Raw genomic sequence first — 72,089 nt, forward strand, 5'->3', positions numbered from 1 at the left:
ATTTTACGTGTGATTCACTATCTAAGAGGGTGTCATTTAGTCGCCATGACCACTCTCTGATGGGCAACCCCACCAAAGGCAAAGTAATGCTGACCGGGGAATGGTCGGAAACAGTAATTTGACCTATCTGAGCTGACTTTAGGGCTGGAAGCAAACTCTCATGAATAAAGAGATAATCCAATCTCTGATGTGACCTGTGCGTTTTAGAGTAAAATGTAAAATCTCGAGTCGAGGGATGTACAGCCCTCCATGCATCTATCAGTTGTAGGCCCTGTAATTTCCGTTTAATTTTCCCTAGAGCAGCGAAGGTTAAGGCAGATCTTTTCGTGGAGGAATCTTGAAGAGGGTTCAGCGTGACATTGAAATCCCCCCCCCAAAATTATAGGTCCCTCCGCAAAAACAGTTAGTGCGTCTAAGATCTTATCAAACCTGCCTGCCTGCAATTTATTTGGGGCATATAAATTTGCGAATGTGTAGATAGAGTTTCCAATATGTCCCTTCAAGAACAGTGCTCTGCCATCAGCAGTACTGTGTTGTGCTACCAGACCAAAAGGGAGGTCTTTATGAAACGCAATAGACACCCCTCTCGCTGCTGAGCTGGATGATCCAGTATGGAACCACTTATTAAAATAACGGGTTGGTAATCTAGGTATCTTTCCCTCTTTGAAATGCGTTTCCTGAAGGAAACTATAGCGGCTTTCTCCTGTTTGAGCAGCATCAAGACCTGGCTCCTTTTATTAGGAGAGTTAAAACCCTTTACATTGTAGGTGAGTATGTTAGTTAACGCCATGAGATGTCAGAGTATCTTTGTGTCTTAGTGAGCTGTAGCAATATCACATTTATCTTGTAAGGTTCCGGGTGAGGGGTAGAGGTAACATAGGAGACATACAAAAGGGGTAAACATTGACTGAACAATGAAAATGAATGCAGCCAGAGATCAAGGATCAGGTCCCCCTGGGGGAGATCACGACCCTTAGTCCCTGGGGCATCTTGATAAACATAGCTCAAAGAAGGTACAGCACCCAATATCATAATGAAACACAATCCCAGTGTTACATTAGGGGCGCCGCATCTCATCCTAAAGCGTGGGGTACAGAGAAGCATCAACCCTGAGCCGATACTTGATCCCGGATCACTATAGCAATATACATATTCTCATTAATTTAAGGCACTCTTGTATAATAGCAATAAACATCAGTATGACACATAACGGGAACTCACTAAACCTGTCATAACATACTCACTATTCCCGTGCATAGTATACCAAAGGCAATTATGATGTAATGGCAGGAAGGAGGTGAAGGGAAAGTGAGCCCTAATCTACCCACCGCCCTGTCCCTGCCTACTTGCAACGACCCGCCCTAGGCGACGAGGTACAACTGGGCGGCGGTCCCTACGCTGGCTAAGTGCACAGGAAGACAAACAGGGAACACGCAAGGGAAGGGGCAGTAGCCACGGAACGCCACGAGGAAACGGGGCGGCGAACGAACACTCAGGACCAGGACGAAGGAGTACACCCGAGCGGGCACGGAGACAGAAGCAAGCCAGGGCAAGCAAAGCAGGTCAAGCAGAACTGCAGCAAGGCAGAAGCACGGCAGAAGCAGGCTGGAGCAAGCAGCAGTGGGGCCAGGAATCCAAAAGAATTACAAGCACTGAGGGAGAGCACAGGGCAGGTAATAAAGGGCAGGGGGCGGAGCTAACTCCGAGAGACCAGGCCGCGATAGGCTCTCCCACTCCTGAGCCTGCCACCCTGGTTGGTGGGAGATGGTGTCAGTCGAACAGGTCTGGCCTCAGGTGTGGATTGATTAATCCCAGGAGTATAGCTAGATGAAGTACCTGGCAGATCCCTAACAGTACTCCCCCTTTTATGAGGGGCCACCGGACCCTTACTAAGGGGACCCGGTTTAGTGGGGAAGAGGAGGTGGAACCTCCTGATCAATACCCCAGCGTGAACATCACGGGCAGGTACCCAAGTCCTCTCCTCCGGCCCGTATCCTCTCCAATGGACCAGGTACTGGAGGGAGCCCTGGACCATCCTACTGTCCATAATCTTGGCCACCTCGAATTCCACCCCCTCAGGGGTGAGAACGGGAACAGGAGGTATCCTCGAGGGGGACCAGGACGGGGAGCAGCGTTTAAGGAGGGAGGCATGGAAGACGTCATGTATGCGAAAGGATGGGGGGAGCTCCAGACGGAAGGATACAGGGTTGAGGACTTCAATGATCTTATAAGGTCCAATAAATCGGGGAGCAAACTTCCTGGACGGGACCTTAAGGCGCAAGTTCCTGGACGACAACCAGACCAAATCCCCGACGACAAACCGGGGGTTAGCAGAACGTCTACTATCCGCCTGAATCTTTTGTGCGCTCTGGGACGCCTCTAGGTTCTTCTGAACCTGGGCCCAGACAGTGCACAGTTCCCGATGAACCTCCTCTACCTCAGGATTATTGGAACAACCAGGGGAGACGGAGGAGAACCTTGGGTTAAACCCGAAATTACAGAAAAACGGGGAGACCCCTGACGAGTTACTGACCCGGTTATTCAGGGAAAATTCAGCAAGGGGAAGGAATGAGACCCAATCGAATTGACAGTCAGAGATGAAACACCTTAAATATTGTTCCAGGGATTGGTTGGTCCTTTCCGTTTGGCCATTAGTTTCGGGATGGAAGGCGGAGGAGAAGGACAGATCAATCTCCAACTTTTTACAAAAAGCTCTCCAAAATAAGGAAACAAATTGTACCCCTCTGTCAGAAACTATATTGACTGGGGCCCCATGGAGACGCAGGATGTGTTTCACAAACAAAGAAGCTAACGTCTTGGCGTTAGGTAGCTTCTTAAGGGGCACAAAGTGGCACATCTTGCTGAAGCGGTCGACTACCACCCACACCACCGACTTGCCCTGAGATGGAGGCAAATCGGTGATAAAATCCATGGAGATATGGGTCCAAGGTCTCTGGGGAATGGGCAAGGAACGTAGTAGGCCCGCAGGTCGGGACCTAGGGGTTTTGGACCTAGCGCAAACCTCACAAGCGGCGACGTAAGCCCTAACATCTTTAGGCAACCCAGGCCACCAATAGTTTCTGGTAATGAGGTGTTTGGTGCCCAAGATGCCAGGATGACCAGATAGAGCGGAGTCATGGTTTTCCCTGAGTACCCTCAGCCGGTATTGCAGGGGAACAAACAGTTTGTCCCCAGGGACGTTCCCGGGAGCTGCACCCTGATCAGCCGCGATATCAGAAGCTAAATCAGAATCCGTGGCAGAGACGATTATACCAGGGGGTAAAATACAAGCGGGATCCTTCTCGGAAGGAGGATTGGCCATGAAACTACGTGACAGAGCGTCAGCCTTAATATTCTTGGACCCAGCCCTATAGGTAACCAAGAAATTAAATCTGGTAAAGAATAGTGCCCACCGAGCTTGTCTAGGATTAAGCCTCCGGGCCGATTCTAGGAAAACCAGATTCTTGTGATCCGTAAGGACCGTTACCTGGTGTCTGGCCCCCTCCAGGAAGTGCCGCCACTCCTCAAAAGCCCATTTAATGGCTAGAAGTTCGCGGTTGCCAATATCATAGTTGCTCTCCGTGGGCGAAAACTTCCTAGAGAAGTAAGCACAGGGGCAGAGATGGGTGAGGGAGCTGGTACCCTGGGACAAGACGGCCCCCACTCCCACCTCGGAAGCGTCAACCTCCACAATAAATGGCTCCTCTTGGTTGGGCTGAATCAGCACGGGGGCCGAGATAAAGCACTTCTTGAGAGTCTCAAAGGCCTGGACGGCCTCAGGGGGCCAATGGAGGACATCGGCACCCTTGCGGGTAAGGTCCGTAAGAGGCTTAGCGACGACCGAGAAGTTGGCAATAAATCTCCTGTAATAGTTGGCGAACCCTAAAAAACACTGTAACGCCTTAAGGGAGGCAGGTTGGACCCATTCCGCAACAGCTTGAACCTTGGCAGGGTCCATGCGGAATTCATGAGGAGTGAGGATTTGCCCTAAAAATGGTATCTCCTGTACCCCAAAGACACATTTTTCAGTCTTAGCAAACAGATTATTCTCCCGAAGGACCTGGAGCACCTTCCTGACATGCTCCACGTGGGAGGACCAGTCCTTGGAAAACACCAGTATGTCATCAAGGTACACAACAAGAAAATTACCCAGGTACTCTCTCAGGATTTCATTAATAAAATTCTGGAAGACAGCAGGGGCATTACACAACCCAAAGGGCATGACCAGGTATTCGAAATGACCCTCGGGTGTGTTGAACGCAGTTTTCCACTCATCCCCCTCTTTGATGCGGATAAGGTTATATGCCCCCCGTAGATCGAACTTAGAAAACCATTGGGCTCCCTGAACCTGATTAAAAAGATCCGGAATCAAAGGAAGTGGGTACTGGTTCCTTACGGTGACCTTATTCAGGTTACGATAATCAATGCACGGCCTAAGACCACCATCCTTCTTCCCCACGAAGAAGAAGCCAGCACCTACAGGAGAAGTCGAGGGGCGAATGAAACCCTTGGCCAGGCATTCTTGGATATACACCCTCATAGCTTCACGTTCAGGACATGAAAGATTAAATATCCTACCCTTAGGAAGCTTGGCACCAGGCACCAAATCGATAGCGCAATCGTAATCTCTATGGGGGGGCAACACCTCGGAGGCCTCCTTGGAAAACACATCGGCGAAGTCCTGAACAAACTCAGGAAGCGTGTTTACCTCCTCCCGGGGAGAAATAGAGTTAACAGAAAGACATGACATAAGACATTCATTACCCCATTTGGTGAGATCCCCAGTATTCCAATCAAATGTGGGATTATGCAACTGCAACCAGGGAAGGCCTAAAACCAGATCAGACGATAATCCCTGCATCACCAGTACAGAGCACTGCTCCAAATGCATGGAGCCAACCAGGAGTTCAAAAACAGGAGTATGCTGAGTAAAATAACCATTAGCAAGGGGGGTTGAGTCGATTCCTACTACAGGGATAGGATAAGGTAAATCAATACAAGGCATCTTTAGAGACATAGCAAATTCCACAGACATGATATTAGCAGATGAGCCAGAATCCACGAAAGCACTGCCCGTGGCAGACCGGCCAGCAAACGAGACCTGAAAGGGAAGCAAAATTTTATTGCGTTTCACATTAACGGGAAATACCTGTGCGCCCAAGTGACCTCCCCGATGATCACTTAGGCGCGGAAGTTTTCCGGCTTCTTATTCTTGCGCCTGGGACAGGTGTTCAGTAGATGCTTGTCGTCCCCACAGTAGAAGCAGAGACCATTCATTCTGCGAAACTCCCTACGTTGTCGAGGGGACATGGAGGCCCCGAGTTGCATAGGTACCTCCGAGTCCTCCGTGGAGGGGCGAGGAGACGGGACCTCGGGGGGAATCGCAGAAAAGTCAGAGGGGAGCACACTGAAGCGTTCTAGCTGACGTTCCCTGAGACGTCGGTCAAGTCGTACTGCTAGGGCCATAACCTGGTCAAGGGAGTCAGGCGAGGGGTAGCTAACCAGCAGATCCTTCAGGGCGTCACATAATCCTAACCTAAACTGGCACCTTAGGGCCGGATCGTTCCACTGAGAAGCTACGCACCACTTCCTAAAATCAGAACAGTATTCCTCAACCGGTCTCCTACCCTGACGTAAGGTCACCAGCTGACTCTCGGCTAAAGCAGTCCTGTCAGTCTCGTCGTAAATGAGTCCGAGGGCAGAGAAAAAACGATCAACAGAGGAAAGTTCAGGGGCGTCAGGAGCCAAGGAGAAGGCCCACTCTTGGGGCCCTTCCTGGAGTCGGGATATGATGATACCCACCCGCTGGTTCTCGGAACCTGAGGAGTGGGGCTTTAGGCGGAAATACAGTCTGCAACTCTCCCGGAAGGAGAGAAACGTCTTACGGTCCCCTGAAAACCGGTCAGGTAACTTGAGGTCGGGTTCTAGAGGTGAGGTGAGGGGTACTACTAAAGCAGCGTCACCCTGATTGACCCTTTGGGCCAGGGCCTGGACCTGTAGGGAGAGGCCCTGCATCTGCTGGGTCAGGGTCTCAAGGGGGTCCATGATAGCGTCAGCGTAGGAGAAATGGTAGACTAGGTAAGGGCTTGTAATTATGTAATGGCAGGAAGGAGGTGAAGGGAAAGTGAGCCCTAATCTACCCACCGCCCTGTCCCTGCCTACTTGCAACGACCCGCCCTAGGCGACGAGGTACAACTGGGCGGCGGTCCCTACGCTGGCTAAGTGCACAGGAAGACAAACAGGGAACACGCAAGGGAAGGGGCAGTAGCCACGGAACGCCACGAGGAAACGGGGCGGCGAACGAACAGTCAGGACCAGGACGAAGGAGTACACCCGAGCGGGCACGGAGACAGAAGCAAGCCAGGGCAAGCAAAGCAGGTCAAGCAGAACTGCAGCAAGGCAGAAGCACGGCAGAAGCAGGCTGGAGCAAGCAGCAGTGGGGCCAGGAATCCAAAAGAATTACAAGCACTGAGGGAGAGCACAGGGCAGGTAATAAAGGGCAGGGGGCGGAGCTAACTCCGAGAGACCAGGCCGCGATAGGCTCTCCCACTCCTGAGCCTGCCACCCTGGTTGGTGGGAGATGGTGTCAGTCGAACAGGTCTGGCCTCAGGTGTGGATTGATTAATCCCAGGAGTATAGCTAGATGAAGTACCTGGCAGATCCCTAACATATGACATACGAACCCCATGTGGGGTCGCTGATGGAAGTCCACATTCAGTTAAAATCTCCATCTTCTCTTCTTGCTTGACCTTTCTTGGACCTGGGAGATCTCGCTTTTCCCGACGTCGCCCATGGTGTTAGCTGTGGTATGCTCGGCAGATGTAAGTCTGTATGAGCCGGCATCCAGGAAGTTGTATCTATCGGAGCGATTCCCAATTTTTCCCAGGTGTCTTGTAAGTCCTCAGGAGTGTGAATGATGATGCGTTTACCATTTTTCAGTATGGCCAGGCCGAAGGGATACATCCAGTTGTATGTGAGCCGCATGTCTTGCAATTTTAGCAGGAGGGGCCGCATCATTCTGCGTTTTGCCAGTGTGGATGCTGCAATGTCCTGAAAGAGCTGAATTTTCGTGCCATCTAGTACAATCTCCGCACGTGCTCTGTTAGCCTGTAGAATAGCCGAGGTGTCCACAAAGCTGAGTAAGCCACATACCACATCTCTTGGGGGTTCAGATGCCCTCGGTGCCGGGCGTAGTGCCCTGTGGATCCGCTCGATGACAATTGCAGAAGCGCGTTCCTGTCCCAGTAAATCAGCAAATATTTTCCTGGCCACCGCTTGCAATGCCTCTGATGTCACTGATTCAGGTATACCTTTAAATCTCACGTTCTTCCTCCTGCTCCGATTTTCCTGATCCTCCAGCAGTGTCATTACTTTATTTAACTGGGTCTCTTGTTGCTGCACTTTGTGGCCTAGTGAGTCACAGTAGTTAACCGAGTCAGTGACCACAGACTCCAGGTGCTCCACGCGGTTTCCAATATGGCGTACGTCCGCCTTGATGTCTGCAAGCTCCTTCATCATTGGCGTTAGAGCTTGTACTATAGTTTTCTTTAAGTATGCTCGGGAGATTGGAGCTTTCTCCTGGCGTGAAGATGTGGAGGCAGCCACAGACTCATGATCGCTATCTTCCTCCGAGTTATCTTCCTGTCTGGGTTCCATAGTCACCGGCGGCGCCATCTTGGTTTTCTGGGACGGCTTCATTTTCAAGAATTTGTCTAGGTCTGCCTGACCTTTGTGGGTTTTTGGTGTCCCTGAATGATCTCTGGTGTCAGGTTTACCGATCTTCACCATTCTCAGGTTTGTGCCTTGCGATGTCAGTGATCCTAGATCATGTGTGTGAGGAGCCGAGAAACTAAGCTGCCATCACTCTCCGCGGTCAGGCTCCGCCCCTGGTATCGTTATTTTCTATGAATTTTGGTGTTTTTCACAAATAATCACTGAATGTATTGACCAAATTTAACCACTAACATGAAGTACAATGTGTTATGAGAAAACAATCTCAGAAACGCTCGAAAAAATAAAAGAATTTCAAAGTTATTACCACATAAAGTGACACATGGACCAAGCCAATTTTTTAACATTTGACATAAGGCCAAAACAGGATGTGTCCTTAAGGGGTTAAATTCCTATAGATCATACATGCTATGCAGACCCAATATGCACCATCAGGACAGTCGATTTCCAATTTCCCTCCTATAGGGGTTTTTAAATCTCAGAGACCGAGAGGCCTGATTTCAGCCTTATACTCCTTTCTTATTCAGGCTGAATTGGTGGCAGTTCCACTGGTTGTGGAGGCTAAATAGAAAGCCCTGATACATGAGATAAAGCCTGATATCTGGAAGGACATATTAACCTTCCACTTATTAGTGTCTCCAGCAGCTAACAACAAATTGACACAATTATTTATTATCCATCAAAGTTATCTTACCCCAGTTAGGCTCCATAAGATAAATAGGTGGCCAACAACTGAGTGACACAGATGCAGAGCTCCAAGATCTGATTTCTGGCATATGATTTGGGCGTGCCCATGGAGTCACTCATTTTGGGAAGAAGTGATTACATTGGTCTCAGATGTTCTTCATTCACCAGTGCCTGCAACCCCTTTAGTATGTCTCTTTGGGATTATTTCTGAAGAATTGTGGTGTCATCATGTAAGCATATTTATGAGTGAAGTCCAGTGCGCTTAGGTGGATAGACTCGAGTCCTCCCACGATTTCTCAGTGGGGATCCTTGGTAAAGGTCTGGGGTTCCTGGTGTGACTCACTGCTCACATTGTATACTCCGCATAGGTATATCGATCTTAGAAATTTTGTCGTATAATGTACCTTGACATGTATGTTGCACTTTAAATCTTTGATACTTCATGTATATATTATGATATACTCCTGACTTCTTTACAATTCATATTATCTATATGTATCCTTATTGCTCTTTAACTTAATTGTTATAATCCTGTATTGTATCCCTTCTTGTATGTATATGCTTGCATTGCATTTGCAGTTGTTATTCTTCAATAAAACTAGTAAAAAAAAATAGGTGCTAGGGAATAATTACTATAGATGCAAAACTTTGGTGGACACAGACAAGTGAGGGCCCCTGTTCAAAAACAGTGTATGGGCCCCCTTCTGCCAGCGTACCTGCATTTTCTCATATTTAAAATATCTTGTACGTTATCCTTAAAGGGATTGTCCACTACCAGACAAATGATGACCTATCCACCATCAATACATGATCTGTGGGGGTCCCACACCCAGACCCTGCACCGTTAAGATGCTCCGGCTGCCTCCAGTTGCAGTTGGTTCCGGCCACGGAATGGCGGTGGAGCTGCAGTACTGCAGCTCTACTCCTATTCAAGGGAATAAGAGCAGAGCTGCAGTTCTGTAGCACGGCCGCTATGCTATGTAAGGAGCCAACCGCTTCTGGCTCCATACATCACATAATGGGCAATAACATCCGGTGCCCGCAGGCGACCGGAGCGGCTGATCGGTGCCAGGGCCGGGTGTCAGACCCACACCAGGGCCGGGTGTCAGACCCGCACCGATCATATACTGATGACCTATCCGGTGGATAGGTCATCAGTTGTCCAGTAGTGGACAACACCTTTAATTTAAAGTGTAGCTAAACGTTCGGCAAACTTCTGACATGTCATAGTGACATGTCAGAAGTTTGGATTGGTGTGTGTGCGAGCATGGAGACTCCCACCAATCGCTAGAACGAAGCAGCTGAAGCCCTCGTGTGAGCGCTCAGCTGCTTCGTGTCTGTTCGGCTTTTTCCGCAAAGCTGATGTATCGGAGTACGGGCTCATAGACATTCTATTGAGTCCATAAACCGATACATTTACTTCCGGAAAAAGCCGAACAGACACGAAGCAGCTGAGCTCTCACACAAACCCTTCAGCTGCTTCGTTCTAGTGATTGGTGGGGGTCTCAGTGCTCGGACCCCACCCCAATCCAAACTTCTGACATGTCACTATGACATGTCAGAAGTTTGCTGAACGTTTAGCTACACTTTAATAGGCTCAAAGCATAGGGTACATGTTAATGTATTGTAATGGATCTGCCAGACACAGCTTCTGTGTCGACGCCCGTGGTTAGTCAGTCTGCACCTTCTCCTAAGTCTGATAGAGTGACTCCTTCTTCTACCACTCAGGCTGGGAGGCTGAGGAGTGGGAGAGCCTATCACAGCCTGGCCAGATGGAGCTAGCTCCCGCCCTCTGTCTATTTATACCTTCATTTCCTGCTCCTCCTTTGCCTGTGATTCTGCTTGTTTCCTGGCTCTGCTGCTGCTGCTTGTACTATTTGTCCTCTGCTCCATATTGACCCTAGCTTTACTGACTACTCTCCTGCTCTGCGTTTGGTACCTCGTACACTCCTGGTTTGACTCGGCTTGTTCACTACTCTTGTAGCTCACGGTGTTGCCGTGGGCATCTGCCCAATTTCCCTTAGCTTCTTTGTACCCTTGTCTGTTTGTTTGTCGTGCACATAGTGAGAGTAGGGACCGTCGCCTAGTTGTACGCCGTCACCTAGGACGGGCCGTTGCAAGTAGGCAGGGACTGAGTGGCGGGTAGATTAGGGCTCACCTGTCTGTCTCCCTACCCCATCTTTACATGTATGCTGTATTTTATGTTTTTTATTAAGCTCTTTATTATTCTCCAATATATTACCCTACTGTAATGGCAGTTGCATATGTATCATAATGGAACTGAGAATAAACTTCACACAAGGGATTAGAAGTAAAATTGGTGATGCCAACAATTACAGAAATATGAACAAAGAGTAATTTATCAAAAGTAGTTAAACAATATTACAACCCAATGTGAAAGTTACCTTTATATTTTAGCCTACAAAGAGTAGTGACTATGCATAGTCGGCATGTTCTGATGTTATAAAAAAATAATTTATAAATACTTTAATGAAACATTTTCATTAACGTTTTGTATGTATATATGTACATCTACATAATAAGTTAAAGAGGCTCTGTCACCAGATTTTGCAACCCCTATCTGCTATTGCAGCAGATAGGCGCTGCAATGTAGATTACAGTAACGGTTTTATTTTTTAAAAACCGAGCATTTTTGGCCAAGTTATGACCATTTTCGTATTTATGCAAATGAGGCTTGCAAAAGTACAACTGGGCGTGTTGAAAAGTAAAAGTACAACTGGGCGTGTATTATGTGCACACATCGGGGCGTGTTTACTACTTTTACTAGCTGGGCGTTCTGATGAGAAGTATCATCCACTTCTCTTCAGAACGCCCAGCTTCCGGCAGTGCAGATCTGTGACGTCACTCACAGGTCCTGCATCGTGTCGGCACCAGAGGCTACAGTTGATTCTGCAGCAGCATCAGCATTTGCAGGTAAGTAGCTACATCGACTTACCTGCAAACGCCGATGCTGTTGCAGAATCATCTGTAGCCTCTGGTGCCGATGTGTCCTCGCTCGTCTGACACGATGCAGGACCTGTGAGTGACGACACAGCGTGATCTCTGGAGAACACGGCTGTGTCTGCACTACCAGAAGCTGGGCGTTGTGAAGAGAAGTGGATGATACTTCTATACACAACGCCCAGCTAGTAAAAGTAGTAAACACGCCCCGATGTACGCACATAATACACGCCCAGTTGTACTTTTACTTTTCAACACGCCCAGTTGTACTTTTGCAAGCCTCATTTGCATAAATACGAAAATGGTCATAACTTGGCCAAAAATGCTCGTTTTAAAAAAATAAAAACGTTACTGTAATCTACATTGCAGCGCCTATCTGCTGCAATAGCAGATAGGGGTTGCAAAATCTGGTGACAGAGCCTCTTTAAGTAACAGTTATATTATAGCACAGAGCTGCATTGGCAGGTATGGTTGATATTGGAAAGAGTCAACATGCTTGTATATGGGCACCTCCAGACTAAAATATAGAATGTAATTCAGGATTATGAAAAGATAAGTGATTCTAAAATGTTAAATTTTAGATGGAATGATATACAGTATATGTGATAGCAATACGATGGCAACTCTAAATGTGTTTTTAGTTTAAAATAAATAAATGTTATCGTGCTATTGACCTATAATGCACTTAATAGTAGCAATGACTTTTGTAAGTAGGATAAATATAACCACTGTGAGTATTATGACATGAACATAAAGTTTTATGAGCCAGCCTGTTTTTTATGACTAAAGCAGTCACGTTATCTATAGACAGTCCTATAAAATATCCTAAATATACTTTACTAGAAGTAAGTTTTGGAATTTCGCCAGCCTTGTTAGTTTCCTCTATAAACATACCAGGGCAACAGCTCTGCATCAACCTCCCAGGCTGGTGTAAGCACCAGTGCTAAAAAATAGTGTGTTGATTTATGGTCATATAGAGGTATTTGTTGTTGTGAAAGATTTATGTTATACATTTAATGATATGTACTGTCTAGTGCAAAGAGTAGCATCCTGAAAAATGACTTTTGTGTTGTATTCTATGTTCTTTTGAATGAGTTTGTTTAAATAGCAGTGTCTTTAAAAGGAATGTTCTTTTAGTTCCAACAGTATGTGTTGGGATTTCCGGAGGCGGGGCATGGTGGATGGCCGCATTTTAGCACAGGTCCCTCTGACTGATCTGGCCATCCCTCACCATTTGCCAAGATCAGACCATCTCCTGCCACAGACAATGCTGGTACAGCTGGCAAACAACTTAGAGGTCAGGGAAGTCTGCTGTTAGGAAACGCCCGTCCCTTTAAGATTACTATACTACTAGTCTTGCTTCTGGGCGGTTCTGATTTCAGTTGTTCAGCCTATCCCTTTTCTCTGTCTGTCTTTCTGTCAGCTGTAAGGGTGGAGTGCTTAAACCTGGGTTGCTTCTGTGTTCTTTGCTTGTGAATTTCCTTGCTGCATGTGTTTGATCAAGCTACTAAATATACCCTGCACCTTTGACTATTTGGACTTCTTGAAACTGAACCTCGGCTTTTCTCTGGATTAGCCTTTTCCTTTCTGATTTGGACTTTCTGTTCCCGGCTGGTTGTGATCTCTGCAATTCCTGATATCCTCTAGCTTTGTTATTTGGACTTCCTGTTACCCTCTGGCTGTTTTGTTATCTGTTCTGGTTTTGCCTGCATTGTACCACTTATCCAACACCGAACTCTGTTAAAGCAACCTGGGTTCTATGCCACAAAATCCAACATGCCTTGTGGTGGGCTCTGGCGAAAACCATAGAGTAGCCTTAGACACTGTTGATCAGAGTTGTGATGGATTCGGGGCTGCGGATTTACTTGCACGCTCATTCCTGACAGTCTCCAGGAGTCTTGGGAAATCACTCACATAGCAATTCCTTAAACATCCACCCTGGGAATGGCTCAACCAGTGATTCCATAACATATTCCCAAGCCTTTAAAATGATCTTTTTTCACTATGGAACACATGCATGCCATGGTGGAACAGATGCACGATCTGACTCAGCTGGTACAAGGTCTGGCCGTAAAGATTCAACATTATGAAACTGCGCAGGCCCAAGCAGTCATTCTAGTCGCAACTCCGGATGAACCTAAAGTGAACTTACTTGATGGTTTTTCTGGTGATCGTAAGTCTTTTGTTAATTTTCGGGAGAGTTGTAAATTGCATTTTCGACTAAGACCTTTCTCCTCAGGAACTGAGCAGCAACGAGTTGGTGCCGTCATTTCACTTTTGCAGATCCTCAAACCTGGGCCTTTTCATTGTGACCTGATGCCCCTGAACTTTTTTAGGTGGAGATCTTCTTTGAGGCTTTAGGTCTAATATATGGAGAACCATATATTACTGCAGTAGTTGAAGCCAATCTGTTATCTCTCCAGCAAGGACGGCATCCTTTTGAAGATTATTGTTCAGAATTTAGAGGGTGGTCCGTCTCTTCACAGTGGTATGATGCTGCACTCCGATGTCAATTCCGCCGAGGCCTTTCTGAAACCTTGAAAGATCTCCTAATAAATTACCCTCCGCCCTTGACTTTAGGAGACACCATGACTCTTGTGGTGCGTCTTGACCGACGACTACGAGAAAGCAAAAATGAAAGATCTCGCGCTAAGACTCCTTGAGTTCGTCCTATGGGTGAACTACTTCCATTGTCTGTTCCGCAGAAACTTTGGTCTCATCTGTCTATGGATTTTATCACCGATTTGCCTCCCTCTGAAGGGAAAACTGTAATTTGGGTTTGGACCGGTTCAGTAAAATGTGTCATTTCATTCCTTTGCTTCAACTTCCTGATTCCAAAACTCTGTCCAAATTATTTATTGATAAGGTAGTCCGTCTGCATGATATTTCGGAAAATATTGTCTCTGATAGAGCTGTACAACTTGTGGCTAACTTCTGAAGAGCTTTCTGCTTTTCATCCTGAAACTAATGGTCAAACCGAGCGCTTTAATCAAACCTTGGAACAATATCTTAGGTGTAATGTTGCAGATAAGCAGGCTAAATGGGTCTCATATCTTCCACTAGCAGAATTTGCTATAAATAATCATCATCATGTTTCTCTTGATACCTCGCCGTTTTTTCTGTAATTATGGTTTTCATCCTCGTTTTGTTAATTTTCCGCCTCTTCTAGTGATAACCCTGAGGTGGAAGTTGAATCAAATAAATTGTGCACAGTTTGGGCTCAGGTTCAATTGAACCTAAGAACTCCCAAGTTATTCAAAAGAAAAATGCTGACAAGAAACGTACGGTGGTTCTGCAAAGGATAAAAGCAGACAAACATAGTGTTGGATAAAATCTTTTGGTACTTTATTTCATATACTCACAAAGTAACAAAATAAAATAAATGTATAAAATCTCCACATTGCATGCCAAGCCTTTCCTGCCCGACACTGGGTTTCGCTTTGTCCAGCTTCTTCTGGGACATCTTGCCAAGATCTGCTAAGACCTTGTGGGGTCTACTTGTGTGAATGAAGTAATTTATGGGGTGTTTCTAATGTTTCAGCAGCATTAGCCCCCCCCCCCCCCCCCAAAAGTGCAGAATTCCTTGACCGAAAAGGTTAAAAAGCCTCCTTTTATGCCAAGCCCTGGCACATGCCCTCACAGTGAATAAAGCACACATATTGGGTATCCCCATGCACGGGAGAAGTGGAAGAATGTGAAAAGAGATTAATTTTGTCTGTGGTCTATACTGTGTGGGAAAAATGCTAGCATAAACTGACGCATTTGCTAAATTCTTTTATTTTTTTCCAGTTTTGCCCACTTTAGAGAAAAAATTAAAATGATGTATACTGACAAATGCCATTAAAACAAAGCCCCATCTGTCCTTTAAAAAAAGTGTAAAATTCAAAGATTAACTTTATTCACCTGCAGAGTTATAGTCATCTAAAGAAGCGCATAGCAAAATTGTGACATTTTCTCTGGTCATTTAGCTGTAAAACAACCTAGTCCTTAACCGGTTAAACAGTTCCATTTGATATTTGAAGAGACTCTGAGCCCACAGAACGATGGATAACCCCCATTTTGAAAACTACACCACTCAAAGAATTTATCTAGGGGTGTAATCACTTTTTTGAACGTACAGGGTTTTTTTTGCAGAATCTTGTGGAATTCTGGCAAGAAAAAGAACAGTTTCATTTTTTTAACAAATTCAAGCTTCATTTATAGGGCAGATTTTTCAGACACAGAGCATGCAAGTGAAGAAAAGCACCTCAATATTTATCAGCCTAATTCTACTGCGTTTAGAAATACCCCCAAATTGGCCCTAATCTGCTGTTGCTGGACATATGGCAGGGCCTGAATGTATTGGAACACCACAAGGCTTTTGAGGCCTTATTTTACTTGGATTATTTTTGGGCACATGTCATGTTTGCATAGGCCTAAAAAATTGTACAGATACTACACCATATTACAAATTCTAGGTACTCACCTAGGGGTATAATGAGAATTTTTAGCTTTGTTATGGGGGATGTTACATTTTTAAATGGTGAAATGGTTATGGTAATTGAAAGGTAATTGAAAGGGGTGGTAATTGTAAATGAAAGGGACGATAATTATAATGAAAGGGACGGAGAAAAATAAAATTTAGTACTCCAGAGAGGTGTGTTATATCTGGAAGCACACCTTCATACACAGTCCGGGGTGGGAGGGACAGATGTTACACTGGTATGTCATGCCTCTTCTTATGCCTCTTCTGGCAAAGACACTACACCTTTTCTGGGGGCTGCTTTTTTTCTCTGTGGGTGGCACTTCACCAGGAAAGTGCTGCCCTGGAACTAGCCTGGGGACATCACTACTTGCAGAGGTAGAACTTTCTACTACCTCTGTCACATTACCAAAGAGAAGGGATTTGATTACCTTCTCCTGGTACTCCAGGTATGTCCCCTCCTGACCAGTGATCCTGTAGATGACAAAGGAGTTGTACAATGATATTTGGATGAAGTACAGCGCCAGTTTTTTGTACCAAATTTTTGATTTCCGCATGGCATTGTATGACTTGAGCATCTGGTCAGATAGGTCCACTCCCCCCATAAATTTGTTATACGCCTGGATGCAGACAGGCCGTGACGTGGTGGTGGATGTTGCATCACGCACAGGGACAAGGGAGCAGGTGGTGTCATGAATGGAAGTCAGCATCTAGATATCCTTCTGGTCCCTGAATTTTAACAAATTGGCTGAGAACGGTTTTTGAGAGCTGTCTTTGTTTTTTGCGGACCGTCCCACTCGCCACAGTTTTTTGCTCCGCCAGGTATTTGAACAGGGGTACACTTGTGTACCAGGTGTCAATGTACAAGTGGTACAACTGATTAAACAGTGGGTGCAGGAGGTCCCACACAATTTTCCCAGTTGTGGTCAGGACGGGGGACAGTTTGGGCGCTCAATGTGACTGTCTTTTCCTTCGTAAATTTTAAAATTGTGCGTGTAGCCCGACTCGGACAATTTATAAATTTTAATGTCATACCTGGGACACTTGTTGGGCACCAACACCAGGGACTCGTCAATGGCAATTCCTCTTCCAGGGGTTTATGAAGAGGAAATTTTTGTCGTAATTGGGGTCATACTGGGGGGGACGGGGATTGGGAATTATCGTTATAATGTATACATTTTTGGATTGCCTCGAAATGAACCCTGGGCATTATGGTGCAGTATAAGGGGGAGTAGTAAAGAATATCAGTGGACCAATAGGCTCTCACCGATGGCTTCTTTGTTAGCCCCATTATTCAGAACCAATTCCCAGTACAGCAGCATTTCTGCTGTGTTGGTGGGCTGCCACCTGCATGGCCTGGCATAAAAAGTACTGGGGTTCGCAGCAATAAATTGTTGAGCACATAGATTCATCTGCTCAACAAGGCTGTGCGAGAAAAAGAGCTTGAATTTTTTTTTTTCGGAAAGCCCTGCTGTCTCAACTTGGAGCCCTGCAGCAGCAGTAAAGTCCGGTACTTGGGGGGTGTAGTAGGTTTGGGGCAAAGAATTAGGCTCAGGTACTGGTATAACCTGAACGCTAACCCTCCTGTGAGGAGGTTCCTCCGTGTCACTTGAGGAGGAGGACAGAGCAAAAGCGGATCAAGTATCACTTGCACACTCTGTGTCCGATGCAGGCCTCTCATACGACTCTGCTGCGGTAAAAGTTTTGTGGGCCATTTTTATTTTTTAAGTACAGTAGCTGTATATGTATACTTTAATAGCTGTATACAAAAAAACATGATAATATAGAACTTTTTTTTGTCTTTTTTTTTTACATAAACAAACACTAAAACACTAACACGAACGTACACTAAGATATTTTTTTATTTTCTGACACTAAAACTGACTAACTTACACTGACTAAACTACACTGAAAAAAAGACGATGACTAACTAACACTGACTGATTGACAATCACACACTGACTGACACTGATTGACTAAAGCACTTACGCTGGCTGACACTAACGGACTGACTATGATTGACTGACGCTGACTAAGGCCTCATTTACACGAGCGTGTGCGTTTTGCGCGTGGAAAAAACGCAGCGTATTGCGCGCGTTGGTATTGCGTTTGCACTGCGTATACGCAGCGTTGTTGCGTTTAAAACGCGCGCACGACTAGCGTTTGCATCGCGCGTTAAAAACGCCGAGGGGATTAATGCGAGGCCAGCCTACAAATAGGCCAGCTGGCCCAACCCCTGCTTGCTGGGAGAAGCCGGTTTTGCACCTTATTTCCGCCTCTGCAGAAACCACAGTGTGTGTTTCTCCATTGAGGTTGGAATCGCCTTGGCACGCCACAATTATGCCTTCTCAGTCGCTGGCACGTGTGCTTCTTGCCTGGATGATCTCACGTCGTTTTGGGGAGCGTCGACCCATGCTGCAGCACCAGAAGCCTGTAAGATGTCGCATTTGGGTTCATCCACTTGTGGCCCAACGTACGATGAAAGGCCATTTCCATAGCCTGTATGAGGACTTACGACGGCATCCTGAAAAATTTCGAGCCTTCTGCCGCATGTCTGTGGCCACATTTGACCTTCTGCTTGAGCAGATTCGCTCTGGTCTCACCTACAGGAATACCAACATGAGACGCTGCATTTCGCCCGAGGAACGTCTGCTTGTGACCTTGAGGTATGTGTGCAGCTGCTATTACTTAGTCAATGATGCTGTCTGCTTTACCAGCCCCCCCCCCCCCCCTAACATGTGTTGTGGCTTTCTTTTTATTTCTATTTGTTTTCTAGATTTCTGGCCACAGGCAATAGTTATCATTCGTTACATTTTGAATTTCTTTTGGGAGTGACCACCATTTCGTTCATTGTCACATCCACCTGTGTCGTGTTGTGGCAGAGGTTAAAGACCACGGTTATGCCTCAGCCCACGACAGAACAGTGGCTAAGTATTTCAGAGGGATTTCTTCGAGCAAGTGAATTTCCAAATTGCATTGGTGCCCTAGACGGCAAACACATTCGTGTGAGAAAGCCCCCACGCAGTGGCTCTCAATACTATAACTACAAGCAGTATTTTTCTATGGTATTGTTAGCCTTGGCGGACACGAATTATTGTTTCACTATTGTTGACATCGGCTCGTATGGAAGCTCGGCAGATGCCCGCATATTCCGTTCATCAAGAATGGGCAAGCGACTCGTGAATAATCGACTGGCGGTGCCGGAACCTTCCATCCTCCCGGGCTCCAGCGGACCCCCAATCCCGTATGTCATCGTGGCGGATGAGGGGTTTGCACTGACAAGGCAAGTCATGCGTCCTTTTGCGAGAAGGGGCTTTGATGACCGTCGGCGTATGTTCAATCTCCGCCTAGGCCGAGCTCGTCGATGTGTGGAATGTGCCTTTGGCATTATGTCGAACAGGTGGCGTGTCTTTCTGACGACAATGCAATTGTCCATGCAGAATGTCACACGTGTTATACAAGCGTGTGTCGTTCTGCATAACTTCTGCCGCATTAATGATGCTACCTTTGATGCAGAATATATCCTAACACATGTAGGCACCAGCCACACTGTCCCGGTTATTCCTCTTGGCCGATCTCTCTCTTCCGGCCTTCGAATGCGGGATACTTTGGCGGCATATTTTGAGTGCCCATCAGGAGCCGCACCGTGGGGGCGTGATGACCTTTGAAGGATTGTCTGTTGTTTGGCGGCTTCACTACACACGTCACATGTGGTCAGGGTTTTTTTTAAGTTTTTGGGGTTCGTGTTGGGTTAGGGACTCGCAAAACATGAGGACCCTTGACGCGGGTTACGAGCTTACATCTGTCGGGGTTTGAGCAGGACTTTTGACAGTTGGCAACCTTCCTTCTGGAGATAGAATGATGTGCGGCCTAAAGTTAGGAAAGTCCAATTGCAAGTGTACTTACGTTTGCTTCGGGGCCCATGACAGCACCTAAACGTTCGCACCTCTTGCAAACCATGTCAAACCCCGAGAGATTAACTAAAACCTCATATCACGTGTGTATGCATTGGGCCCAAAGGCCAGAAGTGTGAGAGGGTATAGCCAAAGGAAATGTGGGTCAAACATTGTGTTGAGGGGTAACAATTAAAAACAACACGCAATAGAAACAATCAACATCCATGTTTTTAATGTGTTTGGAATGCACACAACGTAAACATGGTGTGGTCAGGAAAACACACAAACATATGGTATAAACAAACAAACACCAACATGGTGTAATATACATAAAATACATAAGACGGCGAGTTGCCATCCCTGCATCAAAATGATATATGCCGCCCAAATATCACGCCTCCAACACACTCAAAGGTGTTGGTACTGGTGGCCCGGGGACGAATACGCCGGCATTTCAGCACCACTATGCTGGACCTGGAGCTGTGGAGGTTGTTCCTCGCCAGCATAGTGGTGCTGATGTTGCCCGTGGTATGTTGGGGCAGGGAAGTGGGGAGCCATAGGGCGCATATAGGGATGCGGATGTGCCATCTGGGGGGCTGTATGGTATGTGCCCGGCATCTGGGGCGTGGTGGCCGGCATGGCTAAACTGCGCCACTGCTCAATGGCCGTGAAGCAGTGGTTGGGATTTTGGGGCGGTGTGGAGGCGTCGATCAACGTTACGATTGACGCTTGCAGACGGGCCATACGGTCCATGGGGACCAGCCGGAGTAGGGGAACGATGCTGCGCCCAAAGGAGTCGTTCCCGTCCTCATCTGCGGCTCGCCTGAGATATTCCAGGACCCGGCTATCGACTTGGGCAGCAGCGGAGGCCTGTGGAGCCCGGCGCCGGCGAGTGGGGGCACGCACGGGGCGCTCCTCAGCCGGAGAGGCGACGGCCCGTGCAAACTGGACAGGGGCGGAGTCCAGGGGTGTCGGCTCGGGGGCAGGATATGGGCAGCAGGAGGTTCCGGCAGAGACTCTCCAACGTCCGTCTCCTCTGTCGTATCCTCCAAATTGTCGGTGGTTCTATAATGGGAAAATTACGTTAGAACAGAATATAGAACAATGCCCACAACAACACGATGGCAAACAGGACATGGGCGAACACACATTAGACACATGAAAAAGCAGAATCTCTTACGTGCGCATCGCCATTATGTCCTTCAGGAACATCAGCTGTTTGGTGTACATATAAGGGCGCTTACGCGATCCGCCATCTCCGCTGCGTCCCTTTTCCCCCATTTCACGGCGGAATTGGTCATGGCAGCTCCGCCACCGTGTTTTGATGTCTTGGACTGTTGGAGTAAAAACAAATATCACGCTATAAGAAATATGCCCTCTCACTAAAAAAATGAGGGGCCCTGCACTGCCAATTACGTGGTACACGGTGATGCGCCTGCTCCACAAAAGGTCATCGGGCAAATGCGCGGAAGACACATACAGGGCCCCAGTTCTTCAATAGGGATGACATTGCATTGACAGAAAAAGCATGGTATTCACCCAACCGACTGCGATCCCGGGTTCGGCCACTCTCCCACTCCTGGCCAAAAAGCTCCCTCGCGACCTCCTCCCAGGCGTCCTCCTTGACCGTGCGGTCGTGGTACGCCTCTGCGCGAGTGTCCCAAATTGCATGATGGCCCTGGACCAGGGCGATGAGGCGCTCCACGTCCATCCCACGCGGCATGGCAGCAGATGTCAGTGGAAGCTAAGTTCTGTCTCAACTCAATAGCCTTGCCCACTCACAGTCAAAACGCAAGCACTTCCTGGTTTTTGTTTGCTTTGTCCAGCTTTATAGACTCTTTTTCAGGGACATAACAAGTGATGCGTGATTTTCGCGCATGCATCGCAGGAGAGTCCGTGTGTCATGCGTGGTTTTCACGCACCCATTGACTTCAATGGGTGCGTGATGCGCGAAAAACGCACGATTATAGAACATGTCGTGAGTTTTACGCAACGCACTCGCGCAGCGCAAAATTCACGCATCGTCTGCACTGCCCCATAGAGTAATATAGGTGCGTACGACACGCGTGAAAAGTACGCACGTCGCACGCGCGTATATTACGCTCGTGTAAATGAGGCCTAACAGACGGTCTGACACTAACTAAATTTAAAAATTTAAACTGGCTGACACTGACTGACACTGACTAAATTGACACTGACTAAGGCTTCATGCACATGGCCGTGCCCGTAATCACGATTGCGAGCACGGCTGGCCGCCGACGGCCGCATTTTTGCGCATCCATACAAAGTATGGGAGCACGGCCCATAAAAAACAAAAAGTAGGACATGCTCCATAATTCACGGCACAGTTCTACGGAACTATACGGAAAGGTGTCCATGGCCAATAGAACCGTAATGCGGTCCGCAATTACAGAAATGTTTTACGGTCGTGTGCATGGGCCCTCACACTGATAAAATTGACACTAACACTGACTAAACACTTGTTTTTAGTGCTTTATGAATTTAAAAAAAAAAAAGCTCCCTACACTGGGAGAGGTCGGGGAATGATCACAGTTAGGGAAATGGGGTCTTTTTTAACTTTTCTTCTTCCAACAACAATACAGGCTAGGATCTCCATGACTTTCATACACCAACAGAGGAGATCAGAGTCTGTAAATACATTTTTCTTTACTTCTAAGCTCCGATTGGTAAGTCTGTGCAGACTAACCAATCTGAGAGATCTCCGACAAGGGATCACTTTGATAGGTCCTTTGTAGTCTGCCAGGAGATTAGGGCAGATGCTCTGTACAGTTAACCGCCACTGCGTTATAGTGCCGCATGGTGGTTAACTTTTAGGGCTCGTCCACACCCTGCGAAAATGCCTCATTTTTTCTGTCCGTAATTTCGGACTGAAAAAAAGCAGCAGAATACAGTAACAGCATAGACAATTAGATTTAACAAACCTCATCTACACGCTGTGTAAAAAATTCCGAGAAGAAATTGACATGCATGTATTTTTCGGACCACAGAATGTCAATTCCTGCTGCGGAATGTGGACAGAATTGCTGTGTTTTTCAGAGGAATTTTCATTATCTTCTTGCATTTGGAAAAACACAGCAATTTATGCACCATTTTCTGCCATAAACAACGCAGGAAATGGTGCATTTTTGCCGCAGCAGAACATCTACGTTTTTCAACGGAATTGCTGCAGAAATTTTCTGCAGCAATTCTGTTGTGTGTGGACAAGCCCTTAATGTGCATTTAGGTCAAGGTGCAGTAAAGGGTAAAATGGCGAGCTAAAAATGAGTTTGAAAATACATTTTATATGTCTTAACCCCTTCCCGACATTTGACGTATCCATACGCCAAAGTCGGGTAGGGGAAGTATGGAGCGGGCTCACGGAGTGACCCCCGCTCCATACGATGCGGGTGTCGGCTGTTTGTTACAGCCGACACTTCAGAGTAACGAGCGGCAACACGCTCGACCGCTATCCCGCCCATTTAACTTGTTAAATGCTGCGGTCAATAACGACTGCAGCATTTGAATCGTTAGAAAGAGTGGGGCGACCCCCTCTAACAGCTCATCGCGCCCCCCGCAACGCAATCGCGGGGGGGGGGGCGATGGTTGCTATAGCTGCTTGGGGGCCTAATGAAGTCCCCCAGGTCCGCCATCTTTGTGCACCTATTAAGCCCAGCCTCTGGCAGGGCTTAATAGTTGCCTGTCAGAATCACGATATACTGCAATACATTAGTATTACAGTATATCGTGCAAGCGATCTAACGATCGCTGGTTGAAGTCCCCTAGGGGGACTAATAAAAAAAGTAAAAATGAGTTAAATTAAGTTTTTCTTTTGTGTAAAATAAAAAAAAATATTAAAAGTTCAAAAAACCCCCCTTTTCCCATATTCCCCCAAGAGCATAGTAAAAAAAAAAAAAAAAAACATAATTGGTATCGCCCGTAAAAGTCTGAACTATTACAATATATCATTATTTAACCCCTTAAGGACGCAGCCTAGTTTTGGCCTTAAGGCTCAGAGCCCATTTTTCAAATCTGACATATTTCACTTTATGTGGTAATAACGTCGGAATGCTTAAACCTACCCAAGCGATTCTGAGATTGTTTTCTCGTGACACATTGGGCTTCATGTTCGTGGTAAAATTTGGTCGATATATTCAGTGTTTATTGGTGAAAAATTGCAAAATGTAGAGAAAATTTTGAAAAAATTGCATTTTTCAGAATTTAAATGCATCTGCTTGTAAAACAGACGGTTATACCACCCAAAATAGTTACTAGTTCACATTTCCCATATGTCTACTTTAGATTGGCATCGTTTTTTGAACATTCTTTTATTTTTCTTGGACGTTACAAGGCTTAGAACATAAACAGCAATTTCTCATATTTTTAAGAAAATTTCAAAAGCCTTTTTTTAAAGGTACCTCTTGAGTTCTGAAGTGGCTTTGTGGGGCCTATGTATTAGAAACCCTGATAAAACACCCCATTTTAAAAACTAGACCCCTCAAAGTATTCAAAACAGCAGTTAGAAAGTTTTTTAACCCTTCAGGCATTTCACAGGAATTAAAGCAAAGTGGAGGTGAAATTTGCAAATTTCATTTTTCTTGCTGAATTTCAATTTTATTCATTTTTTTTTCTGTAACACAGAAGGTTTTACCAGAGAAACACTACTAAATATGTATTCTCCAGATTCTGCAGTTTTTAGAAATGTCCCACATGTGGCCCTACTGCGCTCGTGGACTAAAACACAAGCCCTAGAAGCAAAGAAGCACCTAGTGCATTTTGAGTCCTCTTTTTTTATTAGAATATATTTTAGGCAGCATGCCAGGTTTGAAGAGGTGTTGAGGTGTCAAAACAGTAGGTATCCCCTAATAGTGACCCCATTTTGGAAACTACACCCCTCAAGGAATTCATTTAGGGTTGTTGTTACCATTTTGACCGCACAGTTTTTTCACAGCACGTATTTGAATTGGGCTCTGAAATGAAAAAAAATTCATTTTTTCCAATAAAATGTCATTTGTGATCAAAATTTCTTATTTTCACAGGGAACAAAATACCCCATTTTGTTGCCCAATTTGTCCTTAGTGTGGCAATACCCCATTTGTGGTGATAAACTGCCGTTTGGGCCCATGGGAGGGCTCAGAAGGAAAGGAGCGCTATATGTTTGTTGGAGTCCAGATTTTGTTGGATTGGTTTTCGGGTGCCATGTCGCATTTGCAGAGCCTTAGAGGTATCAAAGCAATGGAAACCCACCAAAAGTGACCCCATTTTGCAAACTACACCCCTCAAGGAATTCATTTATGGTTGTTGTTAGCATTTTGACCACACAGTTTTTTCACAGCACCTATTTCAATTGGGCTGTGACATTAAAAAAATGACATTTTTTCCAATAAGATGTAATTTTTTACCAAAATTTCTTATTTTCACAGGGAACAAAATACTCAATTTTGTTGCCCAATTTCTCCTGAGTGCATCAATACCCCATTTGTGGCAATAAACTGCCGTTTGGGCCCATGGAAGGCCTCAGAAGGGAAGGAGCGCTGTGTGTTCTTTGGAGTACAGATTTTGCTGGTTTGGTTTTCGGGTGCCATGTCGCATTTGCAGAGCCCCAGAGGTATCAAAGCAATGGAAACCCACCATAAGTGACCCCATTTTGTAAACTACACCCCTCAAGGAATTCATTTATGGGTAATGTGACCATTTAGACTCCATAGTTTCTTCACAGAACTTATTTGAATTGGGCTGGGAATTAAAAAAAAATATATTTTTCCCAATAATATGTCATTTTAGCTAAAAAATTCTTATTTTCACAAGAAATAAAATACTCCATTTTGTTGCCCAATTTGTCCTGAGTGCGGCAATACGCCATTTGTGGTGATAAACTGCCGTTTGGGCCCATGGGAGGGCTCAGAAGGAAAGGAGCGCTGTGTGTTCTTTGGAGTACAGATTTTGCTGGATTGGTTTTCGGGTGCCATGTCGCATTTGCAGAGCCCCAGAGGTATCAAAGCAATAGAAACCCACCACAAATGACCCCATTTTGGAAACTACACCCCTCAAGGAATTCATTTATGGGTGTTGTGACCATTTTGACCCCATAGTTTTTTCACAGAACTTATTTGAATTGGGCTGGGAATGAAAACAAAATAATTTTTTTCAAATAATATGTAGTTTTGGCTGAAAATTTCTTATTTTCACAAGAAACAAAATACCCCATTCTGTTGCGCAATTTGTTCTGAGTGCCGCAATACCCCATTTGTGGTGATAAACTGCCGTTTGGGCCCATGGGAGGGCTCAGAAGGAAAGGACCACCTTTTGGCCTACTGGGGATTTTCTAGTGCGAAGTCATGTATGCAGAAGCCCCTGAGGTACCAGTACAGTTGAAACCCGCAAGAAGTGACCCCGTTTTAAAAACTACACCCTTAAGGCATTCATCTAGAGGTGTAGTGAGCATTTTGACCGGAGGCATACACCCCATAAACTGTAATGTGGGTTCTCCCGGGTATGGCAATACCCTACATGTGGCTGTTATCAGCTGCCTGGACACACAGCAGGGCCCAGAGGGGAAAGACGAGGGGGGATAAGCTGTGCGGAGTGCATCAGGGTAAGTAAAATTGGGGTAAATTATAAACCAAGGGATGTATGATACATTTTAAAACACTTTCATACAGAGCTCTGGTTATTCGGGACACGTGTCACATTGATATATTGTGTCATCCCTTATCCCCCTCTTATAACAGACTTTGCACCTCTTTTGACTTTTTCCCTTCTTGCCAGTTTGGGGAACTTCTCCTGGAAAGTGTTGCCCTGGTACGATGCGTGTGGGCTCGCTTCCAGAAGTACTGGGTGCCCCCCTTCTTGGTCCCTAAAGATTAGGTTCTTGATAATCACCTCTTGAAATTCCAGGAAAGTTCCCGTCTGGCCTGCACATCGATGTAGCACATACACATTGTACAATGCCATCTGTATGATGTGCCCGGCCAGCTTCTTATACCACACCGCATGGCGCTGTAGGGCTTCAGGGCTTGATCTTACAAGTCCATCCCTCCCATGTACCTATTGTAGTCCAGGATGCAGTCTGGTTTGGGGGTGGCCTTTCCTTCATATATCCTAAACCTGTAGGTATACCCGGATGCACTCTCGTAGCTTATACATCTTCACGCCATACCTTGCCCTCTTACCCGGCAGGTACTCGCGGAATTGAACCCTCCCTTTAAAATGTACCAGGGACTCATCAATAGACATACACTTCTCGGGGGTGTATGCTTGGGAAAACCGGGCACTGGAACGGTCTAATAGGGGTCTCCGTTTATACAAACGGTCAAAACTGGGGTCATCTCGGGGTGGGCACGGCTCATTATCAGTATAATGTAAGAAGCGAAGTATTGCCTCATTTATTTATTTTTTTAGGTTCCAGTTCAGTTCTGAAGTTGCTTTGAGGAGCCCATATATTAGAAACCCCTATCAAATACCCCATTTTAGAAACTAGACCCCTCAAAGTATTCACAACAGCATTTAGAAAGTTTATGAACACTTTAGGTGTTTCACAAAAATTTAGAGCAAAGTAGAGGTGAAATTTACATTTTTTTTTTTGTCAGAAAATCCTCTTTATACCATTTTTTTTATAACACAAAAGGATTTATCAGTGAAACGCAAATTAATATGTATTGCCCAGATTCTGCAGTTTTGAGAAATATCCCACATGTGGCCCTAGTGCAGTAATGGACTGAAGCGCCGGCCTCCGAAGCAAAGGAGCACCTAGTGGATTTTGAAGCCTCTTTTTTATTAGGCACCATGTCCGGTTTGAAGAGTTCTTGTGGTGCCAAAACATTGGGAACCCCCCAAAAGTGACCCCAATTTGGAAACTAGACCCCTTGAGGAATCCATTGTAGTTTTCTTGGGGTGCATGCGGCTTTTTGATCAGTTTTTATTCTATTTTTAGGTGGCGTGGTGACTAAAAAACAGCAATTGTACTATTGTTTTTTTTTTCGTTTTTTTTTACAGCGTTCACCGTGCGCTATAAATGACATATTCACTTTATTCTGCGGGGTGATACGATTACGGCGATACCAGATGTTTATAGTTTTTTTTTATGTCTTATGGCGTTTGCACAATAAAATACATTTTGTAAACAATCATTCACTTTTGGTGTTACCTTATTCTAAGAGCCAGAACGTTTTTATTTTTCCATCAATAAAGCCGTGCGAGGACTTATTTTTTGCGTAACGAACTGTAGTTTCGATCAGTACCATTTTTAGGTACATGCGACTTTTTGATCTCTTTTTATTCCATTTTTTGGGAGGTGAAGTGACCAAAGAATTGTGATTGTGGTTCGGTTTATTATTATTTTATTTTACGGCGTTCACCGTGCGGGATAAATAATGAAATAATTTTGTAGTTCAGGCCGTTACGGACGCGGCGATACCAATTATGTATAGTTTATTTGTTTGTTTATATATTTTTATTAATAATAAAGGACTGATAAGGGAAAAAGGGGGATTTTTACTTTTAATACTTTTAAATCTTTTATTTTCTTATTTTTACACATCTTTTTTTAACTTTTTTTTACTTTATTACTTTGTCCCACTAGGGGACATGAGGGCAGGAGGCCCTGATCGCTATTCTAATACACTGCACTACATGCGTAGTGCAGTGTATTAGAACTGTCAGCTACTCACTGACAGCAAGCATAGTGGGTCCTGACGTTGTCAGGACCCACTAGGCTTCCGTCTATGGCATAGCCGGACGCCATTGTTTGGTGTCCGGTTGCCATAGTCACCATCGCCGGCCGCTATCGCGTAGCAGGCCGGCGATGGCAGCTTAACCCCTAAAAAGCCGCGATCTCTATAGAGCGCGGCTTTTAAGGGGTTAATCAGCGGGGACACAGCGATCGGTCCCCGCTGTAGGAGCTGTGACAGCTGCTGAACAAGACAGCAGCGTCACAGCTCCTGTATGTGTCGGGAGGACGGCCGAAATGGCCGTTACTCCCGAGACGTACTATTACGGCATGGAGCGCGAACGATACAGCTGCCATGACGTAATAGTACGTCAAGGAGCGGGAAGGGGTTAAACCGCACGGTGAACGCCGTAGAAAAAATAATTGCAAACGCCAGAATCTCTATTTTTTTGGTCACCTAATCTCCCACAAAAAATTAAATAAAAAGTGATCAAACCGTCGCATGTACACCAAAATGGTATTATTAAAAACTACAGCTTATCCCGCAAAAAATAAGCCTTCATACCACTTAATCGACGGAAAAATAAAAAACTTATGGCTCTCTGAATTTGGCGGCACAAAATAAATTTTCTTTTTTGCACTTAGGTTTTTACTTGTAAAAGTAGTAAAATATAAAAAAAACTATATATATTTGGTATCGCCGTAATCATATCGACCCACAGAATAAAGTTAACATGTTGTTTTAATTGCATAGTGAATTACGTAAAAACGGCGCGCACAAAAACATGGAGGAATCGTTGTTTTTTTCATTTTCTACCCCACAAATAATTATTTTCCCGTCTCCTAGTACATTATATGGCAAAATAAATGGTGCTACGAAAAACGACAACTTGTCCCGCAAAAATCAAGCCCTCATAGTTCTATATCGACATAAAAATAAAAACGTTATGGCTTTTGGAAAGTGGGGAGGAAAAAACGAAAATGAAAATCTGAAAAAGAGATGCGGCGGGAAGGGGTTAAAGAAAGACCTCTAGTAAGTAAATCAAAGTGTTAAAAAATGCACACAACTGGATCATCAGGAATCACGTAGTCAAAGACCTTACCGTTCCAGAACAATACTTCCCACAAGTATCTGTTAAATTTTTGGCATTTTCATACACCGTGTTCCAAATTATTATGCACATTGGATTTAAGTGTCATAAACATTTAATTATTAGTTTTTCAATGAAACTCATGGATGGTATTGTGTCTTAGGCTGGGTTCACACGACCTATTTTCAGACGTAAACGAGGCATATTATGCCTCGTTTTACGTTTGAAAGTAGGGCTACAATACGTCGGCAAACATCTGCCCATTCATTTGAATGGGTTTGCAGATGTACTGTGCCGACGACCTGTAATTTACGCGTCGTCATTTGACAGCTGTCAAACGACGACGCGTAAAATGACCGCCTCGGCAAAGAAGTGCAGGGCACTTCTTTGCAACATAATTTGAGTCGTTCTTTATTGAAGTCAATGAAGAGCAGCTCAAGATTTACAAGCGTCAAAGACGCCTCGCATAATGCGAGGAGGAGCTTTTACGTCTGAAACGAGGCAGCTGTTTTCTCCTGAAAACAGTCTGTCTTTTCAGACGTAAAAGGCACTTTTCGTGTGCACATACCCTTAGGCTGGGTTCACACGACCTATTTTCAGGCGTAAACGAGGCGTAATATGAAACGACGGAGCTGTTTTCTCCTGTAAACAGTCTGTAATTTCAGACGTAAAAGGCAGCTATCGTGTGCACATACCCTTAGGCTGGGTTCACACAAGCACATTAACGTCCGTAATGGACAGACGTATTTCGGGCGGAAGTCCCGGACCAAACTCAGTGCAGGGAGCCGGGCTCCTAGCATCATAGTTATGTACGATGCTAGGAGTCCCTGCCTCTCCGTGGAACTACTGTCCCATACTGAAAACATGATTACAGTACGGGACAGTTGTCCTGCAGAGAGGCAGGGACTCCTAGCATCGTACATAACTATGATGCTAGGAGCCCGGCTCCCTGCACTGTGTTCGGTCCGGGACTTCCGGCCGAAATACGTTCGTCCATTACGGACGTTAATGTGCTCGTGTGAACCCAGCCTTAGGCTGGGTTCACACAACCTATTTTCAGGCGTAAACTAGGCGTATTATGCCTCGATTTACGCCTGAAAATAGGGCTACAATACGTCGGCAAACATCTGCCCATTCATTTGAATGGGTTTGCCGACGTACTGTGCCGACGACCAGTAATTTACGCAATGTTTGCCGACGTATTGGAGCCGTTTTTTCAGACGTAATTCGTGGCGTAAAACGCCTCCATTACGTCAGAAAATAGGTCGTGTGAACCCAGCCTTAGGGCTCTTTGGATCATTGTAATTAATCTCAGACACCTGTGATAATTAGTTTGCCAGGTGTGCCCAATCAAAGGAAAACTACTTAAGGGCGGATTTACACGAGCGTGTGCGTTTTTCACGCGCAAAAAAATGCGCCGTTTTGCACGCGCAAAAGGCACTTAACAACTCCGTGTGTCAGCTGCGTATGATGCGTGGCTGCGTGCTTTTCGCGCAGCCGCCATCATTATGACACTCTGTGTGTTTATAAACATAAAAGCACGTGGTACTTTTCTGTTTACATTCATAGTGTTACTGCTGTTGTGTGAATCACGCGCATCCCACGGAAGTGCTTCCGTGTGGTGCGCATGATTTTCACGCACCCATTGACTTCAATGGGTGCGTGATGCGCGAAAAACGCAGAAATAGAGGACCTGCGCAAAAATCACTGACAGTCTGCACTGCCCCATAGACTAGCATAGGTCCGTGTGACGTGCGTGAAAAGCACGCTCGTTGCATGGACGTATTACACGTTCGTGTAAATCCGCCCTAAGAAGGACATTCCACATTATTAAGCAGGCCACAGGTTTTAAGCAATATGGGAATGAAAAAGGATTTCTCTGCTGCCGAAAAGCGTGAAATAGTGCAATACCTTGGACAAGGTATGAAAACATTGGATATTTCAAGAAAACTTAAGCGTGATCATCGTTTTATGAAAAGATTTGTGGCTGATTCAGAGCACAGACGGGTTCGTTCAGATAAAGGCATAATGAGGACGGTTTCTGCCAGACAAATTAATAGGATTAGGAGAGCACCTGCTAAAATGCCATTGCAAAGCAGAAAACAGGTATTTGAAGCTTCTGGTGCCTCTGGACTCCCGCAAACCTCAAGGTGTAGGATCCTCCAGAGGCAAGTGTGCATAAAGCTATTATTCGGCCACCCCTAAACAATGCTCACAAGCCGAAACGGTTGCAGTGGGCTTAGAAATACATGAAGACTAATTTTCAAACCGTGTTGTTTACTGATGAGTGCCGTGCAACCCTGGATGGTCCAGATGGGTGGAGTAGTGGATGGTTGGTGAATGGCCACAATGTCCCAACAAGGCTGCGACGTCAGCATGGAGGTGGCGGAGTCATGTTTTGGGCTGGAATCATGGGGAGAGAGCTGGTAGGCCCCTTTAGGATCCCGGACGGTGTGAAAATGACCTCTGCAAAGTACGTAGAGTTTATGACTGACCACTTTCTTCCGTGGTACAAAAAGAAGAACCGTGCCTTCTGTAGCAAAATTATCTTCATGCATGACAATGCACCATCTCATGCTGCAAAGAATACCTCTGTGTCATTGGCTGCTATGGGCATAAAAGGAGAGAAACTCATGGTGTGGCCCCCATGTTCCCCTGACCTCAACCCTATTGAGAAACTATGGAGCATCCTCAAGCAAAATATCTATGAGGGTGGGAGGCAGTTCACATCAAAACAGAAGCTCTGGGAGGTTATTCTGACATCCTGCAAAGATATTCAAGCAGAAACTGTCCAAATACTCTTAAATTCAATAAATGCAAGAATTGTGAAGGTGATATCAAAGAAGGGATCCTATGTTAACATGTAACTTGGCCTGTTAAGTTTTTTTTGATTGAAAGAGCTTTTGATTTCTGTAAATATGACCTCCTGATGCTGCAAATTCAACAAATGACCATTTTCGTTCTCTTTACAACCTTTAAAATGATTTGATCTCTTTTGTGCATAATAATTTGAAACAGTGCATTTTGAGTTTTTTACTTCTAAAAAAAAATCTGTTATTATTAGGAGATTTGTTCAATAAAATTCGCATTATACTCCAATGTTTGATGGCTTGAAGATTATACTGAATGTCATTTGCATCAACTATTTAGGAAAATCATCGAAAAATAACATTTGCATAATAATTTGGAATGCAGTGTTGTGTCACAGTCTCACCTGCTTCCAGGCTGGGCAACCGAACAAGTGATCAATCTGGTCAGCCTGCTAGAGTATTGAGACGTCAGATCAATCAGCTGTCAAGTTCGGCGTCCACTTATATTAAGCAGTGCCCTATTTAACGCGCCTGCTCCTGGCCTCTTGTGCCAGTAATTGTTTATTCTACCTGGTTTCTGCTGCTGCAACTCTGCTAAGTCTCTCTGTGTTTGGACTTCTTTGTTTGAGTTCACTTTGACTATCCTTATTGTTTTTTCTGTGTGGACTGGGTCTGGATTTCTTTGTGTGCTTCTGTGTTTTCAAACCCAACAATTACATTTCACTACGTTTATCTATGAACTTCAGTAATGGAATATTCTCTGCTTGTCAGTTTAGTTTCTTTGTTTGAACCAGGGTTCTTCTAGGTTTAGTGTGTAGATGGATTTCATCCTACAAGATGTATTACGTGCTTTCTGGTCACCCTCTTACTTTTATTGTCTTGCTAGATATTATTACGTCCTTTCTGATTTACCTTTTACTTTTTAGCTATCGTTCTACTCATGCTAGTCAGCGGCTGCCCAGTGGTCATCCTGATAAGTTGTGGGTTCTAACAGAGATCTCTCAGGGTAAGGGCATGACCACACGTGGCGGATTTCCTCCGCAACTGTCCGCATCAATGCCGCACAGAATCTGCGTCGCAGATTCTGCTGCGGATCTGCACAAAATGTGCAGAAAATTGATGCGGAATAGCTGCTGCGGACTGCGGGAAAAGTGCTTCCCTTCTCCCTATCAGTGCAGGATAGAGAGAAGGGACAGCACTTTCCCTAGTGAAAGTAAAAGAATTTCATACTTACCGCCCGTTGTCTTGGTGACGCGTCCCTCTTTCGGCATCCAGCCCGACCTCCCTGGATGACGCGCCAGTCCATGTGACCGCTGCAGCCTGTGCTTGGCCTGTGATTGGCTGCAGCCGTCACTTACACTGAAACGTCATCCTGGGAGGCCGGACTGGAGACAGACGCAGGGAGTTCTCGGTAAGTATGAACTTATATGTTTTTTTACAGATACATGTATATTGAGATCGGTAGTCACTGTCCCGGGTGCAGAAACAGTTACTGCCGATCGCTTAACTCTTTCAGCACCCTGGACAGTGACTATTTACAGACGTCTCCTAGCAACGCTCCCGTCATTACGGGAGCCCCATTGACTTCCTCAGTCTGGCTGTAGACCTAGAAATACATAGGTCCAGCCAGAATGAAGAAATGTCATGGTAGTAAAACCAATACGCTCCGCAGCACACATAAGATCTGCGGACTTCATTGCGGAATTTTGACTCTCCATTGAAGTCAATGGAGAAATTCCGCCATGAGTCCGCCACTGCTCCGCAACAGACAGAGCATGCTGCGGACACCAAATTCCGCTCCGCAGCCTATGCTCCGCAGCGGAATTTTACGCCTCGTCTAAACGAACACTGCTAAATTAAAGTGTAAGTCAATGGACAAACGGCACCGCTGCGGATTAACGCTGCGGAGTATCCGCAGCGGAATTTAAGTGAAATTCCGCCACGTGTGAACCCGCCCTTACTAGGAGGTTTCTGATAGTGGGATTGCTCTTCTCATGGCGGCAGTCAGGTAGGGCTCCTCTGCAGTCAGGGTTGTTTTAGGGTTTTCCCTGTGGACCACAGAGTTTGCTTACTGTGTAGCTTGCGCCAAGTCTGACTGCAATACCTTTTTTACTTTAACGGTACCATGACACATAGCAAGTAGATAAGACCAGCATTAGGCATTAGACATTTCATACAGGCTTTAGCAGCAGAGAAATAACACTTATTAAGAAACTCTGGAGTGTAATAAAGAGCATAATCATAAACTGTAATACACATTTTCCATTTTTTTTCTATATTCAGTCCAAATTTCTTAAACCTCCTATCCTTATATATAGATATGTGACCTTTTCTTTTGCTCTGCTTAATAGATTATGAATAAAAAATTCTTGTGTAGCAAAGTTTGACACATTGTCTATTGTTTTGAACAAATGTGAAACTGGTGCATAGTGTAAGTAGCAATATTTGGGGAGAAGAGCTCCACTTTGCAACACATCTAGGGACTTTAGATTTCCATTTTACAAAAAGGTGCTTAATTTGAGTAATACTAAATTTTTACCAAAATCTACAGTTACTGTCCAACCCAAAATGCAGTATAAACTAATTTGACCAAAAAGGGATAATATATAAAAAGTTGAAACCCCCCCCCCCCCCCATAGTATTGGCAATATTCCATACTTTGTGTTGCATTTTAAATACCAACATATCTTTATGTGTTTGATACTCTAGTAACCTGGATTCCAGAAAGTCAAATATATTATCGACCCTGCTTTCCCTTGCCTGAGCGAGGATATCTCTATTCCTCGGTATCTTCTCCCAAACCACCAATTGCTGAAGTTGACCTGCATAATAGTATATATGGAAATATGGGAATGCAAGTCCTCCCTAACTGAGATGCAATGTTAACGCGCTTTGCTTTATTTGTGGATGTTTTTCAGTTCCATATTAAATAATTTACTGTGGAATACAGGGCTCTAAAAATACACTGTGGTATCCATACTGCTGTATTTGCCAAAAGATTGAGGATCTTATGCAGTATCACCATCTTTACCTGTAATATTTTTTATTCCCTGGATAGAGGAAGCTTATTCCATACCTTAACCTTTCCTTTTAACTGCGAGACCAATAAAATCCCATAGGTAACGTGAAATCCTCAATCTAAGGTCCCATGCACACAGCCGTAATCCCGGTCCCTTATTACGGCTGCAGCTGTCCGCAGACAGTCGTCCGCATTTGCGGGCTGTGCTCCATTATAAAGTATGGGAGCACGGTCCATAAAATAGAAAAACCGGACATGTCCTATTTTTTCCGGAAGCTTTCTACAGCCTGGATACCTTCCTTTAAATATAGGGGAATAGAAATTAATGGGTCGTGTGCATGGGGCCTAAGATAGATAAAGGAATTAACCAGTTCCAACCTAAAACTATTTGGTACCTGATATTCCATCTTGGGGTCAAGCAGCATCAAGCTAGACTTATGACTTTAACTGGCATCAATATAACGGTTTTTGTTTTTCAAGTTGCCATAAAAACTAAGCAGCTCTTCATGCTCTTCTCCTTTAAGGCCTCATGCACACAAACGTATTTTTTCCCTCCCGTAAATACTGGCGTAAATACGGGTCCTTGGTCACACGTATTGACCCGTATTGCACCAGTATTTACGGACCCGTGCCCATAAATATGGGTTCGATGTCACCAGTATTCCACCCGTATTTACGGGCAGGTTTTCGCTGCAAATTTGCACTGCACTAATCGGCAGCCCCTTCTCTCTATCTGTGCAGGATAGAGACAAGGGGCAGCCCTTTCCAAGGTAAAAGTAAGAGAAATTCATACTTACCCGGCCGTTGCCTTGGTGACACGTCCCTCTCTTGACATCCAGCCCGACTTCCCTGGATGACGCGGCAGTCCATGTGACCGCTGCAGCCTGTGATTGGCTGCAGCGGTCACATGGGCTGAAACGTCATCCCGGGAGGCCAGACTAGAGGAAGAAGCAGGGAGTTCTGGGTAAGTATGAACTTCTATTTTTTTTACATGTTGATTTATATTGTGATCGGAAGTCACTGTCCAGGGGGCTGAAAGAGTTACTGCCGATCAGTTAACTCTTTCAGCACCCTGGACAGTGACTATCCACTGACGTCACCTAGCAACGCTCCCGTATTTACGGGTGCACACACGTAGTCACCCGTAATTACGGGAGCCCTATAGACTTCTATGGGCCTGCCCGTGCCATAATTACGGCCTAAAATAGGACATGTTCTATATTTTTTAACGTCCCGGGCACCTTCCCGTAAGCATACGGGGAGGTACCCGTGGCCAATAGAAGTGATTACAAGCGCTTTTACGTTCGTGTGCATGGGGCCTAGCTCATTGAAAAACTGATAAAAGTAATTTTGCCCCAGATAAAAATATAGTGAGCCAAACTGGATCATGTTGAGCCAGTACTTGGTTTCATTACATTTGTTAACCAGCCGATAAACAGAGGAAAAACCCATCTGTCAGCATCAGAATACAGCTTCGTATAGGACATTTATAGAACAAGCAAATCTTTGCCACTAAGTGAAACCGCTGTTATTAAAATTGCAGCAACTGGACATAAAGACAATTATTTATCAATTATTCAACTTTTTAATATATAAACATATGATACTGAGATTGCAATTTATGATCAGAATGCCGCAGTACTAAACTCTCTCAAACAATTATTACACACAACCTTGCTTAAAGATGGTAAGCCCAAGAAAATGTGAGCACAATGTCGCCCTTCGCTCTTCTAAACTAAGTGTGGTTACAGTATTTTACAATATTATTAGTCACATGACACATTTACCTTAGTGTTTGGGCCGAGCTCCTGGTTCTCTGCTAACTTCTTTGCAGCCTGTCTTAGTTGTAAACATAGTTATACTGTATAAGCGCACCTTCAATCACCTACTTCTTCCGGCCCAATAGAAAGACACTAAACAACTTTATTTTGAGAGGAAGGTTTTTTTGACATTGGCTGCGATGTTACAAAGTATTTGAGCCCTTCAATAATACTATCTAGTACCATGTAGTATAGAGTTTCCTTTTATATTTATAACACAACATTATGAGCAGTGATGTGTGGCTCTGCTATTTGGAACACATATGAAAGCCATGATGGGTAGCAACACTAGGTAGTCAAAAATGTGGATACTACTAAATGGGAACTTCTGTTTGGGTAGTCATATGAGACAGCATACTATGTTGCAGTATTTGGGAAGTTTGCTGTGGATTATTTTTGCAACAAATACGCAGAGATATGCAGGGAAATCTGCACCGTCAAATTCAGACCGAATTGTGTGGATTTGCCACTGCCGATTTTCTAAGAACCGAAAAAAATAAATCATTGTTTAAAATCCAAACTTGCAGATTTTGCTGCGGATCCAAAGTAAGATCCGCAATATTAAGATTTGATTGCAGCTTTTAAATTAATCATTAAAGTCAATAGCGAAAATCTGTGCTCATTCAACAGAAATTGACTTGCTGCGGATTTAAAAATCAAACATATTGATAGATAGAAAAGCTCTATTTTAAGGGGAAAGATTGATCTTTGCTATACAATTGCAGGAACAACAATACAACACTACTGTGTTAAAGAGGCTCTGTCACCACATTATAAGTGCCCTATCTCCTACATACAGAGATCGGCGCTATAATGTAGGTGACAGCAGTACTTTTTATTTAGAAAAACAATCTATTTTTACCACGTTAGGAGCGATTTTAGCTTTGTGCTAATTAGTTTCTTAATGCCCAAGTGGGCGTGTTTTTACTTTAGACCAAGTGGGTGTTGTACAGAGGAGTGTGTGATGCTGACCAATCAGCGTCATGCACTTCCCTCCATTCATTTAGTCAGCGCATAGTGACGCTGCGTTATTCACTATGTGCTGTCTTATACTGACATATTAACGTTACTAAAGTGTTTAGACAGTGAGTAGACATTCCTTCTAGCCAGGACGGAATGTCTATTCACAATCCCGACACTTCATTAACGTTTCTGTGGTACTTACAGCAGAGCAAGTGTAATCTCGTGAGATCACACTGTAAATGACAGGTTACAGCGAGATTACGCTTGCTCTGCTGTAAGTACCAAACAAACGTTAACGAAGTGTCGGGATTGTGAATAGACATCCCGTCCTGGCTGGAAGGAATGTCTATTCTCTGTCTAAACACTTCAGTAACGTTAATATGTCAGTATAAGACAGCACATAGTGAACATCGCAGCGTCACTATGCGCTGACTAAATGAATGGAGATAAGTGTATGACGCCGATTGGTCAGCGTCATACACTACTCTGTACAGCGCCCACTTGGTCTAAAGTAAAAACACGCCCACTTGGGCATTAAGAAACAAAATTAGCATAAAGCTAAAATCGCTCCTACCGTGGTAAAAATAGACCGTTTTTCTAAATAAAAAGCGCTGCTGACACCTACATTATAGAGCCCATCTCCTTATGTAGGAGATAGGGCACTTATAATGTGGTGACAGCGTCTCTTTAAGTATAACTATTGTATGGGTGACTACTGTGTTGGCCCGTTGGTAGTTTGTGGAAATGTTTAGTAGAACTCTAACATAATTGCTTTTGGGGAATTTTATTGTATTGGTATATCAGTGGGCTATTAACTTTTTGGAGATATACTGACTTGGAGAAAGATAAACATTGTGGACTATGACAACTTCTCAGTAAAATTATAATCTTTGTTCCACTAAAGAACATGATGTAGTATCTTTACAACACGTAAAATTTGATTATCTCAATACAGTCATAGTACTCTATAGCAAAGCTTACAGTAGAAAGGAAGTAATCTTTATAGCCATTCACGTGACTGCGTGGGAAAAAATAAACACATCTCAAACAACAACACAACTTGTTATTATTAAAGACAGCATGCCATCAGTACTATTGGCCTTACAGGATGAAAAATAGGAAGCGTTGTGATATAGTTCAAATGGTCACATGGTTTACGTGCCTTGATTTTCTCATGACATCACAATGAACCCAACATCCACCCATCATCCTTATAATTTCAATTGAAAAGATGTTACATTTTGGATTGATTTAAAGTGAATAGCTTCAAGATCAGGAGCCTGCAAATACATGTTTGAACAGTTCAATTATTTTACATAATTTCCCTCCATACTGAAGCAACTCTTGTTCATTATGGTAAACTTTGGAAGGCCTTTCATTCAATTCACTGCTTACCTATTTACCTCTGTATAATTTTGTAGGATTTCAGCACCTTAAATAGGTTTTCCATTAAACATAACTGAGTAAGGCTCTGTTCACATCTGCATCTCTGAGACTCCATTAGGAGCCTTCATCGCAGATCTGGTGAGAAATGCTGGACAAAATAGCGCAGCATGCTACTCTATTTTGTCTGGTGAAACGACAGACACCATCACAAGTCAATGGGTTCTGTCAGGCGCCGTTGGTGTTCATCATGCCACGGATCGGGCGCTTCCGGTTTTTCGTTGATCTCCTCCTATGACGCAGCAAACCAATAGAATAGGAAAGCAGATTTCATCTAAGCCTAATACTTATCAAACGATATACAACTGGGCCCTTGGGGCTTCACTGACATTTCCAGGGGGCCACTAAAATGTGGCATGCACTGCCTACTAAAAGACACAATTCCTCTTTTATAACTGGGACCTCTGGATATCAAAATGCATATGTTTGGAGAACTCATTGTTTTAAAGAGGGCACAGGCAGCCCCAATGAGGCTGCAATGTAAAGTTAAACATCAATTACCACTTTGAGCATTACAGGGGTTTTCCCATGAGAGACATTCATGACATATCCACAGGATATGTCATAAATATCAGATAGATGCGGGTCCCACCTCTGGAACCCGCACCTATTTCTAGAACGGGGCCCCCTAAACCCCGTTCTAGCTTTGTCTGATGTCGCTGACTCGTGGCCACTTCCTGGTTATATGGTCGTGAGTTACGTAAAGAGCGTAACTCGCTGAGCTACACTGTTTCCGTAACTCCTATAGTAGTGAATGGCAGTTACGGAAGCAGCGTAGCATGCAAGCTACACGGTTTCCATAACTACCATTCAGTTCTATGGGACTTACGTAAACAGTGTAGCTCAGCAAGTTACGCTCTTTACATAACTCACGACCATATAACCTTTTTCATGGTCAGAATTCACCTCATTCAGCCATAACACAAAACGTCTGAACAGGGTTTAGGGGGCCCCATTCAAGAGATAGGTGCGGGTCTCAGAGGTGGAACCCGCATCTATCTGACATTTATGACATATCCACTGGGTATGTCATAAATGCCTCTCATGGGAAAACCCCTTTAAGTTTAGTCACTTTCTCCTGTCCAAAGACTTTAAATAGGACCTGTCACGTCTTTTGACATATAAAACTATCTGCATAGCTTACCAGCCGCTGCGGCGCTTAGTGCCGCGCTGGTTTTATTTTCCTGCTAGCCGCATGCGTTCCCCTGCAATCGGCCCCGATAGTTTTAATGCCCTGTAAGAATAGACTGTCAAGTGGGCGGTACTCTATGACTGAGATTGAATCTGAGCGCTGGGGACCCACCATTTGACAGTCTACTCTACAGGTCACAAAAACTAATGGGGTCAACTGCAGGGGAACACAAGCGCTAGCAGAAAAAGAAAATCAGCGATGCATTGCAGTGGCTGGTAAGCTATCCAGATGGTTTTATATGTTATAGGATGTGACATGTCCACTTTAAAAGAGAAACATTCTTAAAGGGGTTGTATATGATTGGGGAAAAGAACAGAATAGGAGGAATTCATTATCGGCTGCATGCAAGTATTATAGCGTTAAAAAGTACCTCACAAATTTTTTTAAAAGTAGATGAGGCTTACTGTAAGGGCACCCAAGCCCTGACAAATTCAGTATAATTTACACAAGAAGCTGGTGTCAATTATAGTGGGAATCTACACCAGCTTGTATCTGGCACAGTTTTCCCTTTATGGCGCACCAACGATCAGAAATGCGCCTAATTTATTAAGAGGCTTGCACCTCCAGCACTCTTTAGATTAAGACTAGCATATGAAATACCAGTCTTCATAAATCCCCCCCCCCCCCCCCTCCTCAGTGTGTCATGAGATCCAGGTTACTCCTTATTAGGATACTGGACTGCATTCACATTAAGAGGAAAACTTGTTGCCACCTTTCCAACCAAAGTGGTGTTAGTCACGTAAAGGGATTTCCATATTACCCACTGCTGTATTGATCATGGTGATTAAACATTTATCTTATTTTCCTTCTCGAAAATGTTAGTACAAAGTAAAGAAATTTAGCAAAGTGCAATAAAGAACTTTAGTCATTAGGAAATCTGAGGATCTGTTTTCGTCATGGGCCCCTTTTGTACTGCTCAGCCATGGAGCCTTACAGGGTTTTTCTAGCCGCTTTACAAATTTGAAATATGTTGTAATTACCTTTCAAATTTATCGCCACTCTCTCACAAATGGTTATCTGGTCCGCAGATGGTCTCCGTGTGCTCCACTGCAGCATTAACCTGTTGTCTTGAAACATGACATCAGCAGCCACTAACTAGCAGTAGCCATAAAGTCAGGGAGGTCAATACATCACTGATACGGCATTTGATTGGCTGTTGCGGTCACATGTTGAGATGACATGTCATCGTTGCAGTGGAGTAAACAAAGACCAGGTAGTCACACTTTTTATCGTGCGGGAAAACCCCTTAATATAGCCAGATGCATGAGCCTTTACTCATATAGACTATGTTTCCATTTTTTTCTGGGAACCCCATCTATTTGGTGTCATGCTTTTTTGGTCATATAATATAGTAATATAATCACATCTCCCAAGAGCACATTCTTTGCATAGACAAATGTGGTAACATGACTCCATCACGTGACCGGTAAAATTTGATATCACATTGACAAGCTTCCTCTGTGTCTTCCCTGCCCACATTTTTTATATATTGCAATTGCAAATATTGACACAAAAAATCTATAGGTAAGTGGGCTTACCTGCACTTATCTTTTTCTTATCTGTCACTAGAAAATAAATCTCTGCGCTACTATGAAAAATATATACAAACACTTAAAGAGGCTATGTCACCAGATTTTGCAACCCCTATCTGCTATTGCAGCAGATCGGCGCTGCAATGTAGATTACAGTAAAGTTTTTATTTTTAAAAAAACGAGCATTTTTGGCCAAGTTATGACCATTTTTGTATTTATGCAAATGAGGCTTGCAAAAGTACAACTGGGCGTGTTGAAAAGTAAAAGTACAACTGGGCGTGTATTATGTGCGTACATCGGGGCGTGTTTACTACTTTTACTAGCTGGGCTTTCTGACGAGAAGTATCATCCACTTCTCTTCAGAACGCCCAGCTTCTGGCAGTGCAGACACAGCCGTGTTCTCGAGAGATCACGCTGTGACGTCACTTCCCCAGGTCCTGGATCGTGTCGGACGAGTGAGGACACATCGGCACCAGATGATTCTGCAGCAGCATCGGCGTTTGCAGGTAAATCGATGTAGCTACTTACCTGCAAACGCTGATGCTGCTGCAGAATCAACTGTAGCCTCTGGTGCCGATGTGGCCGACACGATGCAGGACCTGTGAGTGACGTCACAGATCTGCACTGCCAGAAGCTGGGCGTTCTGAAGAGAAGTGGATGATACTTCTCATCAGAGCGCCCAGCTAGTAAAAGTAGTAAACACGCCCCGATATACGCACATAATACACGCCCAGTTGTACTTTTACTTTTCAACACGCCCAGTTGTACTTTTGCAAGCCTCATTTGCATAAATACAAAAATGGCCATAACTTGGCCAAAAATGCTCGTTTTTAAAAAATAAAAACGTTACTGTAATCTACATTGCAGCGACGATCTGCTGCAATAGCAGATAGGGGTTGCAAAATCTGGTGACAGAGCCTCTTTAAAGAGGCTGTCAGTACTGATTGGAACTCAGTTGGCTGGTTCACTGGGACCTTCCAGTATTGCTACATCTACTAGACACATTTTCTATCTTTACAATCACATCTGATGGATTTAACTCAGAAAAGAAACGTATTACTAATCGTTACATAACCTCATATAAACATAATATAAAGGGCTCCTCTGAACAAGTAAGTCCTAAGCAAAATATCAAGATAAAGTCTTCTAGCAAATCAGAAAGCACCTGGAAGACATCTCCTAAACACATTGTTTGATTTACATCCTTGTGTTTATAATAAAGCCCAGTCACTGGGTGGCCGGGTCAGGTTTAGAAGGTTTGCAGAGTTTGCTTTTGGCAAGAAAAATAATCCTCTATGGAAGTTTATTCTAGAAATATGTTATACGATGTCAACAATATAAAACAAATTCTAAAGGACAATTTATATAGAATAGGAAATAGTGAAAAGTGTAATAGTACATACAACAACGCTATTGGCAAGTAAATATAAAGTTTATAAAAGCATAGCAATGAACATATCACTTAATAGATTCTACAATAAAGCAGTCTGAAAGGCTCCTTAAGTCAAATCTGAGTTCTGACAAGAAGAAATGGCAGCCAAGAGCAATTTTTTTCTGTTTTGACTGGTTTGTATCTTGCTGACCAACTACTCTTAAAAGCTTATGTTAGCTTGCCCATGGTACAAAGTTTAAAGGGCACCACAGGCTTGCCAATGTATAATAACTGTTTTATAAAAGGAATTTTGCTATACTTCAGGTTGCCAGTAGATTAGTTCCAGCAGGTATAAGAGTGACAAATGTTGAATTTTGAGCCTATAACTTATTACCTTATTAACTTATTATTGAGCCTATTACTTATTATAATATTATTATGTTGTACACACATATGGAGGCATTGTTGTTACATAGTTACATAGTTACATAGTTAGTACGGCTGAAAAAAGACACATGTCCATCAAGTTCAACCAAGGGAAGGGAAAAGGGAACGGAAAAATTTCTACACATAGGAGCAAATATTTTTTTGTTCTAGGAAATTATCTAACCCTTTTTTAAAGCCATCTACTGTCCCTGCTGTGACCAGCTCCTGCGGTAGGCTATTCCATAAATTCACAGTTCTCACTGTAAAGAAGCCTTGTCGCCTCTGCAGCTTGAACCTTTTTTTCTCCAGACGGAGGGAGTGCCCCCTTGTTTTTTGAGGGGGTTTTACAAGGAACAGGATTTCACCATATTTTTTGTATGTGCCATTAATATATTTATATAAGTTAATCATGTCCCCCCTTAGTCGTCTTTTTTCAAGGCTAAATAGGTTTAATTCTTTCAATCTTTCCTCATAACTTAAATTCTCCATGCCCCTTATTAGCTTCGTTGCTCTTCTTTGTATTTTTTCCAACTCCAGGGCATCCTTTCTATGAACTGGAGCCCAGAACTGAACTGCATATTCTAGATGAGGCCTCACTAATGCTTTGTAAAGTGGCATTATTACATCCCTGTCCCGCGAGTCCATGCCTCTTTTAATACACGACAATATCCTGCTGGCCTTTGAAGCAGCTGATTGACACTGCATGCTGTTATTGAGTTTATGATTTACAAGTACACCCAGATCCTTCTCAACAAGTGAATCCGCCAGTGTAGCGCCCCCTAGGACATATGATGCATGCAGGTTGTTGGTACCAAGATGCATAACTTTACATTTATCTACATTAAACTTCATTTGCCAAGTGGACGCCCAAACACTTAGTTTGTTTAAATCTGCCTGTAATTCATGAACATCTTCCATAGTCTGAACTATATTACATAGCTTGGTGTCATCTGCAAAAATAGAAATAGTGCTATTAATCCCTTCCTCTATATCATTAATAAATAAGTTGAATAATAGTGGTCCCAGCACTGAACCCTGGGGTACACCACTTATAACCGGTGACCATTCAGAGTAGGAATCATTGACCACAACTCTCTGGATACGGTCCTTGAGCCAATTCTCAATCCAATTACAAACTATATTTTCTAAACCTATAGTCCTTAATTTACCCATTAGGCGTCTATGGGGGACAGTGTCAAATGCCTTTGCAAAGTCCAAAAACACTAAATCCACAGCGGCCCCTCTGTCTAGACTTCTGCTCACCTCTTCATAAAAACAGATTAGGTTAGTTTGACAACTTCTGTCCTTAGTAAAACCGTGCTGGCTGTCACTTATAATGCTATTTATTGTCACATAATCCTGTATATAGTCCCTCAATAGCCCCTCAAACATTTTCCCCACGATGGATGTTAAGCTTACTGGTCTATAATTACCCGGGGAAGACCTAGAGCCCTTTTTGAAAATAGGCACCACATTTGCCCTGCGCCAGTCCCTTGGCACTATACCAGTCACTAGAGATTCTCTGAATATTATGAAAAGGGGGACAGAAATAACTGAACTAAGCTCTTTAAGAATTCTAGGGTGTAACCCATCTGGTCCCGGAGCCTTGTGCACATTTATTTTATTTAATTTAGCTTGGACCATCTCTACATTCATCCAATTCAGTATATCAACTGATATATTAACAGAACTGGCACCGGCTACATCAGCTGCTCTTTCTTCTGTTGTATATACAGAGCTAAAGAACCCATTTAGTAACTCTGCCTTCTCTTGATCCCCTGTGATCAACTCCCCATTACCATTATCTAGGGGTCCTACATGTTCAGACCTTGGCTTTTTTGCATTTATATGCTTGAAGAATTTTTTAGGATTTGTTTTACTATCCTTGGCCACCTGCCTTTCATTTTGTATTTTTGCTAATTTTATTACATTTTTACAGATTTTATTAAGCTCTTTATATTTTACAAAGGCTACAGCTGTACCCTCAGATTTGTATTTTTTAAATGCCCTTTTTTTGTCATGTATTGCCCCTTTCACAGAAGGTGTAAGCCATGTGGGGTTTAATTTGAGTCGTTTATACTTATTACCTGTAGGAATAAATTTTGCACTATAATAACTCAAAGTAGATTTGAAAATCTCCCATTTATCATTTGTTCCATTATTTGACATTAGTTCTTCCCAGTCTATATCCTGAATTGCCGCCCTCATCCTGGGGAAATTGACTTTCTTAAAATTAAATGTTTTTGCCCTCCCAGCCTGCGTTTGTTTTTTACAGTATAGGTAAAATGTAACTATATTATGATCACTGTTACCGAGGTTTTCACGAACATTGACATTCCCAACAAGATCTGCATTATTAGAAATGACCAGATCCAACAGAGCTTCACCTCTAGTCGGGTCTTCCACAAACTGGCCCATAAAATTTTCCTGCAATAGGTTGAGGAAATGTCTCCCCTTTGCAGTTGAAGCCGAACCATGACACCAATTAATATCCCGGAAATTAAAATCTCCCATTATCACTACAGTACCCGCCTGTGCAGCCCGCTCCATCTGTTTATATATCTGACCTTCCATCTCCTCAGTTATATTGGGGGGTCTATAGATTACACCAAAAGTAATTTTTTCAGTGTTTACCTCCCTTTCTAGTTCCACCCACAAGGTTTCAACCTCCTCACAGTCTTGACCCACTATTGTCTCTTTCACACTCGCCTTCATATCACTTCTCACATACAGACATACACCACCACCTTTCCTATTTGTCCTGTCTTTACGAAAAAGTGTAAAACCCTGTAGATTTACAGCCCAGTCATGTGAAGTTGTGTGATGGTGTTTAAGGGTATGTGCACACGCTAACTGCATTTACGGCTGAAATTATGGAGCTGTTTTCAGGAGAAAACAGTTCCGTTATTTCAGACGTAATTGCTCGTCCTCGCATTTTGCGAGGCGTCTTTGACGGCCGTAATTTAGAGCTGTTCTTCATTGAATTCAATGAAAAACGGCTCAAATTACATCCAAAGAAGTGTCCTGCACTTCTTTGACGAGGCAGTCATTTTACGCATCGTCGTTTGACAGCTGTCAAATGACGACGCTTAAATTACAGGTCGTCGGCACAGTACGTCGGCAAACCCATTCAAATGAATGGGCAGCCTATTTTGGCCTTGGGGATGCAGCACACGTTTTGGGTACATAGAAACTTTAATTCATTTTTCGGTGTGAGGTAAAAAAAAAAAAACACCAATTTTGCCAGTTGATGTTTTCATTGGTACAATTTTTGGGGTAGATATGACTTTTCGATCACTTTTAATTCTGTTTTTTGTGAGGCGGGATAAACATAAAGCAATAGTAAAGCAATTCTGGCATTGTTATTTTTATTTAACTTTTTACAGTGTTCGTGTGTGTGGGCGAAATACCGTTGCCACGATCTGTGGATATGTGGACCCACTAGGCCGCACCGCCATAGCGGGGAGGCAGCTGGCCAAACAACAGAGTACCAAATCAATACAAAGTCTAGCACAAGGATACTTAAATAGTCCAGACAGACGCAGTGGCTAGGCACAGATGGAACTTTGACGGTAGAGGATTCCACACGTGGCGGAGGATATCAGGTGTGGCAGATGACACCAGAGATGGTGTACGACAGCAGGCGTAACCGATGGCAGAACACGACTCCAACACTTGATAAGGCTCAGGATCCAATACTGCACAAGATACAGGAACAGGTAGTAGGGCACGGGAACACGATAACACTGAGGGACCATTTGCTAAGAGTAACATGGGAAATACAAACAATGCTCAGGCAGGGAGTGAAAGGGCAGGGCACCTTTTATAGTCCAGAGTGATTAGGGCTAATTTGTAATATAATTCACGTGCGCACCCTACGGGACACAGCCGAGCTGAAGTGAGTGCTGGTGTCTCCTAGGAAGGAGATGCCGGCCAGCACTCACAGATCCATGGCCATGGCCGCAGAGTGGTGAGTTGGAGCGGCGGTCCGCGGCCACTGACGCTACAACCGTGATAATTTTATAGTTCAGGTCATTAAGGATGCAGCGATATAAAAAAGAATGTCAATATATTTTTTCACAAATTATTTTTTGTATTTAATTTTTATTTATTTTTTTAAACAAATTATTTAACTTTTTTCAATTTTATTTTTAGACCCACATGGGGACTAGATTGATCGCTGATATAATACACTGCAATACTTTTGTATTTCAGTGTATTGTATGCCTGTTAGTGTAACCCTGACAGGCATCCCATTAGGACTTGCCTCTGGAAAGACCTAATTGGTGTGCTAAGATGGCAGACTGGGGTTATGGGCAGATAGAGGGAGCCCTCTCCCTCTGTTAACCACTTAGATGCCGTGGTCACCATTGACCTCGGCATTTAAGAGTTTAAATAGCTGGGATCAGAGTGATATGTGATCCCAGCCATTAGGCTATGTTCACACAGAGCAGATACGCTGTATAAAATCACACAGAGTATCCGCCCTGGGCGCCCAGGGAATTTCGAACGAAAAACCACACAAAATTTTGGTTCAGTTTGTGGCGGAATCTCTGCTTTTCCGCCGCAAAAAACACAACACCTGCTATGTGTTGCGGGTTTTACCTCCCCATTAAATTCAATTGGGAAAACCATCATCAAATAAGCATCGATTATGCAAATACAATTGACATGCTGCGGATTAAAAAAAAAAAACGCACCACAGGTCAATTTCTGAACATTTTTTCCGCTCAACATTTACACAGCGTGGATGAGATTTATTCAAATCTCATCAACTATGCTGCTACTGTGTGCTGAGAACTTTCTGCAACGAAATCCGTGGAAAATCTGCAATATTTATGCTATGTGTGAACTCACCCTTATACGAGGTGTCGAACGGTGTAATACAGCTGGCTTATGCAAGCGCCATCACTATGACGTAGATTTAGGTTTCTTTTAGATTAGGACATCTATATGCAGGGGTGGATTATGAGGGCAATCTGGGCACGTACCCAGGGCCTGAGGACGAAAGGGAGCCCAGTTTGCCCCAGTTCTCCCAAACCGGTTGATAAAATTACTGAGCCGTTGCGCCGATGACTCTCCCTGGTGTCTGACCAGTAGTATGTCGCTGGAGGACGATGCGGGAACGGGTACAGGTGAGAATGTGTTTTTTTTTTCTATGGGCAACGTTGGGGGCAAGGTCTACAGGGGGCGTTATCTATACTGGGCAATATCTACAGGGGGCATTCGGACTGGCAATATCTACAGCGGCATTGTGACTGGCGATATCTGCAGAGGGCATTGTGACTGGCGCTATCTACAGGAGGCATTGTGACTCGCGCTATCTACAGATGGCATTGTGACTGGCGCTATACATAGCGGGCATTGTGGCTGGCTTTATCTACAGGGGGCATTGTGACTGACGCTATCTCCAGCTGGCATTGTGACTGGCACTATCTACAGGTGCTTTTGTGACTGGCGCTACCTATAGGGGGCATTGTGACTGGTGCTATCTACAGGGGGCATTGTGACTGGCGCTATCTTCAGGGGGCTGTGTGACTGGCGCTATCTTCAGGGGGCATTGTGACTGGCGTTATCTAGAGGGGGCATTGTGACAGGCACTACAACTTCTCCCGCAAATAATAATCCTTCGCACACCACTCCATTGGCGCAAAAATAAAAAGGTATGGCTCTAGGAAAGCGGGAAATGAAAATAACTAAAAAATGGCTTGGACTTTAAGGGGTAAAATAACAGAAACTGGTCTTTAGATTTACGCACAGATTTTTTTTTCTCCCAGAAACCACTAATTTAAAGCTACTGACCTCTTTAGTGTCACAAAGTATTCTGCTTTTTCTCTTCTGTATGGCTCATTCTGCTTTTACAGCAAAATCAAAAGCGTGCCTGATCCGTGGCCGTCTAAACTGAAATCAGCAAATCTACGGTACTGCGTCTTCAGAGTTTGGGGGGTGGGGGCCCACATTTTGTGAACTGCCCGGGGCCCATGGAACCCTTAATCCGCCCCTGTCTATATGATTCCCTATTAAAACTAAACTAGTGGGCACAACACCACCCACTTTGGCCAGAATCAGAGTTGTTCCTCAACCCAACTCTTGAGGGTGCTTCCAATTTTTTAGATGTCAGTGTTACAGCAATGTGTTAGGTTCTTGACAGCTAATCAGCTGGGAGGACCCACAGAGTGGAGGGACAAACTATTTTTCAGACCCTCAATAAGCACTTCAGTTTAACCCCTTCATGACTGAGCCTGTTTTGGCCTTCAGGACAAAGCCGATTTTTCAAATCTGACATGTGTCACTTTATGTGGTAATAACTCCGGAATGCTTTTACCTATCCAAGTAATTCTGAGATTGTTTTCTCGTGACATATTGTACTTTATGTTAGGGAAAAAATTTGGTCGATAAATTTACTATTTATTTGTAAGAAACGCCAAAATGTAGAGAAAATTAGCAAAAATTTGCATTTTTCTAAATTTAACTGTATTTACTTGTAAAACAGATAGTAATACCACACAAAATACTTACTAGTTTATATTTCCCATATGTCTACTTTATGTTTGCGTTGTTTTTTGAACATTCTTTTATTTTTCTAGGACGTTACAAGGCTTAGAACTTTAGAAGCAATTTCTCATATTTTCAAGAAAATTTCAAAAGCCTGTTTTTTCAGGGACCAGTTCAGTTCTGAAGTGGCTTTGAGGGCCCTATATATTAGAAAGTCCCCAGAAGTCACCCCATTTTGAAAACTGCACCCATCAAAGTATTCAAAACAGCATTCAGAAAGTGTTTTAACCCTTTAGGAGTTTCACAGGAATGAAAGCAAAGTAGAGGTGAAATTTACAAATTTAATTTTTTGTCTTCGAAAATTCATTTGTAATACATTTTTTTCTGTACCACTGAAGGTTTTACCCAAGAAATGCAACTCAATATTTATTGCCCAGATTCTGCAGTTTTTAGAAATATCCCACATGTGGTCCTAGTGCGGTAATGGACTGAAACACAGGCCTCAGAAGCAAAGAAGCACCTAGTGGATTTTGGGGCCTCCTTTTTTTAGAATATATTTTAGGCACCATGTCAGGTTTGAATAGGTCTTGTGGTACCAAAACAGTAAAGACCCCCCAAAAGTGTCCCAATTTTGGAAACTATACTATACCCCTGAAGGAATTTATCTATGGCTATAGTTAGCATTTTGAACCCACAGTTTTTTTGCTAAATTTATTTGAATTAGTATATGAAGATGAAAATCTACTTTTTTTGTGAAAAAACTTAGAAATTTAAAATTTTTACAAGGAATAAAGTAGAAAAAACACCCCAACATATGTAAAGCAATTTCTTACGATTATAGCAATACACCATATGTGGTAATAAACTGCTATTTGGACCCACAGCAGGCCTCAGAAGAGAAGGAGCACCATTTGGATTTTGGATTTCTGATTTTGCTGGAATAGTTTTCAGTGCCGTGTCGCATTTGCAATGCACTGGAGGGATGAAAACCATGGCAACCCCCCAATAGTGACCCCATTTTGGAAACTACACCCCTCAAGGAATTTTTCTAGGGGTAAAGTTAGCATTTTGACCCCACAGTTGTTTTGCTGAATTCATTGGAATTAGTCTGTAAAGGTAAAAATCTACTTTTTTTCTGTAAGAACTTAGACATTTTTAATTTTTACAAGGAATAAAAGAGAAAAAGCACCCCAACATTTGTAAAACAAGTTCTCCTGATTACATAAATACCCCACATGTGGTAATAAACTGCTGTTTGGACCCACACCGAGGCTTAGAAGGGAAGGAGCACTATTTGGCTTTTGGAGCTCAAATTTAGCTGGAATAGTTTTTGGGTGTCATGTCGAATTTGCAAAGCCCCCGAGGGACCGAAACAGTGGAAGCCCCCAAAAAGTAACCCCATTTGGGAAACGACACCACTTAAGGAATCTATCTAGGGGTATAGTGAGCATTTAGGCTCCACACGTCTTTTGCAGAATTTATTAGAATTAATTAACATTATTTCCACTAAAATGTTGCATTTTTTCAATTTCACAAAGGATAAAGGAGAAAATGCCGCCCAACATTTGTAAAGCAATATCTCCCGAGTACGGCTATACCCCACATGTGGTCATAAATGTTTTTTCATTAGAAAGTAATTAACCCTTTCCGAACTGATCCATGTTTTGCTTTTTTCTTTTTCGTTTTTCCTCCCCGCTTTCCGAGAGCCACAACTTTTTTATTTTTCCATCAATAGAGTGGTGTGAGGGCTTATTTTTTGTGGGACGAGCTGTAGTTTTTATTGGTACCATTTTTTGGTACATAAGACATTTTGAGCACTTTTTATTACATTTTTTGGTAGAGCCAAGGTGACCAAAAAACTGAGATTTTGCAGTTTAAAATTCTTTATTTTTCACGACGTACACCGTGAGTTAAATAATGGTATATTGTAATAGCTTGGACTTTTACGGACGCAGCGATACCAATTTTGTGTATTTTTTTACATTACTTTAGAGAAAAAATGTGAAAAGGGTTTCTTTTTGGACTTTAAATATTTATTAAATTTTTTCCACTAATAACAACTATTTACTTTTGTTTTTACATATTTTATTAGTCCCCCAAGAAGACTTGAACCAGCAATCGTTAGATCACTGGTAGAATACACTGCAATACTAATGTATTGCAGTAGATTGTGATTTTTACAGGCTCCTGTAACAGCGTGATCGCTGTTTCTGTCCGTTAGTCCCGGGTATCAGCTGTAATACACAGCTGACACCCGCAGCGTTTGGCACGGGCTCAGCGCGTGAGACGCTCCATATATCACCCCCCACACCACGACATGCTATTAAGTCATGGTGCACGAAGGGTTTAATGCGCAGCGGATGGTGCAGAGTGAAAATTAAAATGTTCCACTGATGTGCCATTTTAGTGCACTATATGTTGTGCCCAGTTTGTGCCACAAATACCACATAAAATATTAACCGGGTTCTCCCGGGTATGGCGATGCCATATCGGTGAACGTAAACGGCTGTTTGGGCACGCTGTAGGGCTCAGAAGGGAGGGACGCCATTTGGCTTTTGGAGCGCATATTTTGCTTGGTAGTAGCTCTGGCGTTTTGCTGGTATTTCAGTCTATAATGTGGGGGCACATGTAGGCTGGGCAGAGTACATCAGGGCATAATAAGAGGGTACATGCCATTAACACTGTGAAACTCATAGAGAGTCTACAGTCCTCATTGTCCCCTATCTCTTCCCTCTCCTGTCCCAATCTGGCTGCCAAACTTTATAATAACACTCTCAAAAATGCATTGGATGAAGCAGCCCCCCCTACACTCCGAACCACCCGACAAAGACGACGACAACCCTGGCACACGCCTCAATCCCGCTTTCTTCAGCGGTGCTTGAGATGTGCCGAACTACTGTGGAGAAAATCGCATTTCGATGCAGATTTCCTCCATTACAAATTTATGCTCAAAACTTACAACTCTGCCCTTCACCGAGCCAAACAAGTCTATTTCACTTCTCTCATCTCCACACTATCTAATAATCCAAAACGCCTCTTTGATACTTTTCACTCCCTCCTTAGTCCAAAAGTGCAGACGCCAATCACAGATCTCAGTGCTGAAGACATGGCCACTTATTTTAAAGTTAAAATTGACAACATCCGGCATGATATTATCTCCCTGTAATGGCAGGAAGGAGGTGAAGGGAAAGTGAGCCCTAATCTACCCACCGCCCTGTCCCTGCCTACTTGCAACGACCCGCCCTAGGCGACGAGGTACAACTGGGCGGCGGTCCCTTACGCTGGCTAAGTGCACTGGAAGACAAACAGGGAACACGCAAGGGAAGGGGCAGTAGCCACGGAACGCCACGAGGAAACGGGGCGGCGAACGAACAGTCAGGACCAGGACGAAGTGAGTACACCCGAGCGGGCACGGAGACAGGAGCAAGCCAGGGCAAGCAAAGCAGGTCAAGCAGAAGTGCAGCAAGGCAGAAGCACGGCAGAAGCAGGCTGGAGCAAGCAGCAGTGGGGCCAGGAATCCAAAAGAATTACAAGCACTGAGGGAGAGCACAGGGCAGGTAATAAAGGGCAGGGGGCGGAGCTAACTCCGAGAGACCAGGCCGCGATAGGCTCTCCCACTCCTGAGCCTGCCACCCTGGTTGGTGGGAGATGGTGTCAGTCGAACAGGTCTGGCCTCAGGTGTGGATTGATTAATCCCAGGAGTATAGCTAGATGAAGTACCTGGCAGATCCCTAACAGTACTCCCCCTTTTATGAGGGGCCACCGGACCCTTACTAAGGGGACCCGGTTTAGTGGGGAAGAGGAGGTGGAACCTCCTGATCAATACCCCAGCGTGAACATCACGGGCAGGTACCCAAGTCCTCTCCTCCGGCCCGTATCCTTTCCAATGGACAAGGTACTGGAGGGAGCCCTGGACCATCCTACTGTCCATAATCTTGGCCACCTCGAATTCCACCCCCTCAGGGGTGAGAACGGGAACAGGAGGTATCCTCGAGGGGGACCAGGACGGGGAGCAGCGTTTAAGGAGGGAGGCATGGAAGACGTCATGTATGCGAAAGGATGGGGGGAGCTCCAGACGGAAGGATACAGGGTTGAGGACTTCAATGATCTTATAAGGTCCAATGAATCGGGGAGCAAACTTCCTGGACGGGACCTTAAGGCGCAAGTTCCTGGACGACAACCAAACCAAATCCCCGACGACAAACCGGGGGTTAGCAGAACGTCTACTATCCGCCTGAATCTTTTGTGCGCTCTGGGACGCCTCTAGGTTCTTCTGAACCTGGGCCCAGACAGTGCACAGTTCCCGATGAACCTCCTCTACCTCAGGATTATTGGAACAACCAGGGGAGACGGAGGAGAACCTTGGGTTAAACCCGAAATTACAGAAAAACGGGGAGACCCCTGACGAGTTACTGACCCGGTTATTCAGGGAAAATTCAGCAAGGGGAAGGAATGAGACCCAATCGAATTGACAGTCAGAGATGAAACACCTTAAATATTGTTCCAGGGATTGGTTGGTCCTTTCCGTTTGGCCATTAGTTTCGGGATGGAAGGCGGAGGAGAAGGACAGATCAATCTCCAACTTTTTACAAAAAGCTCTCCAAAATAAGGAAACAAATTGTACCCCTCTGTCAGAAACGATATTGACTGGGGCCCCATGGAGACGCAGGATGTGTTTCACAAACAAAGAAGCTAACGTCTTGGCGTTAGGTAGCTTCTTAAGGGGCACAAAGTGGCACATCTTGCTGAAGCGGTCGACTACCACCCACACCACCGACTTGCCCTGAGATGGAGGCAAATCGGTGATAAAATCCATGGAGATATGGGTCCAAGGTCTCTGGGGAATGGGCAAGGAACGTAGTAGGCCCGCAGGTCGGGACCTAGGGGTTTTGGACCTAGCGCAAACCTCACAAGCGGCGACGTAAGCCCTAACATCTTTAGGCAACCCAGGCCACCAATAGTTTCTGGTAATGAGGTGTTTGGTGCCCAAGATGCCAGGATGACCAGATAGAGCGGAGTCATGGTTTTCCCTGAGTACCCTCAGCCGGTATTGCAGGGGAACAAACAGTTTGTCCCCAGGGACGTTCCCGGGAGCTGCACCCTGATCAGCCGCGATATCAGAAGCTAAATCAGAATCCGTGGCAGAGACGATTATACCAGGGGGTAAAATACAAGCGGGATCCTTCTCGGAAGGAGGATTGGCCATGAAACTACGTGACAGAGCGTCAGCCTTAATATTCTTCGACCCAGCCCTATAGGTAACCAAGAAATTAAATCTGGTAAAGAATAGTGCCCACCGAGCTTGTCTAGGATTAAGCCTCCGGGCCGATTCTAGGAAAACCAGATTCTTGTGATCCGTAAGGACCGTTACCTGGTGTCTGGCCCCCTCCAGGAAGTGCCGCCACTCCTCAAAAGCCCATTTAATGGCTAGAAGTTCGCGGTTGCCAATATCATAGTTACTCTCCGTGGGCGAAAACTTCCTAGAGAAGTAAGCACAGGGGCGGAGATGGGTGAGGGAGCTGGTACCCTGGGACAAGACGGCCCCCACTCCCACCTCGGAAGCGTCAACCTCCACAATAAATGGCTCCTCTTGGTTGGGCTGAATCAGCACGGGGGCCGAGATAAAGCACTTCTTGAGAGTCTCAAAGGCCTGGACGGCCTCAGGGGGCCAATGGAGGACATCGGCACCCTTGCGGGTGAGGTCCGTAAGAGGCTTAGCGACGACCGAGAAGTTGGCAATAAATCTCCTGTAATAGTTGGCGAACCCTAAAAAACACTGTAACGCCTTAAGGGAGGCAGGTTGGACCCATTCCGCCACAGCTTGAACCTTGGCAGGGTCCATGCGGAATTCATGAGGAGTGAGGATTTGCCCTAAAAATGGTATCTCCTGTACCCCAAAGACACATTTTTCAGTCTTAGCAAACAGATTATTCTCCCGAAGGACCTGGAGCACCTTCCTGACATGCTCCACGTGGGAGGACCAGTCCTTGGAAAACACCAGTATGTCATCAAGGTACACAACAAGAAAATTACCCAGGTACTCTCTCAGGATTTCATTAATAAAATTCTGGAAGACAGCAGGGGCATTACACAACCCAAAGGGCATGACCAGGTATTCGAAATGACCCTCGGGTGTGTTGAACGCAGTTTTCCACTCATCCCCCTCTTTGATGCGGATAAGGTTATATGCCCCCCGTAGATCGAACTTAGAAAACCACTGGGCTCCCTGAACCTGATTAAAAAGATCCGGAATCAAAGGAAGTGGGTACTGGTTCCTTACGGTGACCTTATTCAGGTTACGATAATCAATGCACGGCCTAAGACCACCATCCTTCTTCCCCACGAAGAAGAAGCCAGCACCTACAGGAGAAGTCGAGGGGCGAATGAAACCCTTGGCCAGGCATTCTTGGATATATACCCTCATGGCTTCACGTTCAGGACATGAAAGATTAAATATCCTACCCTTAGGAAGCTTGGCACCAGGCACCAAATCGATAGCGCAATCGTAATCTCTATGGGGGGGCAACACCTCGGAGGCCTCCTTAGAAAACACATCGGCGAAGTCCTGAACAAACTCAGGAAGCGTGTTTACCTCCTCCCGGGGAGAAATAGAGTTAACGGAAAAACATGACATAAGACATTCATTACCCCATTTGGTGAGATCCCCAGTATTCCAATCAAATGTGGGATTATGCAACTGCAACCAGGGAAGGCCTAAAACCAGATCAGACGATAATCCCTGCATCACCAGTACAGAGCACTGCTCCAAATGCATGGAGCCAACCAGGAGTTCAAAAACAGGAGTATGCTGAGTAAAATAACCATTAGCAAGGGGGGTTGAGTCGATTCCTACTACAGGGATAGGATAAGGTAAATCAATACAAGGCATCTTTAGAGACATAGCAAATTCCACAGACATGATATTAGCAGATGAGCCAGAATCCACGAAAGCACTGCCCGTGGCAGACCGGCCAGCAAACGAGACCTGAAAAGGAAGCAAAATTTTATTGCGTTTCACATTAACGGGAAATACCTGTGCGCCCAAGTGACCTCCCCGATGATCACTTAGGCGCGGAAGTTTTCCGGCTTCTTATTCTTGCGCCTGGGACAGGTGTTCAGTAGATGCTTGTCTTCCCCACAGTAGAAGCAGAGACCATTCATTCTGCGAAACTCCCTACGTTGTCGAGGGGACATGGAGGCCCCGAGTTGCATAGGTACCTCCGAGTCCTCCGTGGAGGGGCGAGGAGACGGGACCTCGGGGGGAATCGCAGAAAAGTCAGAGGGGAGCACACTGAAGCGTTCTAGCTGACGTTCCCTGAGACGTCGGTCAAGTCGTACTGCTAGGGCCATAACCTGGTCAAGGGAGTCAGGCGAGGGGTAGCTAACCAGCAGATCCTTCAGGGCGTCAGATAATCCTAACCTAAACTGGCACCTTAGGGCCGGATCGTTCCACTGAGAAGCTACGCACCACTTCCTAAAATCAGAACAGTACTCCTCAACCGGTCTCCTACCCTGACGTAAGGTCACCAGCTGACTCTCGGCTAAAGCAGTCCTGTCAGTCTCGTCGTAAATGAGTCCGAGGGCAGAGAAAAAACGATCAACAGAGGAAAGTTCAGGGGCGTCAGGAGCCAAGGAGAAGGCCCACTCTTGGGGCCCTTCCTGGAGTCGGGATATGATGATACCCACCCGCTGGTTCTCGGAACCTGAGGAGTGGGGCTTTAGGCGGAAATACAGTCTGCAACTCTCCCGGAAGGAGAGAAACGTCTTACGGTCCCCTGAAAACCGGTCAGGTAACTTGAGGTCGGGTTCTAGAGGTGAGGTGAGGGGTACTACTAAAGCAGCGTCACCCTGATTGACCCTTTGGGCCAGGGCCTGGACCTGTAGGGAGAGGCCCTGCATCTGCTGGGTCAGGGTCTCAAGGGGGTCCATGATAGCGTCAGCGTAGGAGAAAGGGTAGACTAGGTAAGGGCTTGTAATTATGTAATGGCAGGAAGGAGGTGAAGGGAAAGTGAGCCCTAATCTACCCACCGCCCTGTCCCTGCCTACTTGCAACGACCCGCCCTAGGCGACGAGGTACAACTGGGCGGCGGTCCCTACGCTGGCTAAGTGCACTGGAAGACAAACAGGGAACACGCAAGGGAAGGGGCAGTAGCCACGGAACGCCACGAGGAAACGGGGCGGCGAACGAACAGTCAGGACCAGGACGAAGTGAGTACACCCGAGCGGGCACGGAGACAGGAGCAAGCCAGGGCAAGCAAAGCAGGTCAAGCAGAAGTGCAGCAAGGCAGAAGCACGGCAGAAGCAGGCTGGAGCAAGCAGCAGTGGGGCCAGGAATCCAAAAGAATTACAAGCACTGAGGGAGAGCACAGGGCAGGTAATAAAGGGCAGGGGGCGGAGCTAACTCCGAGAGACCAGGCCGCGATAGGCTCTCCCACTCCTGAGCCTGCCACCCTGGTTGGTGGGAGATGGTGTCAGTCGAACAGGTCTGGCCTCAGGTGTGGATTGATTAATCCCAGGAGTATAGCTAGATGAAGTACCTGGCAGATCCCTAACACTCCCAGTCCCCCAGTAACATCAATCCCCTTCCCTCCCGCAATCCCTCTTCTTCACACTCAGCATTTGACCCAATAACTGAAGAAGAAGTCTCGAGGCTCCTCTCTTCTTCTCGTCCTACTACCTGCCATAGTGATCCTGTCCCCTCATACCTCCTTCAGTCCCTCTCCCCGGCTGTCACTAGTCACCTGACTAAAATATTTAGCCTCTCTCTTTCCTCTGGTATCTTTCCCTCCGCTTTTAAATATGCCATTATAAACCCATTACTGAAAAAAACAACTCTTGACCCATCCAGCGCTGCTAACTACCGACCAGTCTCTAATCTGCCCTTCATCTCCAAACTCCTGGAACGCTTGGTCTACTCCCGCCTTATCCGCTATCTCTCTGCTAACTCCATTCTTGACCCCTTACAATCTGGTTTCCGCACTCTACACTCCACAGAAACTGCCCTTACTAAAGTCTCAAATGATCTCTTGGTGGCTAAATCGGACGGTAAATCCTCTCTCCTGATTCTTCTGGATCTCTCTGTAGCCTTTGACACTGTAGACCACAAACTCCTACTTAACATGCTCCACTCTATTGGCCTCAAGGACGCGGCTCTCTCTTGGTTTTCCTCCTATCTCTCTGACCGCTCGTTCAGTGTGTCATTTGCTGGTTCCACTTCTTCTCCTCTTCCCCTTGCTATCGGGGTTCCTCAGGGATCAGTCCTAGGTCCGCTGCTCTTTTCTCTCTACACAGCTCCTATTGGACAAACCATGAGCAGATTTGGCTTCCAGTACCATCTCTACGCTGATGACACCCAATTATATACCTCTTCCCGTGACATCACCCCTGCTCTAATACAGAACACCAGTGATTGTCTGTCCGCTGTCTCTAACATCATGTCCTCTCTCTATCTGAAACTGAATCTTTCTAAAACTGAGCTCCTTGTGTTCCCACCATCTACTAACCTCCCAAAACCTGATGTCTCCATCTCTGTGTGTGGCACTACCATCACTCCTAAGCAGCACGCCCGCTGTCTCGGGGTTATTTTTGACTCAGATCTTTCCTTTACTCCTCACATACAATCACTTTCACGCTCCTGTCATTTTCACCTCAAAAACATCTCCAGAATCCGCTCTTTTCTTACGGAGGAAACCGCCAAAACTCTCATTGTTGCTCTGATTCACTCTCGTCTTGACTACTGTAACTCATTACTAGTCGGTCTTCCCCTCACCAAACTCTCCCCTCTCCAATCTATCCTCAATGCAGCAGCCAGGCTCATCTTTATGACCAACCGCTACACCAACGCCTCTAATCTGTGCCAGTCACTGCACTGGTTGCCCATCCCCTTCCGAATAAAATTCAAACTTATTACTCTCACCCACAAAGCTTTCCACAGTGCTGCACCTCCTTACATCTCCTCCCTCATCTCTGTCTACCACCCTACTCGAGCTCTACGTTCTGCCAACGACCTTAGATTAAAATCCTCCATAATCCGAACCTCCCACTCCCGTCTCCAAGATTTCTCTCATGCTGCACCCGTCCTCTGGAATGCGCTACCCCAGACAATCCGATTAATTCCCAATATCCACAATTTTAAACGTGCCCTGAAAACACATCTATTTAGACAGGCCTATAACATTCCCTGATCTGACTCCTTTCCATGGCCCTCCTTTTAGATTAGTCAACAGAATAAGATTCCCTCACACTCCTTCTCTTCATGTCTGTCATACACGGATACTGGCTGGTGACCGGCTCATGCAGCTTTATGTTACCACCCCATGTGTATAAAAATGGCCGGACCATTGTACAGAACAAACACTGTTACACTTTGTGTCTCCCTTATGTCCTCATAGATTGTAAGCTCTTGCGAGCAGGGTCCTCACTCCCCAGGTTTGAATTGTAAATGAACTTTGTCACTATGTAATGTCTGATATTGTTTGTTTCATGTCCCCTCTAAATTGTAAAGTGCTGCGTAATATGTTGGCGCTATATAAATAAAGATTATTATTATTAGGGTATAATAATGGGGTAAATAAATAATAATCCACAGATATGTGGCCAGTGTCGCACTTATAAATTGTACCCGATCCTATCCGCTTTTGGAACGCTCTGCACATTTTGCATCGCCATAATCTGGGAGCCAGAACTTTTTTAATTTTTTCACCACCGGAGCTGCGTGAGGGCTTATTTGTTGCGGGACAATCTGTAATTTTCATTGGTACCATTTTGGGGTACATGCGATTTTGTTGATTACTTTTTATGCCATTTTTCGGCAAGTCAGGTGACCAAAAACCATAAATTCTGACAATGATATTTATTTATTTTTGACGGCGTTTGCCCTGGGCTATAAATTACATTATACTTTATTCTGCGGGTCGGTACGATTACGGCGATACCATATGTATATAGGTTTTTTTTTATGTTTTGCAGCGTTTGCGCAATAAAATAACTTATTTAGAAAATAATTTCGTTTTTTGTGTCACCATATTCTGAGAGCCATAACTTTTTTATTTTTCAGTCAAAAAGATGTGTAAGGGCTTGTTTTTTGCAGGACGGGTTGTAGTTTGTATCGGTACTATTTTGGCGTACATGCAACTTTTTGATCACTTTTTATTGCATATTTTGGGAGGGGTGGTGACCAAAAAATAGTGATTCTGGCATTGTATTTCGTTTATTTTTTTTGCGGTATTCACCGTGCGGGAAAAATAATATTATAGTTTTATAGTTGGGGTCGTTACGAACGCGGTGATACCAAATATGTGTACTTTTTTTTAAATGTTCATTTTTTTCCTATAATAAAAGACTTATTATAGGGAAAAAAAAAGCAGTTCATGTTTATGTCACTTATAACTTTTATTTTTACACTTTTTTTAAAACATTTTTATTATTTTTTTTACTTTTTTCACTTGTCCCACTAGGGGACTCTTAGACTTGCAGCTCTGATCCCTGCTGGAATACATTACACTACACACGTAGTGTAATGCATTCCAACTGTCATTGTGACGTCACAGTCACACTGACAGGAAGCCTATGACAACCACCCTCCGGCTGGTCCTCATAGGCTTCTGTACATGGCAGCCCGGAAGCCATTGTCTGGCGTCCGGTTGCCATGGGTAACATCGCCAGCCCCCGTGATTTCACGTGGGGGCTGCCGATCGGCGCTAAACACCTTAATTGTGCCGTTCAAAATCGAACGCCGCAATTAAGGGGTTAACTGCCGAAATCAGCGGCGATGGGCCGCTGATCGGCAACGGGGAATGCAGGGCAGACACCCTGCACAGTTAACCGCCGCTTCGGTGTAGCGCCGCGCGGCTAACTGTCAAAGCACAGACGTAACTGCACGTCAAGGTGCGCGAACTTACTGCTCACCTCGACGTACAGTTACGTCAAGGTGCGCTAAGGGGTTAATGCGCTCAGTTGAATACATTTTTTAAATGATAAACACAATTTTGTCTGGCTGTGCACAAAACAAACACAAAAATACAAATAGTATAAAAAGCAGATTTCCACTAGAAGAGCATTCTTGACAAATTATGTGATATCTAGTGTAAGGCCTGAGAGGATGATGCATGACACACAGATTCTCTCTGTGTTTTTCTTAAATCCCTGTGTCATGCATCACCCCCTTAAGTAATAGACTAGCATAACACAGTGTATTCATTTTGCCCAGTGTTCCTTTAACACGTGTCAATTCTATGATAAGCATTATTGGTACAAATGTTAAGAAAATATAAAAAAGGAAGGTTTGTAATACTAATACAGTTACTAAGCACGGTACAACAAAAGTCCTTCACAGTCCTTTTTTTTTTTTACAAACTTGCAAAGAGAAGTTAGAAAGCGAACCACTTAAGCCATTACCCCTATTATTCCGATTTTATTTTACTAGCCCCTTCACGACATCCGCCATATACATATGGCGGATGGCGGGGGTATGGAGCGGGCACGCGGGCTGAGCCCACTCCATTAGACAAGTGTGTCGGCTGTTAAACACTTCAGTGCAACGAGTGGGATCCCACTCGTTTAACCCCTTAGCGACCGCGCCATCTAAGCCGTTAGAAACGGGGTTAGTCCCCTCTGACTTTGAATCAGCCCCCCGCGATACAAGGGCTTAGTGGGAGCCTGTCAAACTCGCAATCTACTGCAATAAAATAGTATTGCAGAATATCGTGCAAGTCATCCAACTACGCTGGTTCAAATCCCCTAGGGAGAAGAAAAGAGAAAAAGAACAACTAGATTCTGAGAAGACGTCCCCTGTGAGTCACTTAATGTAAATGTTTATTCTGCCTCTAATCAGTACTGTAGTCACTGTATTATCTGAGATGATGGGTGGTACAATTTTTTTGTAAAACAACAACTCCCAGCATATCCTTACCATTGTTCGGGTCATGCTGGGAGCTGTAGTTTTATGCCATACAAACCTATACGGCAGGGGTTGCACTAAATAGAGCTGTGTTTAAGCTGGTGCTGTATTTATGTACTGAGCTTGGTTCTGGTGTTGTATACATGTACTGAGCTTGGTTCTGGGGATGTATACATGTATTGAGCTTGGTTCTGGTACTGTATATATGTATGAGCTTTATTCTGGAGCTGTAATTATATAGGAAATATTTATAATAATAAAATTGCAGGGCAGATGGAACTGTTTTCAATTCATTGTATATTTAATGGGAAACAGACAGGAAGTTTTAACCCCTTGAACCACCACCATGCTGTAGTACATGACCTGACAATATTTCCAAACATTCCTATGTTGTATGTTTTTTTCAGATGCAGCAAAATCTATAAAATCAACTTTTTAAAATGGCGCATGCTGTATGCTAATTACTTATTGAAGGGTCATGGGACGGTGCCGATATCCTGAAGTGTCACATAGTCCTGCCTCCAAACCCACAAGTCTCCTCCAACCTTATCGGATGCGCCATTGCCTTGTACTACTTGGGCACGTACAGTGTAGCGAGCTGTACTCTGCCCGGCTTCATTTTTGCACAGCGCATGCCAAGGGAGTATAAGGCAACGGCGCATCTGCAAGAGTTGGAGGAGGCTTGTAGTGATGTAGAACAGCCAGGGATGTCAATCAAAATCTGAGGGGGGTGGCACCATTTCAATGTTCGCCTCACGCAGCCGAAAAGCTAGAATCGGCCCTCGGTTCACTAAATGGTGCCGTGTAAAACTACAACTGCTTTTGCAAAAAAACAATCCCTCATATGACTATATCGGCGGAAAAAGAGAAAAAAGTTTTTTCTTTTTCTTTTTTTTCAATTACATTTTTTTATTGGTTTTAATAGAAACAAGTACAAAAACATTCGGAGAAGATGTGTCCCCATAATAAAAAGAACATGACAAATAAGGGCACAGCCCAAACAGGAGGGTAAGCATCACAACCTATGAAGAGCACATAGTACGACAGCTATCTGAGCAATCATAATGGGAAGGAGCATTACTTAAAAGTAAAGGGAAAGAATCATACAATAGTTCACTTCCTACACATCTTAAAATGCAGTGACCATAGTAGGTAAGCGCAATCACAGGAAGCAAATGACCTCTCAAAATAGACAAAAGAAAGGAAGGTAGAGATAGAATGGGAGACAAATAAGGGCAAGGGAGAGACAAGGAGAGTTCATGGTGAACCTGGACTCCAGTTCCGGAAAAGCATGGGTAAATAAGAAAAAGCAGCTGATAACAACCTGGGTGGAGCAAACAAATCCCTACGCAACCGTATACAGTCCCCTCTCAGATGAAGTCTCATGGGTAAGGATGGGTACTGAGTCTCAAGCCACTATAGTACGGTAGCTGGGAGAAGAGAGAAACAGAAGCCATTGAAACCAAGTGTCCGTATATCGTGTAGAGGCAGACGGTGATTGAGCCAGGAGGTGTTCCTTGAGGCACTAAATCAAATAGAGAAAGTGCCTGGGACTGTATGTGATAGGGGGAAAGAAGGGGGGGAAAAGTGCGGGAAAAATCAGGAGCAGGGATTGGTAGGACAAGGGGATAGAGGAGGGGTTAGGAGCAGATAAATAGTTGAGGTCAAGGGCAGTTCACCATCTTACCTGCTGGAGCTGCAAACGTCAGACGTCTGGTCCTGTGAGAGATCTTCCTCTGCGGTCCAGGGCGTTTTCCGGAGTGCAGATGGCGGATGAGCTGATGAGGCAGGTGGCACAGCGGGTTGCCACGGAGGGTACAAGCTGGCTGGAGGTGTTCCTGGCAGGGGATCGCAGGCAGGAGGTGTTACCTGCAGCGGTCATCGGTGTCAGCAGCGGTGGAGTCCCATCGGCGTCAGCAGTTAGATGTAGGCCGCGCCGGGTTTCTCGGCCTCCTCCCCGTTTGAGCCCCAGTCCACCTTCAGCCACCCAGAGGCGGGCCGGCACCGTTCGCTCTTCAGGAGCGGGACGGAGGCGCCGTCGCCTGCTCTCCCCTTCACCCGGTCCCGACGTCGTGCCACCCACTCCCCTGGCTGGGGGAGCTTCTGCAGTTCTCCCCATCCGGGCTGCAGGCAGTGCAAGGCCGCAAGCAGCCGCAGAAGCCGGGGCCGTTATTAGTGCACCGCTGGAGCTTCTTCCCGGCCCGACAGCTTTCTCCCTCTCACAGCAGGTCGTGGTTCAGAGGGGAGCTGGAGGGGGCGGTCTCAGGAGAGCAGAGACGCAGGCCTCAGGCACCAGCAGGTTAGGTGTGCAGTTGCTGCCACCTGCTGGTGGTTCTGGAAATGACACAGAGCTGGTGAGTGGCCTGTGGTTACCAGGCACAGGCACTGTGAATGAGAGGAGTTTGCTGGGTGGATTGTCGTGCGGTAACAGTGATCTGCTGCCGTGCGGGCAGTCTGCGGAGCAACGTGATTTGCCAGTTTCTCTTTCGGAGTTTTCTCTTCCAGGTGCGGTGTCGGCGAGACGCAGACGGCGAAGGAGACGGCATGGGAGAGGACATAGTCGTGGTGGTCACGGGCGTCCACGCCATCAGGTTGAGAGACGTCGCCGTTCCCGGAGTAGGAGTGCGTCTTCCAGTACAGCATCTTCTTCGCCGTCCCAGTCGTCGTCTGGAGCCAGTACACCCAGCCGCACGGGAAGGAGATACACGAGGAGTCGTCGTCGGGAGCACAGGGATCGTCATTCGTCTTCGCTGGTTCCAGCTCCAGAACTCGCCTCAGCCTGTCCACCTGGTGGGGATCTGTCTGTGGTTCCGGTGTCTGGGAGAGTTGATGCACCCTCGGAAGTGACGAGGACGCTCTTCTCCGGTGAGTCTCCATGTGGGAACGCATGGCTACCTAAGGGTGATTTATCTGCTATCGATTTAGTTTCTGCATTAAAAAGCTTGTTGGATGGTTTGTTTACAAAAGGCGGAGCTTCGGTTCCGTTGGTTTCGCCAGGGGGGGCTCAGCCTCCCCCTGAGCGGGTGGCCAATATGTCTGGCTTGACATTCCGTGATTCGCTGTTTTGTGGTGTTGCTCCTTTAGGTACTCACCTGTCGGCCGAGATCAAGGACAAGATATGGGCACATGACTTTGTGGATGTTTGGTCCTTGGTGTCGGTCGATCATGTGACGATAGATAAGGAGCGTGTTTACGAAAGAGGTTCGGAGAAAAAGGTAAAAGTTGCAAAAACTTTTGGCAATTGGCTCCAGGGTTTTTCTACCTTGGCTCATGTCATTTGTCAACGTTTTCCGGAAAAAGGGGCCGAACTGTTTGTGTATGTAGACACTATATTCAGTGCCCACAAATTGCACGGAGGTGCAGCTTGGTGGAGATATGACGAGGAATTTCGCCGTCGGTTGGCTTTGACGCCTGACATTGGTTGGGCGTCAAAGGCGATGGACGTGTGGTTACAGCTAAGTTTGGCTCAAAAGCAGGCTCGGCCCTTTCAGGCAGGAGCCGCAGTTTCGGGTTCAGCACCCGGTATTGCGGCGCAGCGCCCAACAGGAGCATGTTGGCTCTACAATGAGGGACATTGCAGGTTCTATTCTTCCTGCAAGTTTCGTCATGAGTGCTCCATCTGCGGGGGTGCTCATTCCGCGCTTCGCTGTTTCCGACGGGCAAAACAACCTTCCAAGGTGGGTCCTGCCGGTGCAGCGGAGAACTCCAGTGAGCGCTCTCGCGATGGAGCCGTGGCTCGCCAGGTATACCAAGAGACAGGAAGCAGACCTGTTAGGTCGGGGCTTCAGTGAAGGTTTTTTCATTCCGCATGTTTTTCTTCGGTTTTGATGTTGTCAGATAATTTAAAATCGGTGAAAGAAAACATGTGTTTGGCACAGGAAAAAGTGCTGAATTAAGTGTCTTTAGGCAGGATGGCGGGCCCCTTTGGGGAGCCACCTTATATGAATTTACGAGTTTCTCCTCTTGGCTTGCTCCCCAAAAAGGAACCGGGGAAGTTTAGGTTGATTCATCACCTTTCCTTCCCTCGTGGGGATTCGGTCAACGATGGGATCTCCAGAGATGAGGCTGCAGTGTCTTACACGTCTTTTGATGTGGCTGTGCGGTTGGTACGGGAGGCAGGCGTAGGTGCCTTGCTTGCTAAATCGGACATAGAGTCAGCTTTTCGTTTGTTGCCTGTGGATCCTGCCTGTTTCCATTTGTTGGGATGTCGTTTAGATGAGCAGTTTTTTGTAGACATGTGTTTGCCTATGGGTTGTGCCATCTCATGTTACTATTTTGAAGTTTTTGGTTCCTTTCTGGAATGGACAGTTCGTTTCAAGACAGGTATTTCTTCAGCCATTCATTATTTAGACAACTTTTTATTTGTAGGTCCGAGTGATTCAGGAATATGTGGTTATTTGCTGAAAACCTTTCGAGTTTTAATGTCTGAATTTGGTGTCCCAATAGCGGAGGACAAGACGGTTGGTCCAGCTACGATTTTGTCGTTTCTGGGTATTGAAATTGATACGCAAGAGATGGTTTTCAAATTACCTGACGACAAGCTTGCGCGTTTGCTTTCTACCATTGACGAATTTGTTTTATCAAAAAAGGTTACCCTGAAGCATCTTCAGTCACTGTTAGGGTATGTGCACACACACTAATTACGTCCGTAATTGACGGACGTATTTCGGCCGCAAGTCCCGGACCGAACTCAGTGCAGGGAGCCGGGCTCCTAGCATCATACTTATGTACGATGCTAGGAGTCCCTGCCTCGCTGCAGGACAACTGTCCCGTAGTGTAATCATGGTTTCAGTACGGGACAGTTGTCCTGCAGCGAGGCAGGGACTCCTAGCATCGTACATAAGTATGATGCTAGGAGCCCGGCTCCCTGCACTGTGTTCGGTCCGGGACTTGCGGCCGAAATACGTCCGTCAATTACGGACGTAATTAGTGTGTGTGCACATACCCTTAGGGTTGCTGGTTTTTGCTTGCAGGATCGTTCCCATGGGTCGCGTTTTTTCTAGACGCCTATCATTGGCGACTAGGGGTATTTCGCGGTCACATAATTTCATTCGTGTCACTAGGCAAATGAAAGATGATTTGCGTGTGTGGCAGACTTTTTTGCGATCTTTTAATGGTAGGGCGATTTGTCAGTCTGAGGAGGTTTCCAGTTTTGAGTTACAGCTGTTCACAGATGCTGCTGGCAGTGTCGGTTTCGGTGCGGTTTTTGGAGCGGAGTGGTGTTTTGCACGTTGGCCTGTGGGCTGGAGTAGTATGGGTCTGACATTGAATTTGACACTTTTAGAACTCTTTCCCTTTGTGGTTGCAGTAGAATTGTGGGGTTCAAAGATGTTGAATAGTCGCATACGTTTTTGGACGGACAATATGGCAGTGGTGCAGGCTGTTAACAATTTGTCTTCTGGATCATTGCCGGTTTTGGCGTTACTTAGGCATCTAGTTCTACGTTGCATGCAATGGAACATTTGGTTTCGGGCCACACATGTGCCGGGTGTTGAGAATAAAATCTCAGATGCCTTATCTCGTTTGCAGATGGGGGTCTTTCGGGAGCTTCACCCGGGAGCATGGCTGGACGGGGAGCGTTGCCCGGATCACTTATGGGCCCTGGTCGAGGGGAACTTGCCCGGATAGTTCAAGGTTCTGTGGTACCAGGTACATGGCGGAGCCATAATAAGTCTTGGGCGGTGTGGTTGGAATTATCTGGCGGGGTTTTTCCTACAAATGATGAGCAGCATTATGAGGTTACGTTGGAGTATTTGTCTCGGATGCGTACTAATGGTTCTTCGGTGTACACGGTTTCAAAAGGTTTGACTGGTATTGCGTTTATGTTGAAGTTGTGGGGTTGTACTGATGTGACTAAAATGTTTGTTATTAGACAGGCATTGAAGGGGTGGAAGAAGGAGCATATTGTGAAGGATGCTAGGAGGCCCATTACGTATGCTTTATTACTAAGGATTCTGACGGTTGTTCCGGCAGTTTGCTTTGATCCTTATGAGTCTGTTTTGCTGCGTACTGCTTTTTCTTTGGCCTTTTTCGCAGCATTGCGGGTGAGCGAATTGGTGTCACCGAGTGCAAAGCGGTTTGGGGGTTTTCTGTTTGCGGATGTTTTATTGGAGGAAAAAGTGGTTCGGGTATGTGTGAGATGGTCCAAGACTGATCAGATGGGCGTTGGTGTTTAGTTGTGTGTGAATTCATTGGGTGGTGAATTCTGTCCAGTTCGTTTGGTGCGTGAGTTTTTGTCTTCTCGAGCTGATGGGGTTCCTTTCTTGATACATTCTAATGCTTTGCCGCTTACTCGATTTCAATTTGGAGCCGTTCTTAAGTCTTGTTTGGAGCATTTGGGCGTTGATCCTTCTGAGTTTGGGACTCATTCGTTTAGAATAGGGGCAGCCACGGAGGCTAATGCTTTAGGTATGGGGGAGGAAGATATTAAACGTCTGGGTAGGTGGAGTTCAACTTGTTATAGGTCCTATGTGCATCCGGATCTTGTGTTGTTTTGATTCTTTCCTTAGCATTTCAGAACATCGGCCGCAAGTATGGATAATTGGCCATTCTTTTATTTTCTGGGCAGCTCGTCAGGCTGAGTATCAGCCTTTAGGCCTCAGTCTTGGGGTGTCATCGGCCGAGGTGCACTGGAAAGGTATCAGAGGGCTGAGGTGGGTTCAGCTGTTGCCGTTAATAGTTGAAGTTAGTCGGGAATGCCGCGATCCAATTGTGCTCGTTATACATGTTGGGGGAAATTATTTGGGGAATGTGAAATTGTCTGAGTTGTTGTCCCTTATCAAGGCTGATTTGGGTCATTTCAAACAGCTTTTTTCTGATTGTGTGATTGTTTGGTCCGAGGTGATTGCACAAACTCATTGGCGAGGAGCTAGAAGTGCTGTGGCCATCGAGCGGTCAAGACCGCTGTTGAATATTCGTATTTCCAGGTTTGTTCATTCCATTGGGGGGGGTAGCAATTCGTCATTTGATGTTGGAAGGTGACAATGGGGACTTATTGTTATCTGACGATGTTCATTTAAATGACATTGGGATCGACATCATGCTGTCTGGTCTGCAAGATGGAGTGGACGCTGGTTTGGCATTGTGTGGTGGGGGTGGTCGGAGTACCGCGTAGGTGTTCGCTGTATCCTCCTTGGCGGAGATAGGCTCTGAAGAGTAAAATCCGGAGAAGAACCTACATGCGCGCCGCTTCACAGTGGGCGGCATCACAGGAGATGTGAATAAATTAAGTGGTTACTTCAGGGCCATGTGATACAAAAATGTTTGGTTGTGTTAAATAAAGCTGAGGCCATTCCCACATTCTCCAAGAAACAGGTTTCGTTGCTTTATTTGTTTATTAAACTGGGTAATGATGCATCAGCGACACTTAATATGGGGATAACATTAGTACATGCAGTCATACGCTGTATTAGGGTATGTTCATACACCGTGTTTTCAGGTGTATTTTGGGGCGTTTACGCCTTGAAAAATGCCTGAAAAAACTGAAGCTGAATGCCTACAAACATCTGCCCATTGAAATAAATGGTAAAAAGAGCATTTTAGTTCAAACGTGGCGTCTTTTTATGCCACTGTTTTAAAAAACGGAGCGTAAAAAGACGCTCCGAAAAAAGAAGTACATGCTGATTTTCCATTAACCGGTTAAGGACTAGGCTGTTTTACAGCTAAATGACCAGAGCAAATTTCACAATTTTGCTATGCGCTTCTTTAGATGACTATAACTCAGCAGGTGAATAAAGTTCATCTTTGAATTTTACACTCTTTTTAAAGGACAGATAGGGCTTTGTTTTAGTGGCATTTGTCAGTATATATAATTTTTTTTTTTTTCTCTAAAGTGGGCAAAATTGGAAAAAAATGCAAGAATTTAACAATTGCGTCGGTTTATGCTAGCATTTTTCACACACGGTATGAACCACGGCCAAAATTAATCTCCTTTCACATTCTTCCACTTCTCCCGTGCATGGGGATACCAAATATGTGTGCCTTATTCACTGTGCGGGCATGTGCCAGGGCTTGGCATAAAAGGAGGCTTTTTGGCCTTTTCGGTCCAGGAATTTTGCATTTGATTTTATAGCCGTATACTGTTTTCTGGGGGGCCTAATGCTGCTGAAACATTAGAAACACCCCATAAATGACTTCATTCACACAAGTAGACCCCACAAGGTTTCCTTCAAGGGGTTTATCATATTTTTAGCAAGTCCAGTTTTCTTCTGAAAGTTTCTTGAATAAGATGGAACAAAATAAAATCAGCACTTTTTTAGCAAATGCGTCAGTTTAGGCTAGTATTTTTCACACACGGTATAGACCACGGACAAAATTCATCTCCTTTCACATTCTTCCACTTCTCCCGTGCATGGGGATACCAAATATGTGTGCCTTATTCGCTGTGCGGGCATGTGCCAGGGCTTGGCATAAAAGGAGGCTTTTTGGCCTTTTCGGTCCAGGAATTTTGCATTTGATTTTAGAGCCGCATACTGTTTTCTGGGGGGCCTAATGCTGCTGAAACATTAGAAACACCCCATAAATGACTTCATTCACACAAGTAGACCCCACAAGGTTTCCTTCAAGGGGTTTATCATATTTTTAGCAAGTCCAGTTTTCTTCTGAAAGTTTCTTGAATAAGATGGAA

This window comes from Rhinoderma darwinii, chromosome 1 (genome assembly GCF_050947455.1).
Source record: "Rhinoderma darwinii isolate aRhiDar2 chromosome 1, aRhiDar2.hap1, whole genome shotgun sequence".
Lineage (NCBI taxonomy): Eukaryota > Metazoa > Chordata > Amphibia > Anura > Rhinodermatidae > Rhinoderma > Rhinoderma darwinii.